The sequence below is a fragment of the Jaculus jaculus genome, chromosome 1 (genome assembly GCF_020740685.1).
Source record: "Jaculus jaculus isolate mJacJac1 chromosome 1, mJacJac1.mat.Y.cur, whole genome shotgun sequence".
NCBI classification, from domain to species: domain Eukaryota; kingdom Metazoa; phylum Chordata; class Mammalia; order Rodentia; family Dipodidae; genus Jaculus; species Jaculus jaculus.
The window spans coordinates 258,847,518-258,918,984 of NC_059102.1; the positions used below are offsets into that span (position 1 = coordinate 258,847,518).

Below are 71,467 nucleotides of genomic sequence, written 5' to 3' on the forward strand. Positions count from 1 at the left end.
AATGGATCCAGGGAGCAGCTGATCTCCCAAAAGTAAGGTTGAAGTCTCTCCTCTGAGCCCTGTGCTTCAACCAGCACTGACAGGCTTGACACTTACTAACAAATCAGAAGTGTGAATTAATTAATAATTAAAGTCTATGATTGCTACCACAGAGGCTCAGACTGTATTTGTCCCCCATACCTGTGGTTCTCACTTTAGGCCCTCCAGGATATGAGTCCAAACCAACAGGCTCACTTACTGCCAAAGCTGGTCTGAAGAGGCCTTGAACAAAATGTCCAGATTTTAGACTTCAGTCTTTCTCTGGTCTCCTCTCTGCCCCACCAACAGCAGTGCCCAGTCTTAATTTCCTGGCCCTGGCCTATAGTAGAGCCTTGAGCTCCTCCCCAGACAGGAGAGGCAGAGGCAGCCAAGAAGAAAGTTGATTTCCATCTTCTTGGCGATGTGGATGTAGAACTAGCTTCTCCCATCAAGATGATACATCAGGGCTGGAGAGATGGCTTAGCGGTTAAGCGCTTGCCTGTGAAGCCTAAGGACCCCGGTTCGAGGCTCGGTTCCCCAGGTCCCACGTTAGCCAGATGCACAAGGGGGCGCACGCGTCTGGAGTTCGTTTGCAGCGACTGGAAGCCCTGGCGCGCCCATTCTCTCTCACCCTCTGTCTTTCTCCCTGTGTCTGTCACTCTCAAATAAATAAATAAAAAATGAACAAAAAAATATTTAAAAAAAAAAAGATGACACATCATTCCAAGACAGCTGTAACTGCAAGGTGCGCCACTTCTCACTGGGTCGCTGCCCCTCCCCACCAGCTACTCACAGGGTCAGCAAAGAGCCCCGCTGGCAACAGTTTTTTCATTAATGATAACAACCGGCAAGTCAGTCCTGAGCTTATAGTGTAGCCTATCTCAGACCAGAGCAAGCCACGGTCATCTCACTATTCCTATCAGCATTGTCAAGGTGAGAGCGGGTGTAATGATTCGTTGCACAAAAGCCTGTCTGCTCCCGGTGCAGCATGGGAGGAAGCTCACTACGAAGAAGGAAGCTGGTCCACAGGTGAATTTTAAGCCCAGTACAGGGGAAACACCATCAACTGTGGGATTATAATAAACAAATTAGCAATGACCACAAACCATTCAGGGTACTGCTTAAATATCTGACAAGCAAATCTTTCCCAAATCCTTTAGCTATGCTATTTCTTTTGAAAGCGTGTGATATAATGACATGAATGTGCACACTAAAGCCCAACAGTGATTATCAATTTGTAGCAGCAGGCAATTTTCTTTTATAAAGCTAAAAGTCCCTCTAACCCATTCCAGACTTTTCCAAGACTTGAGACTGAAGAACCCTTTTAAGAACATTAGATATCTGTGTCAGCATGTTAGAAAAGAGCCACCTGTGTCGTAGTCTGTGAAGCTTGTCCCCAAGGCAGAAATAGATAGTTTATCCCTGTCCCTTTTCCTATCCGCACTTCTCTGAAATAAACTCTTGCTAGAGACCCTTTTCCATAACAACAATGCCTTGAAAAGAATACATAGCTAAGTGGATGGAGAGTACATAAGAGAAAGGACATATGATTGAGACCCATGGCCCCAAGTTGGCCGTGTTACTAAAGGAGAAATGGAGAAATTATCCAGCCATGGGTGTCAAAGAGTTCTAGAGACTGTCTTCCAGGGCTGATGAAGAAAGGGGCAGATAGGCATCATGGCACATACCTATTGAGTTGAGGACAGAATACTGTATGTTCTAGACTACATAGCAAGAATCTGTCTAGAAAGCAAACAAATAAATAAATGTAAAAGAAGATATCTGGGCTGGAGAGATGGCTTAGCGGTTAAGCGCTTGCCTGTGAAGCCTAAGGACCCCGGTTCGAGGCTCGGTTCCCCAGGTCCCACGTTAGCCAGATGCACAAGGGGGCGCACGCGTCTGGAGTTCGTTTGCAGAGGCTGGAGGCCCTGACGCGCCCATTCTCTCTCTCTCCCTCTATCTGTCTTTCTCTCTGTGTCTGTCGCTCTCAAATAAATAAATTTAAAAAAAATTTAAAAAAGTAGATATCTGAGTGAGATGGCCGACTTGCAGTGTCAACTGGTGAAGGAGAAGAGTCAGGACAAACACGGGTAGGTGCTGTCGCTCTGGAGAAGAGGAAGACCTAAAGAACACGAAAAACACATGAAGGTGGTGGGAAAATAAAGACAGGCGATGGCAGAGGAAAGAAAGTCAAGATCTATAAAACTCTCCACAGAAAAACAGCCAGGAGCTGTCATCAGTTGGCATCTAGTCACATCACACTGGTCATACCAGACCACAGTCAGTGGTAGTTTCCAGTGTGCCCATGCTCTCTATCTCTCTTCTCTCTACTTGCAAAGAAATAAATGAAGTTTAATTTTTTTATTTCTTAAAGAAAACAAAGATGACCAGGACAGTGCTGCCTATACAGCCTTAACCTGAGGCTCCCCGTGAGTGCTTGGGAGCAGCTCCTCGGAGTATTATAAGAACACCACCCCCAGCACTGCCGAGCATAGTCTCATCAATGGACACAAGTATTCTCAGACCAGAACTGTGGGGTCCTAGCAACAAGAACACCCAGCAGCAAAGGTCAGCAGAAGCATGGGCATGCCTCTGCCACCCTCCCTCCCTGAAGGCACCATGTGGCAGGCAGGCAGGAGTTCTGGGACTTTCCTGAGGAAAGTGGAATCCCTCACAGAATCTCCTCTCGGTGGGGAAGACATACCAGTGTAACTTGTTTGAAATGCAGAAACCAGCAGCCCTCACCCCACCCGCTATAAACCAGTAAGTGAAACTGCATTCATCCCAACTGGGAAGGAACACTGACTAGAATAATATTTTCTATTTCATTTGTAATTTATTCTCCTACTTCAATTGCTTAGTTGTTTTGATTTCTATCTCACATAAGTAGGCTTTTGTGTCTATCCTTTTTCTGGCATCTATTTTTAGCACTTTATCTATTTTTCATATCTCTCACCCACACTTTCCTTCTCATTCAAATTTTACTCTCTTTTTCTTTTTCAGATCCCATCTTCTTTTCTGTTCATGAACTTATTATATAAGTTCCATACATTCTAAAAACTAAAAAGCAGCCTGGAGAGATGGGTTAGTGATTAAGGTGCTTGCCTGAAAAGCCTAAGAACCCAGGTTCAAATCCTCAGCGCCCACATAAGCCAGATGCACAAGGTGGTGCATGTGTCTGGAGTTCATTTATAGTGGCTACAGGCTCTGGCACACCTATTCTCTCTCTCTCTCTCCCCCTCAAATAGTGAAATAAAATATTTTTAAAAAAACAATAAGCTACATTTTCCCCCGGCTCCTAATGCTCAGAGGTCCCTGAGCATTACCGAGGGCAGACCGAAGCGTCCACGCTGCAAGTTACACAGCGCTCTAGTCCCCAACACTGAGCCTGACCTAACTCAGGGGGAGGCAGTACTGGAACGGACTGCCTTCTTGGGTCCCCTTTCCACCTTTCATCTTTGCTGTGGCCTCCATGCCCAAGACTGGCATCCATGCTCCTCTGATGAGTCTTATCATGTGGTCAGGACACTTGCCATCTTTGGATCCTCCTCAGTGCTGTCAGGTGGCATTTCCTGTCCCCTGAGCGGGGGTCCAGGACCCCAGTAATCCCAATCATAGTCAAGATATAAGGACATTTATTGTCTTCTCATTTGTTTCCATGTGATTCCACTTGAATCCAACACACGTGGGAGACCTAAGGAGGTGCAAACATGCATGAACCTCTTATTTCTCTCCACACGGTTGATTGCCAGAGCCTACCACGCTCCCTCATACTTTCCTTTCATCCCTCCCCACTGGGCATCTTGCCCTCTGGGGTTAAAATTCCCGATCATTTCCATAGTGAAAGAAAACCATCACTAGGTCTCACATTCCTTAAAATTGTGGGGGATAAAGTCAGACCCCCCAAAAGTGATTTTTTTGCTTTTTTTTTTTTTGAGGTAGGGTCTTGTTGTAGCCCAGGCTGACCTGGAATTCACTATGTAGTCTCAGGGTGGCCTCGAACTCACAGTGATCCTCCTACCTTCACCTCCCAAATGCTGAGATTAAAGGCATGCACCACTACGCCTGACCAAAAGTGATTTTCTTTGTCAAATGCTTTTTCTGCATCTAATGAGATGATCATATGATTTTTGTCCTTTAGTCCATGCCTGACCACAATATATAGATTCACACAATGCAACAGCAAGTAACAGGATTTCTCTCTAATTTCCCCTCCCACTTGGGAGTCCTTCTAACTATCTCCTTAATAAGTCTATTTCGCGGGCTGGAAAGATGGCTTAGCAGTTAAGGCATTTGCCTTGCGAAGTGTAAGGACCTAGGTTCGATTCCTCGGTATCCACAGGAACCAGATGTACAAGGTGGCACATGTGTCTGGAGTTCGTTTGCAGTGGCTAGAGATGCTGGCATGGCCATTCTCTATCTTTCTCTATCTGCCTCTTTCTGTCTTTCAAATAAATTAAATTAAATTTAAAAAAATCTACTTCCCTTGCTTTCAGGGCATAGCCTGGGTGGCTGTTGATTTTCCCACACCTCAGTCCTTAAGTTTAAGAGCTGAGAAAGGCTCTCCATCACTCCCCAGCCACATCATGTGGAGGGTTTGGGGCTGAGTGAAGGGCCCTGCTTATCCTAACCCCCTTGCTCTCTCCTGCATGCTTCCTCCATTCCAATGCCCAAACCACTTTCTCAACACTCTTACTTGTCTCTGACCCTTCAGCGCAGCCTCTGCCTAAAGCTCAGTTCCAAACTTCCAAAACCTGCCACTTCGAAGCATGGTCTTTGGATTTCCTTGTTCTCTATAGCCTCCTGAGCTCCCCCTCCAGGAATTCCAACAGCACTGCTTTTCCCCAGAGGGATCTGCTTCTCTCACAAACCTCCAGGCCTTATCAAATAAAAACTAATGGTCTCTTTGCCCTCTCCAAAGCTGCCTCCATCGGGATAAGGCCAGCACACAGCACACGTTCTTTCTGTTTTGGGTTGTTTGTTTTCCATGTGTCTGGGACCAACAGCCATGTGGTGGGGTAGATTTTAAGTCCCTCCTCTCCCTGGGTGCTGGGACCTCCACCCCTGCCCTCACTACCACCACTGCTGCAGGCCCAGAGAGACCTTGGAACTGTTCTTACAACTGGATATGTGATCCCAAGGTCCCCAGCCAGTTGTTTTTCAGTCGACACACCAGCTAATCAGGCTTTAAATCAGGGCTCTTTTTACAATCTAATTTCTGAGGGACTTGATTAACTGCCTTGCCAATATTTTTATTTTTTATTTTTTTTTAATTTTATTTATTTATTTGAGAGTGACAGACATAGAGAGAAAGACAGAAGGAGAGAGAGAGAATGGGCGCACCAGGGCCTCCAGCCTCTGCAAACAAACTCCAGACGCGTGTGCCCCCTTGTGCATCTGGCTAATGTTGGACCTGGGGAGCCGAGCCTCGAACCGGGGTCCTTAGGCTTCACAGGCAAGCGCTTAACCCCTAAGCCATCTCTCCAGCCCGCCAATATTTTTATTAAGACTCCCCTGCCCTACTGGAGCTCACGCTGAGACAAAAATGCACATATACCTGAGGCTGCAAGAATCATCAAGGTGGTCATGTGGACTGATCTTTGTGGCATCAGGTGACTTTGCACAGTCCACCCATTAATTCAATGTCACCCCCAACTCCGAGGGCGTGCTGGCCCCTCTCACATTGACAAGTCTGTGGCTTCGGCCCCTGCCAATCTTCCCAGATGCAGAAAGAAAGAAGTGCTGCTTTAAGTTCAAACTGCTAGTACTGGTTTTATCTTGGGTCCTGTCTTTAAGATGTAAGTTTTCCAAGAAAATTACTATACACAGCTGAAGAAGAAAGTCACTCTCCTTCATGAGAGCAAAGGAATGGATAACTTTCATGAGAGAGAGGCTGGAGAGATGGCTCAGAGGTTAAGGTGCTTGCCTGCAAAGCCTAACGACCCAAGTTCAGTTCTCCGGTACCCATATAAAGCCAGATGCACAAAGTGGCCCATGCAACTGGAGTTTGTTTTCAGCAGTTTAGGGGCCTCAGTGTGCCCATTTTCTCTCTCTCTCTCTGCTTGCAAATAAATCAATAAAAATGTGTTCATGAAAGAAATAGATGAATAACACCGCAAACCAGCAAATCCCTTAATACCAGAGGAAGAAAAGAGCTGGTGGTGATCTGGTCAGCCAGAGCACCAACCCACAGAGCCACAGACATTAGCAAAGGCCTCTCCATGCTAACATTCAGTGTGGCATCCTCAACCCATCAGGTAAATGATGCAGACTGTCCAAATGAATTCAAGCACAAGATACAACTACTACTGTTTCCAAAACACACAGCACTAGAAAAATGCTCCCAAACTGAAAGTCAAAGTATTGGCCTATCAACCTGTCAAACAAACTGGTATGGTCATTCTGGTAACTGATCAAGTGGATTCAAACCAGAACTAATCAGAGAAATAAAGACAACTGCACATTCATAAAGGGAACAATTCACTAAGAAGACATAACAATCATAAAAAATATGCACTGCATGTTGGGACCCCTGATTTTATGAAATAAACACTAAAAGATATGAAAGGTCAGGTAGATTCTGGTATCATAACAGTGGATGACTTCAATACTCCACTCTCATTTTCAAATGAGTCATCCAAACTAATACATTTTTTTTTTAATGAGAGGGAGAAAGAAAGGGAGAATTGGAAGGGCAGAGCCTCCAGCCACTGTAATACAACTCCAGATACATGTGCCACCTTGTGCACATATGCAACCTTGCATGCTTGCATCATCTTGTGCATCTGACTTATGTGGGACCTGGGGAGTTCAACGGGTCCTTAGGCCTCTCAGGCAAACGCCTTAACTGCTAAGTCATCTCTTCAGCCTGGGTCATCCAAACTAAAAATCAACAAAGAAACTTCAAAGCTGTGATGATTTGAATCAGATGTCCTTCATAAACTCATGCATTTTGAATGCTTGGCTTCCAGCCGGTGGCAGTTTGGCAGATGGAGCCTTGCTGGTGAAGGTATGTTGTTAGGAACGGGCTTAGGGACGTTATAACCAGCTACTCCCTGCCAGAGCTTGGCTCACTATCTTGCTGTTCTTTCTACCTGCTGTTGTCCAGGAGCTGATGTCCAGTCTCTGCTCTACACTCTTTTCCCTGCCGTCATGAAGTTTCACCTTGAGACTACAAGCCAAAAAAATTAAAATTTTTTTCCTATCAGCTGCTTTGATAGGGTTTGTTTTTTGTCCCAGCCACAAGAAGATAACCACAAGAGCTAAACTACACTATAGATCAATTGTATTTTACAAATATCTATGGAATATTTTATCCAACAAATACAAAATACAAATTCTTCTCAGCAGGCCATGGAAATTTGTCTAAAATTAATCACATTCTAAGACACGAATCAAATAGGAAAGGATTTAAATATTATTCCTTGTATCTTGTTATAGCTAAGTGTAATGCAACTAAAAATTAACAGCAAGACAAACCATAGAAACTACACAGATACTTGGAAACTGAACAATGCATTTTTTTCGTTCTTTTCTGCTAAGAGAGAGAGAAAGAACAGAAGACAGAGAGAGAGAGAGAGAGAATTGGCATGCTAGGGCCTTAGCCATTGCCATCAAATTTCAGATGCATGTACCACCTAGTGGGCATGTGTGACCTTTTGCTTCCCTCACCTTTGTGTGTCTGGCTTACATGGGATCTGGAGAGAGATGGAACCTGGGTCCTTAGGCTTCACAGGCAAGCATCTGATCTGCTAAGCCACAATTCATTTTTAATAGATGTAGATCACTGAAGAAATCAGGAAGGTGATTTTAAAACTCCTAGAACTGAAGACTGGGGAGATGGCTCAGTGAATGAAGTGCTTGCTATGGCACACATGAGGACCTGAGCTCAGATGCCCACATAAAATTCAGTCATGATAATGCATACCTGTAATTCAAGAACTGGGAGGTGGGGACAAGAGGATGCCTAGTCTATCCAGTGCACATATGCAATTGCATCCACAAATGTGCTAGCTCGCATATGAACATGCATACACATGTGTTGTGGTAGTTTTGAATGTAATGTTTCCATAGCTTCAGGTGTTTGGGATTAAGCTTCCTACTTAGTGTACACATAGTAGGGCATTTGGGAGGTAGAGCCCTGCTAGAGGAAGTGTGTCACCATGGGTGGACCTCGGGCTGGAGTCCAGCTTTGTGTGCGATCAGAGTCAGCTCATGCTTGCTGGTGCTGGCTGTTGTCCCTCTGCTGTGGATGGGTGGAGAAGTGAACCAGCTTCTTCTGCCATGATGAAGCTTTCCCTGGAATCCACAAGCCTGAAATAAATCCTTTCCTCCCATAGCTGCTTCTGGTCCAGTGTTTGTGCCAGCAATGAGAAGGTGACTACAATATACATCCACACACCACCCATAGATACACATGCAAAATATTAAAATGAAACAAATAAATAAATAAATAAAAAGAAACCCTAAAAAGGCTCTAGGATCAAATAAAAAGAATAGTACAACTTATTAGAACTTCTGGGATACATACAGCTAAGGCAGTACTAACAGGGAAGTTCGTAGCCGAATGCTTATATTTTAAAAACTAGGGGCTGAAGATACGGCTCAGTAGTTAAGGCACTTGAGTGCAAAACCTAATGACCTGGGATCAACTCCCCAGTACCCATGTAGAGCCAGATGCACAAAGTGATGCATGCATATCTGGAGTTTGTTTGTAGTGGCTAGATCCCCCTGGTATACCCATCTTCTCTCTCTCTTTCTTTCTCTCTCTCTCCTTGAAAATAAATTTTAAAAATATTTTTAAAAAGTTAGAGACAGGATGGGGAGGCAACAAGGTAGAGAAATACGGTGGGGAGATGAATCAAAACTAAAGATATGTGAATAAGTCATATGGAAGCCTACTACTTGGTGAGTCAATTAAAACATAAATTGTATTTTATTTTATTTTTTTAAATTTTTTTTTATTTATTTATTTGAGAGTGACAGACACAGAGAGAAAGACAGATAGAGGGAAAGAGAGAGAATGGGCGCGCCAGGGCTTCCAGCCTCTGCAAACGAACTCCAGACGCGTGTGCCCCCTTGTGCATCTGGCTAACGTGGGACCTGGGGAACCGAGCCTCGAACCAGGGTCCTTAGGCTTCACAGGCAAGCGCTTAACCGCTAAGCCATCTCTCCAGCCCTAAATTGTATTTTAAATGTGTTTGAATGAAGGTCCACTGTGTGGGTAGATAAAGCAGCTACCAGAAGCCATATGTTACTAACTGGAAATTTCAGTGTCAGGGATGAAATACCACACAATGACTTGTTGGTTAGGGAGGCAAAAGAGGCATCTAAAATAATGTGGGCTATTGCCTTTGCTTCTGGTTGTCCACCAAAACTAGAGAGTGAGTCCCTAGTGCTGAAGACAGCTGCAGAGCATAGAGCAATTTGGCTGGAACTGATTGAAAGCTTTCTCCATGCTGGCTAGCTTTCTTTGTTCCAGAAAATGCGATTGCAAGCTGCTGGGGGAGAAACCCATCAATAGTCCCACTCAGCTGTAGACCCTGTGTATTCCACAACCAATCTGCCAGGCAAGATATGCCTACTGGTGCAATGGTGGCATGGATGCTATGGGAGTAACGAGCTACTTTCTGGTTGGATTTGAGGCCTGCTCCACAGGAGGGAGTTCATGTCTGCTACTGTAAAGCGGCCAAAAGACTATGGCTATAGACATAGGCCCGGTGGGGGTGGGGGGATCTTACTACTGTGGTTATGCTAAACAGACAGTATGTTAAACTGCCCTCCAAATACCCGTATTTGTTTCCATAGATTAATATACTGCTGGAAGACTCAGCCACAGAAATTTCTTCCTACAATGGATAGTGGTTGATGCCAAGAGGCGTAGCTGGAAAAATTGCAGAAAATAAGTAACTGTTATGCACTCAGCTTCAAACACGACATCTCAGCCACCCCTCCAAACCCAAATGCAGCAAATGGTAACAAATAATAATAAAGACTGGGGCAGAAATTACTAAAATGGAGACTCAAATCACAATGCATAGAATTGACAAAACAAAGAAGTGGTTATTTGAAAACATAAACAAAATGGACAAACCTCCAGCCAAACTAAGCAAATGAGAGGAAGAAGATTATTCAGTGAAATTACAGGTGAAAGGAGATGTTAAAACAGGCTCCAATGAAATCCTGAGAATTATTAGGGATACTTTAAAAACTTATATTCAAAAGAAAAAAAAAACTGGAAAGCCTAGAAAAAATAGGTAAATTCTTAAATATATATGATAAATCAAAGTTAAGTAAAAAAGAATAAAAACTACTTAAATATACCATAAACAACTTGATCAAAGCAGTAATAAAGTCTCCCTACAAAGAAAGGCCTGGAAGTCCAAGGAACCTTTAAGGAGGAGCTAACATCAACAATTCTCAAATTATTCCATAAGATAGAAAGGGAGACTGGGCATGGTGGTGCACGTTTTTAGTCCCAGAACTCAGGAGGCAACAATAAAATAGAAGAGAGGCTACTTGGAAAGAAGAAGGGATTCAGTGGAAGGGGATTTTGGAGGAGGAAAAGGGAGGGTGGTAGGAAGGGATCACAATCATATTATATTAGCAATATGTATGGAAGTTGTCAATAAAAAGTTTTTTTTTTTTTTAAATAGGAACAGCAACAACAAAATTCATGTGTGGTGACATGTACCTTTAATTCCAGCACTTGGGAAGCTGAGAAAGGAGGATCACTGTGAGTTGGAGACCATCCAGAGGCTATAAAGTGAGTCTCAGGTCAGCCTGGGCTAGAGTGACACCCTACCTAGGAAAAATAAAAAATAAAAAAAACAACAACCAAAACAGCAAGATTAAAAGTCAACATAATAAAGGCAGTATGCAATAAGCTCATAGCCAAAATTATTACAGAAATGGGGAAAACTAAAATCATTTCTCATAAGATGTGGAACAAGTGTGGCTACATTCTTGTTTAGTACAGCACTCAAAGTCTTAGCCAGAGCAGTCAGCCGTGAGGAAGACATAAAAGGAAAAAGTCACACTGTCCCTATTTACAGATGACATGATGCTACACTTAAAAGAAACTGAAGGCTTGAGCAAGAAACTCTTAGATCTGATCAGTACAGCAGAGTAACAGGATTCAAAGCCAGATACAAAAAGTAATGGCTCTTCTATGTAACTGTGATGGTTTGAGTGGAAAATGTTCCCCACAGTCGCAAGTGTTTGTGTTAAACTTCCTACTTAGTCTCCAGGGGTGGAGTCCGTGGCAGGTGGAACCTTGCTGTAGGAGGTGTATTTCTAGGGGTGGGCCTGGCCCTACTGTGTGCTTGGAGCTAGCTTGCTTTTGGTGTTCTCTCTCTTGCTCTCTTTCCCTCCTGCTGATGTATGTTGTGAGATAGTTGCCATGCTTTCTTCACCATGATGAAGCTTCTCTGTGACACTGTCAGCCTAAAATAAACCCTTTCCTCCCATAAACTGCTTCTAGTTGGGTGTTTTGTCTCAGCGTCATTACTGATGGGCTGGGGAGATGGCTTGGTGGTTTAATGGGCTTGCTTGCAAAGCCTCCCCATGGGGTTTGTGGGAGCCTTTCCATATGCTCATGGACTGGTAGAATCAACATTGTAAAAATGGCCACACTAAGGAAGGCGTTGTGGTGCACACTTTTAATCCAAGCACTGGGGAGGCAGAGGTAGGAGGATTGTTGTGAGTTCGAGGCCACCCAAGATTACATACTGAAGGCCATACTTATCAAAATTGATCTACCAATTCAACACAATCCCCATGAAAATCATCCAAGTGAAAAGCTGGCCTACAGAATGAGAAACAAGCTTTGCCAACTATATAGCACACATGGGATTAATATTTAAAATCGATAAAGAACTGCAAAAATTAAAACCTTAACAAACACATCATCCAATAAATAAATAGGGTAATGAAAATAATAGACAATTCTCAAAAGAAGAAATATACTTGGTCTACTTTTGAAAGTTTTCAACAACCTCAGTCATTAAGGAAATATAAATTAAAACTGCAATCAAAATGGCTATCATAGCCAAGCATATGCCTTTAATCTCAGCTCTCAGGAGGCCTTACTAGGAGGAGGCTACATAGTAAATTCAAGGTCAGCCTGGGCTAGAGTGAGAGCCTACCTTGGGGACGGGGAGGCTATCATCAAGAAAACAAAAATAATGCTGGAAAGAGGAGCGCTTGTGCATTGCTGGTGGTGATATAGACTGGAACAGATGACCATAAATCAGTATGGAGATGTCATCTAGCTAAGTTACTCTGGAGCGTTAATGTTATTGCTGCTTCATCCCCCATAGCTAAGAAATGGAACGAGTCTGGAGCCCAGCAACAGATAAAGGGATGAAGAAAATGTGATATATACACACCATGTAATTTTATTCAGCATAGGAAAAAATGAAGTCATTGCATTTGCAGGATGTGTTAAGTGGGATAAGCCAGACTGAAAAAGACAAATACTACATTTCCTCTCATCTGTGGAATCTAGATTTGTATAGACATGAATGTGGGTGTATGTGTGTGTGAGAGAGAGAGAGATGAAGCTAGAAAAAAAAAAAAGGACTACAAAGGGGCAGAAGAGCTCTGGTGGAAGCAAATATAATGAAATACATGTGATTGAAAATGAGGGGTGGAGCCCTTGGGGGAAAGGGGACCAGCAAAAGGGAGGTGGGGGTGGAGAAGAACAGTGGGGGAGGAGAATGCATAAGATCAAAGTATGCTTGCAAATGCCATAATGAAGCCTATTGCTTGGTATGCTAAATTAAAAATTAAATAAAAATGCAAATAAAGGACAATTACTGGCTTGGTGCAAAATGAATTATGTCCATATTGATTTGTATACCCACAGAGAAAAATAGGCTGCTATTCTACTCTTACAAATCACATAACTTTTGCCCTAGATATGGATCAAAAATCTAGGATTTGGCTAATGAGTCACATTAAACGTTACTAAAGGGCTGGAGAGATGGCTGAGTGTTAAGGTACATGCCTGCAAAGCCTAAGGATCTAGTACCTACATAAGTCACATGCACAAGGTAGCACATGCACCTGGGGTTCTTTTGCAGTGGCTAGAGACTATGGAGTGCCCATTCTCTCTCAAATAATAAGCAAATAAATAAAAGATTTTAAAAGCCACTCAAAATTCAAAATTTCCATATATTGGGGTCTTAACCTTAAATGCCCACAAGAATGTAACTATATTCAGGAAAGAACTCTGAGTCATGAAAACCCTACATTTACTGTAGAAAAAAAGTCATAAAAATCCTAAGAAATCTTAGAGAGAAGGTCAGGACTCCCAAAGTCTGGCTTCTATGGTCTCTGACCGTGGCGGGCAAGTCTGTGGTACATGGTGCTGGAAGGACGGGATAGCAGGATCCATGAGCCAGGGCCTCTGTCTTGTGAGGAGGGCCACCTCGGGGAGTCTGCCATGCAAGGAGGCTCTCGTGGTGGGTCACAGCAGGAAGGATATCTATTCAGGGGGAGGACCCTCCCTTTGGCCAGTCCCAGGAGTAGGAATTTTGATCCCTCCGTTATGCCTACCTGGAAGTGCTCAGACTCTTGATTCTTTCTAAATTTCTTTTATTTGTATGTGTGTGCACACATATGTGTGCACACTTATGGAGGCCAGAGGACAATGTCAAGGTGTCTGTGTTATTCCACCTTCTTTGAGAAATAGTCTTCTGCTGCTACAGAGGAGCGCTGGCCTGGTTGGCCAGCAAGCTTTGCATCCTTGCCTCTAAGACCCATTGTGATCACAGATACATGCGCCACTTTGCATTTGGCTTTGTGTGGGTGAGGGAAAGGATCAAACTTAGGTTGCCACTGAGCCATCTCCCCAGACTTAAGACCTGACAATCCTTGCTTTTAACTCCATATGGCGTATTTAAGGAATTTGTGATATTCCTTAATTTCCACAAATGGGAAAAATTCCCCTCATCCACACATCTTCAGTACTGCAAAGGTCTAGCCACTGCACAAACCACTCCAGATCTTCACATTTGCACACATTGTACATTTATGTATTATATTCATACATGTGTATATCACACTCTGCATTCATACTCATAGCCACACACTATAGATTTCATGCATCACATACTACACACACATCACACAATACATGACACACACTTGTAGCCACATCATATGCCACACACAGTCATGCACCACACAACACATATCATATGGCCACACACCACACAGAACACAATCATATACGGTACAATGCATAATTCACACAGCACACTTCACTGCCCCACATTCACATACATTGAACCCACACCCATAATTCTACATATCTACATATCACATCCATTCATATATTCTCTCTCTCTCTCTCTCTTTCTATCTATCTTGGTGTCCCTGTCTGTCTTCCCTCCCTCCTCCTTCTTCCTCTCCCTCACTCCAGGTCTCCAAGGCAACCCTAGCTCTCCTCCAAGCAAATGGCAGACCATAGCTGTCTGAAAGCTGCAGGCCATTGGGAAGAGCCCTTTAAGTGGGGAAGGGTGGGTACTGATCCCAGCTGAAACCCCTGTCAGCCAGCCACTGTAAGCCTGAGACTGCTCTCTTACATCTTGATCCATATTCTGGCTGGAAACCATCATTGCAAATCTTCATTCTATTGAGTTCTTTGTCTCACAACCATGAAAAATGAGACACACCAATGACAGGGCAAGCATGCATGCTTAGAACTTCACCTGGCATCATGCAAAGAAGAGAAAGAAAAAGAAAAGAAAAAGCAGAAAAAAGTTATGCTTTTTGAGTTAGAACTCAGAAAAGTGGGCAGGTTCCAAGAGGGTCTCTGAGCAACTGATCAGAGGGAGGGGCTTATGGAGGTATAGAATTCTATGTTATCAATGAGAGAAATATTTTTCTCCCCTACTCAGCATGTCTGTGAGGGGTGGTCTCTTGACCAGGTTAATGATTGACAGGCACCACCCAGGACCTTTGGTCAGGAGGAAGTGGCTTTTCCCAATGTAGAAGCCATTATGATGTCTCCCTTTCTTATGTTACCAGGCAAACAGGAGGTGGGGTCCATCCTCCAGTGACCTTCAGGTCTAATGTCTGCCTACCTACAATACCACCAGAGGGTCAGCTGCCCTGAGCCAGTGGAGACCTGGTTAGGGGTGGGGCAGTGCATGACAGGCAGCTTCCCCCACACTTGCTTCCTCTTTCCTCTTCCTCTGCACCTGCTCTGAGCTCACACTCAACCTTGTGAGGAAGTTGTTGCATTGTGTTTTGGAGAGCATGTGACACATCTGGTGTATGTGCGTAGGTGGGGGGTGACTGGAGGGTGGTATGAGGGCGAGCATCAAAGAGCCTGGAGGCTCTTGTCTGCTGTGGTTTCCCAAAGCACAAGGGCACAAGGGGCTGGAAGGCCTGTGTTGAGAACCAGTGTCCACAGGGAAACATCCAGGAAGGAAGCCCTGGGAACCCTCTGATATGGAACAGCCCCACGCATCTCAAGGAGAAGGGCTCTTAAAGCATTTCTATAGCTAGGATTTTGGCTGGGCATCATGAAAGATGTGTGAACTAGGGAGGACAGGGACCACCACCATTTTATTAGAAAGCTGAGGCCCAGGGCTAAGCCAGGACAAGGACTTTTGTAAAGGTTAATAAGTCTGGGGTCCCAGCAATCATTAGAGTCACAGAAATTACTGGGACATGCTGGCCCTGGAACAGGCTTTAGCACAGAGGAAATTCTTAAATTCTTTTGGGTTTTAATAACTTTCCAAACCCACAATCTGATAAGGAGTCATGCAAACCTGCTATCATCAGAGAACTAGTCAAAACTTAGGAGTCCTACCTGGGAAAACAAAATCAACAAAGGAAATGGTCCTGCTATATCCCTTTCTCTTCTCCCTTCCCCGACTCTCTGCCCTGCTTTTCCCTTCCTTTTCATATCCAGCTCAGGGCTGGAGAGATGGCTTGGCAGTTAAGCGCTTGCCTGTGGAACCTAAGGACCCCGGTTCGAGGCTCGGTTCCCCAGGTCCCATGTTAGCCAGATGCACAAGGGGGCACATGTGTCTGGAGTTTGTTTGCAGAGGCTGGAGGCCCCGGCGCGCCCATTCTCTCCCCCACCCCCTCTCTCTCTGCCTCTTTCTGTCTTTCACTCTCAAATAAATAAATTAAAAATGTAAATCAAACCCACAGAACAGGCGGCTGTCCTTCACAGTTCACTTGCTCTTCTGATAAGGAGCATTTCCATTTGCTCTAGTTGGGTCGGCCCCAGCTCTGGTCCACCACCTCTGGCTTACTGCTTCCAGGATCCCTGAAGGATGCTGTAACTTCAGGCAGAGTTGCTGTGTGATGTCACACTCTAGTCCTGGCACTTCCCCCTGGTCACTTTATAGTAGTCTGTCCCTCTGCCACAGGGAAGCACTGATGTGGGAATTTGGGGTGTCTTTGCGAGTGATGGAGCAATTCTTGGCTCTCTATTAGACTTTAGTCCAGGAGCTAGGGGGTTGATGGCTCATCACCACACAAACCTTCCACTGAGTCAGTGGCCTCCAGGATCTTGTCTTATTAATTCAATAATTAAATCTAAAAACCACAGAGGGTGAAGTTTAGAAAGATTGTATTGCAGAGTTTAAGAGACAGACAGAAGGCAGAGCCTCTACTGTAAGGAAGGGTGGGGCTGCCTAGAAATGGGAAAGCCTGTTTTGTATCTCTGATTTGGATTTTTTTTTTATGGGAATTTATTAGATGAGGGCTGAGTGAGTTAGTCCAGTTCCCAGGTGAGGTACCCAGGCACTTTGTCATCTTGTTCCTGTCAGATTTTTAGGAAAGGAAAACTCCCTTAAGGAAGAAGAGATTAGGAAAAGCCAGATCCCATGCCATATCATATGATGAGGTACCCAGTAATCTTATTCAACCCTCATGTTTTATGGAAAAGAGATAAGGCAAAAAGAAAATCCCCCTTACAGGCTCAAGAACATGTCTCGCTTACTTTATTTCCAGAGGCCATGCTACCTCTAAGCTACCTCAGCACCTCATGGAGACTGCCAGGGAGAATGAGGACTGAGGGGTGGACGAGGTACTGGATGAGCTGTGGCTAAGACCCCAGCCTTGATGTTCTGCAGGGTGGGATGCCAGGGCTCATCTTGTCTATTACATGGCATTTCTCCCCTGGACATAATATGACACCTTCTTGGAGCAGAGAATGCATCATGGAGTAGCCATGCGACCATGAAACAGAACCGTACAGTGAGTCAGCTCTGTCATAGCAGTGACAGTGACACTCCCTAGGTGGTGGAGGGGAGGGTCACAAGACCTTCACCTGGGATTCTAGCTATTGGTCCCTCGTGCTCTACCGTCAAGCAAGTGATCTTGGGAGAAACTAAAGAATATAGCTAGAGGGCTGGGGAGATGGCTTAGCAGTTAAGGTGCTTGCCTGCAAAGCCTAAGGACCCTAGTTTGATTCCCCAGTACCCATGTAAAGCAAGATGCACAAAGTGGTACATGCATCTGGAGTTCACTTGCAGTGGCTAGTGGCCTTGGTGTGTTCTCGCTCTCTAGTTCCTTCTCTCTCTCTCTCTCTCTCTCTCTCTCTCTCTCTCTGTGTGTGTGTGTGTGTGTGTGTGTGTGTGTGTGTGTGTGTATCTTTCTATCAGCCTCTCTCTCTCAAATGAAGAAAAAAATGCCAGGTATGGTGGCATAGTCTTTTAATCTCAGAACTCAGGATGCAGAGGTAGGATTGCTGTGAGCTTCAGGCCAGCCTGAGACTAAATAATGAGTTAGAGTGAGATCCAGCTTCAAGAGAAAGAAGAATGTAGCTGGTCATGCTGCAGGCAGGTAGACATTAGGCTTGGAGGTTGTTGAAGAGCTGACCTCACCTACTTCCCTGGTACCATTAGAAAGGGAACCATCACAGATGCTCCTCCAGAAGATTTAAAATCCAGCGTGAGGGCTGAAAATATGCCTTGCTGTTAAGGTGCTTGCCTGCAAAGCCTAAGGACCCAGGTTTGATTCCCCAGTACCCACGTAAGCCAGATGGATATGGTGGTGCATATATCTGGAGTTCATTTGCAGTGGCTAGAGGCCCTGATGTGCCCATTCTCTCTCTCTCCCTCTCTGCCTCTTTCTCTCAAATAAATAAATAATTAATTAAATTTTTTTTTTAAATCATTGTGAAAGGAAATAACCACCCTCTGGCCTTGGGTAGATACCACCCTTAAAAGTTAATCTAATAGAGCTTGTCAACTACTCACCTGGTCAAGATACTTTTCTTCACCTGAAGACATGCTAAGGAGGTAAGAGGAATCACTACCTGCTTAATGGAAATAGTGTACGATGCCCCAGAAATCCCTCCCTCAGTGCAGTTGCTCACAGACCCTCACTGCTGACCCTGCTTCCGTGTGTGTGTGTGTGTGTGTGTGTGTGTGTGTGTGCATGTGTGTGTTCTAACTCAGAAAGCATAAATTCTCTTTTTTCTTTGGGATGATGGTCAAATTCCTAAGCATACTTGTCTTGACACTTTAGGGGCTTTTCCACTTTTTTTTTTTCAACAAATCTCCTTACTTCTTGTCATCCATATACCTCTTTTTTTATGATCATGAGACAAAGGACTTCTACAACATGAAACTCTGCAGCACTATGAGATTGCCATCCATGATGGGGTTGGACTTTGCGGGGACACGGCTGTCTTTGGGTCACCCATGCTCCTGTAAGCAAACCCAATAAACACCAGTTCACCACTTTGGTGTGTCATCCATGCTGTATCTGAGATGAACAGATATGGGTTTGCATCTCTCCAGAGAAAAGGTTGCAAATTAAAGTTCAGAAAAAAGCAGTTAATTCTTGAAAGCCTCTGATTAGCATCTCCACAAAGTAGGGTTCAGAATACTATAGCTGGCTCTTGATGACTCGGGGCCCACGCCTCCATCCACAGAGCCTTTGTCAGTGAAGAGAAGTGGTCATGAGACTCCAAAGACAGAGAGATAGCAAATAACTACAGCCAAGGATTTTACCAGTACGCATGGATGATGAGCGGCCCGTCTGCGAAAAAGTGCCAAGACCTGGTGGTTGTTTGTAATCGCAAAATCTTATTGATAGCCCTTCGGCCCACTGTCACTTATTTTCATGCAATACGACGTGTTTTCTCACTCGTGACTTCCGCTGTGGTCTGTGAGTATTTTCTTTTAGCTCAAGTCACTCAGCAAACAACGCAAGTTATCATTTCCTCATTCTGAAGCCCTTGCCACCTCAAAGGAGCCAGACGCCCTCTCAAGCTTCCAAGTGAGCTGTGGGTCTCTGCCCCCTCGGGGCTCTTGGCTGAGATCTGGCTCTGCAGAACCATGGACCTCTGGCTTCTGTTACTTTACTTCTTCCCAGGTAAGTGCTACAGGGAAACACTCCAGGATGTTTACAAGGCTTGAAGTTGCCATAGGAAATTCATTGCCAGGCATCTCTGGCTCTCGTGATCCTAGAGACTCTGTCGCAAACAAGTATGCAGGGCTGGCAAAAGAGGCTTGCAAGGTTATCGGGAGCCTCCACCTGTCCAGGCGAGTGCTCTTCTCTCCTCTCCAGATGCTTCTGTTCCGGTCAGCTGTGAATTCTTAAGGGCTGAAGGTGTCACTTCTGCTAGATGTATATACTCACTTCTCACCTTGAAGTACTTTTCTCAAAGTGTTTTCTTCTTTATATTCTCTTTCTTTACATCTTTTCACTGCTTTATTTTATTTTATTTTATATTTTTGAGGCAAGGTCTCACTCTAGCACAGGAAGACCTGGAACTCATGCGCTAGCCCCAGGCTAGTTTGAACTCATGGCCACCCTCCTATCCCAGTTTCCCAAGTGCCAGGACTAAAGGTGTGCACAACTATGTCTGGATTCTTCCCCCTAATATTTCTAACTTCCAACTCAAAATGAAGAATCCCTAATTCATTTGACAGTCCTAATCTTTATTTTCTTAAGCTCCATATCTCAGTTTACAACTATCGGCTGGCCACCCACCTTCAATATTTCACTAGGATCTGAAATAGAACATGCCTAACAACTTTCCTCACATTCCTCAGGGTCTTCATCCAGACCCGTCATCCATCAGTCCTGAGTATCTCTAATTTCAGCCACAAGATGACAAGCATGTATTAAACCTCTCTTCCCATTTGTCCACACCCAGTCTATGGCCAATTCACGTAGTTTCTAGATCCACATTGATCAGGATGAGAGGCAATGGCTACCTATACTAGGGAGGTAAGAGAGGAAATACATATAAAGAATACACAGCACTCTCTCAACTATCTTTCCTATTTTCTTCAACTCAGCATGTATATCATACTACAGGTTAATCTTTGCATAGCTTGACTCTCATCAAACTAAACGAACTTAAAATGGCTCCCACTGCCCACTAAATAAAATACACTCTTCCCTTACATTCTGAGATTATCACACCACCCTGCACTTTCTTCCAGCCAAACAATACTCTTCTTTGAACAAATGCTACACACTCCTGCCACTATGGCCTTTCTCAGGTTCTTCCTCATGCTAAGAACAGCAGTTCCATCACCTTCACCATTTATGAGCATTTCAAAATCCATCTCAATCCCCACTTCTTTCTCATAGTTCTTCCTGAGCCCCCTCTTATTTATTTCAGTCATGAAAACATATTTTGGCTCAGCATATTTATCTTATTTGGTTTATGAATAACAAACTCTTTCATGATGGTGAACCTTCATTGTCAACTCAATGGATTAAGAAATACCAATGAGAGCCAGGCATGGTGGCACAAGCCTTTAATCACAGCACTTGGGAGGCAGAGGTAAGAGGATTGCTGAGAGTTTGAGGCTACTCTGAGACTACATAGTGAATTTTAGGTCAGCCTTAGCTAAAGTGAGATCCTACCTTGAAAAAAGAAAGAAAGAAAGGAAAGAAGGGGGAAGGAAGGAAGAAAGAAAGAAAGGAAGGGACATAATAAGGCATACCTTCTGGCATGTCCATGGGTTGTTTCCAGAAAGGGTTAACTGAGGGGAGAAAACCCACTCTGGATGTGAATAGCACCATCCCACAGGCTGAGTTCATGGACTGTAAGGGAGGGGGGGAATGAAAGCCATCTGAGCACTGGAATTCCTCTTTTTCTCTTTCCTGACCCACCCAGATATGAGCAAAAGGGTTCATGCTCCTGCCCCCATATTTTCTCCACCATGACACACTGTACCCTCAAACCATGAGCCAAAATGATCTTTTTCTCCTTTAAGTCTATTTTTGTCAGGTACTTGTCATAGTAATGAGAAAGGTGATAAAGAAAATTGGTACCAAGAAGCAGGGTCATTGGAGTGAGAAATCTGAACACATGGTTCTTAGGCTTTCCAAAGGAATTATAGAGCTGTGGGCTATAGAAATTCTAGAATGCTATAAGCAGAACATGATGGGCCAGTCTAGTGGTAATGTGGAAGACCAGAATGCCAAGAATTTTTTAAAGGTTCTCAAAAGATGGTGCTCATGAGGCTTAAGAGAAGAGCAAGGCCTCTGTTGGGAATTGGAATAGAGGTCACTTGTGTTACATCCTGGCAAAGAATCTAGCTGTATGCTGCCCCATTGTAATAACTAAAAGTAGATTGAATTCAAAAGCAATTGACTATGTTGGTTTGGTGGTAGGCATTACAAAGTCACATAACATTTAGGCTATAGCATTATTATTGTTTATTGCATTTACCCAGATTTACAGTGAGAAAGAACAGAATGTAGGACAGCATGAAGTGAAAAAGAAAATGCACAATTTGTCAAGGAAAGAAATTGGACTCAGTTAAATTTGAAAACAAAAAATACACAAGTTCAGATAAAATAGCTGTAGTTGTTAAAGAGACTGGTGCAATTAAAGGCACATGCCTTTAATCCCATCTCTTGGGAGGCAGAAGTAGGAGGATCACCCTGAGTTTGAGGCCACCCTGAGACTACATAGTGAATTCCAGGTCATCATGAGCTATAGTAAGACCCTGCCTTGAAAAGCAGCAGCAGCAGCAGCAGCAGCAGCAGCAGCAGCAGAAGAAGAAGAAGAAGAAGAAGAAGAAGAAGAAAGGAAAGGAGGAGGAGCAGGAGAAAAAGGAAGAGGGGAGGAGGAGGAAGAGGTCGAGGAGGAGGAGGAGGAGAATCTTGGACTGGGATAATAGGAAAGGTACTTTGAAGGCAAGATTCTATCCATCAAGGTGTAACAATGCAAATTAATTCGAAAAACATTCATTTGGAAAGAGAGTACTTGAGCAAAGAAAGCCTCTGGGGCATTGTGTTGGGTAAAGGTAACCTAAGGGAGTGTTTTCCTAGGATGAGCCTCAACAGCGCAGTCTTTTGTACCTCACGGCTATAGTTTTAGTGAACAGCAGAACTTGTCATCGTCAACATGGTGGCGCCTTATCAAGCATATTCAAGGCAAGACTGAAGGGACCATGGAGGCTTTCACCGAGGTTTCAGGAAGCCTCCAAGGCTGGGTGAGGTGTAGCAGGATTGGATTTCCTACAAAGGGACACTTAGAGGCTGTGAATATGTGAATACTCACATATTCACATATGTGAAGCTGCAAGGTGAAGGCCTAAATTGTGGGCAGATGCCAGAACATGGGGAATTCACTGAGGAAATCTCTAGGCACCAACTGGAGCCTTCCTGAAAGTGAAGCCATATGGAGCACAGGCACCAGAGCTTACGTGGGCAGGGCTACCCAAGCCACTGAATTTTCTCTCTTAGTTCATTTTTTTTTTTTTAATTGCTGTGACAAAGAACCTGTCAAGAAGTAAGAGAGAAAGGATTTATTCTGGATTCCAATTCATAAGAATGCAGAGTATCGTTGTGAGGAAAGCATGGTGGCTGGAGTGGCTTAGTCCACGGTATGCAACTAGCAGATGGGGAAGGAGGACGCTAATAGACATCTTCCTCCTTTCCCCCTGTTTATTCAGTCTAAGCCCCTAACCCATAGGATTATCCCACTTACTTCAGGGTAGGTCTCCTTTCTTCATTAATCCTGTCTGAAAACACACATACACACACAGGTGTGTCTTATAGGTGATTCTAAATCTAGTCAAGTTGACAATGAAGATTAACCATCAAAATGTGTTTTTTTTTTAATTTTCTTTCTTTCTTTATTTATTTGAGAGTGACAGACACAGAGAGAAAGACAGATAGAGGGAGAGAGAGGGAATGGGCGCGCCAGGGCTTCCAGCCTCTGCAAACGAACTCCAGACGCGTGCGCCCCCTTGTGCATCTGGCTAAGTCGTCTCTCCAGCCCAAAATGTGTTTTTACTCACATTTTATTTCTTTGTGGTGCCTTAAATATGGAAATATTTGTTATTGAAATCCTGAAGTCCAAAGAAATATAGTTGCACTGAAATGTCAAACATTCTGAGAAGCAATGGGACACATGTGCATAACAAATGATTAGCTGGACAGAGCTGTGAGGAGGAAGAGGAACTGGATGAAGAGTGGACAGCCTGAAGCCTAAAGCAATCTAACTTCTACCACCTTAGCTCACCTGGGGAATACCACCATTGTAACTTGACCAGAGGTGTTTATGTTCTGGGACTTGTCCTTCTCCCAACCCCATGGAGGAAACAGTATACAGGCTGGTTAGAAGTGCTTACCCCAAGCCCACATCTCTCACTTCCTCCCTCTCTCTCTCTCTCTCTCTCCCCGCCCCATCTCTGCTAGAACTAGAATTCTCTGCCTAAAATACCCTGGGCTTTTGAAAATGGTGTTCAATGACTGCAAGTTGTCATAGGTGGCTATTGGGAAAGAGGTAGAAGGTAGGATGACTATATATGTAAACTGGAACATCTACTATGTATCTACCAGGACCCTTGTGGTTTGTGCAAGAGCTAGGAATGAAAATGAAAGCAGGATAAAAAACTTGGGGTCAAATTTATCAAGATAGAGAAATGCAAACTATTTTATGCAATAGTTTATTCACTTGAAAATAAGAATTTTAGGGCTGGAGAGATGGCTTAGCAGTTAAGCACTTGCCTGTGAAGCCTAAGGACCCTGGTTCGAGGCTCGGTTCCCCAGGTCCCACGTTAGCCAGATGCACAAGGGGGCGCACGCATCTGGAGTTCGTTTGCAGAAGCTGGAAGTCCTGGCGCGCCCATTCTCTCTCTCTCTCCCTCTATCTGTCTTTCTCTCTGTGTCTGTCGCTCTTAAATAAATAAATAAATAAATAAATAAATAAATAAATAAATAAAATTTAAAAAAAAAAGAAAATAAGAATTTTAGGGGGCAGGGTCTTATGTGTCATGCACTGTCCTCAGACTTTCCATAAAGCCAAAGATGACCTTGAGCTCCTAATCCTCCTGCCTATATCTCCCAATTGCTGAGATTATAGGCATGGGCCACCACACCTGATTTATGTAGTGGTTGGGATCAAACCCAAGGTTTCAAGCATGCAAAGAAAGCACTCTAACAATTGATCTACATCCTTAGCCCTTGGTGACAACTTTTTAATATTTAGATATATGGTACTTTGGCTTTAATTTGTGTTACTGCTTTAAGTCATGCAAATGTTGGGGTGGGCTTCTCCTCAGAGCTCAGTGCAACCCTTTACCACGTTAGCTAGAGCTGTATGTGGAGGTTCATCATAAAGCAAGACGGTAGCATAGGGTACAGGATTTCTAATCTTTATTGGGATAAGAATATATGCACAGGTTGTGACCTGGCACATGTGTGCACCTCACCCCATCCCAACAAGTTATTCTTGATTTGTTAATTTGAGGATGTCTATCACTTCAGCATTTAAGTAGATGTTACTAGTAGCGCTATTTCCAGAGGTAGAAACCCCTTTATGAAAGAACAGCTCAGGAAGAAAGATCAGGGGTTCTCTTTTGGCTGATATGTCTGTCATCTTAGACCTTCAAGTGGAGTTCAAGAGAGGCCAGTCTGGTGTTCTGAGGTAAAAACAAGACTGAAAACAAATATATGTTTAATTGAAATCTATATTCACTTAAAAAAAAAAAAAACTCCTGAGGGCTGGAGAGATGGCTTAATGGTTAAAGCACTTGCCTACAAAGCCAAAGCATCCAGGTTTGATTCCCCAACACCCATGTAAACCAGATGCATAAGGCGGGACATGCGTCTGGAGTTTATTTGTAGCAGCTAGAGGCCCTGGTGCTCCCATTCACAATCTCTCCCCCACCCCTCTCTCTTTCTTAAATAAATAAATGAAAATATTATTTTAAAACTCCTGGAATAAAGGAGCTAGTGTGGACAGAGAAGGTGGGTGACTACAGTGCCAAGCCCTGGGCGAGCCTAACATTGAGTGGTGGATGGAAAAAGGAAAAGAAGAGAGAAATGGGATCAGGAGCAGCGGTGGCCGTGCAGGGCCAGGGAGGCTGTGAGAAGATTGTTCTGAGGACGGGGCTCTCGTCCGTTGAGTGCTGTCGGGGCGAGTAAGATGGAGATGAAGTCACTGGATAGGGCAGCAAGAACAGCCTGGGCAACTGGCGGGGAAAGTTTCAGTGGACCATTGGAGACAGCATTCTGATGGGAGTGGATTCAGGAGACGTGCAAATGAATTTGATGAGAATTTGAGCAGAAAACGGGCAGCAGGTGGGGCGGAAGCAGAGGTCATCTGGGCGGATGTAAAGGCGGCGCTATTGGGGCCCATGGATCAGCTATGGTGGGTCTGAAGAGAAGATAAAACCAACAATGCAGGCAGAAAACAAAAGAGAGAGAGAGATCATTGCAGACCGATGTTGTAAGGCAGGGAAAGGGCAGACTCAAGAGGCAAGCAAGGGACTAGTCTGTGAAAGGAGATGGGACCTTTGTCTCTGTGGCAGAGCTAAGGGCAGGCAGCTGCCTGGCGCAAAGGCAGGTCGCTATAGATGGAGGCAAGATACTGAAGACGGCGTTCTCACCCTAGTGAGGAGTTTAAATTGAACGGCCCTTTGGATGGATGTGAACGTCTCAAGCGCATCCCTCCCACCTGCCAGTGTAAAGTGCTGTTGCAGCGAAGTCTTCCTTACCCTCCCCTGCAGTTGGGTGAACTGCAGTATACCTGCCTCCTCTCATGCAAAGCATCAACTTTTGGTGCCAGGGACTTGTGGCTCACATCTTCTATCCCTTCCTGCTCAACTCGCCGACAGACACACGTGATTTGTTCTCACCCACCCGTGTGTCCATGCCCCGGCACATCCTTGCTGTTCCTCCTGTGACTTCTCTCCCTTGGCGACCCGCAGCGTCATCTTCAGTTGACTGCCGTGTCCATTTCTCCCGGGGAAAGCTTCGGCATCATTTCTCTAGAAAGTCTTCCTCCAACAGTACCATTCCCCCTCGCCGCCCCATCAACTGTCTGACGTCAGAAGCCCTTGCTGGCTTCTCCTAAGGGACCCTCTGCCGTCTCTGTCACAGGACCTGTTACGCTGTAACAGCTGTAGCAGCTGTCTGTTGGTATCCTTCACCAAATGGTTCATTCTGTGAGGAAGGAGTACACACGAAAGGCATCTGAGGTGGACTTGTTGAATGATCCAATACAGAGTTGTTGGGAGGAACGGCTGGTTGGCTGGAGCAGAGCAAAACAAAATTTGGAAGGGAAACATGCCACCGTATGACTGTATCATCCCTCGTGAGCCTGCTCTGAAGTCACCTGGTGGTTGTGTGTCATTTGGGATCATCCAAGCATTCTACTTCTCCTTGGAGTGGGTGTTGTAGTTTTATGTGAGTCCTTATAGCCTTGGCCTTGGCCTTGGGCTGGGGCTGAGACTGAAGGCATGGAGTTGGAGCTGGGAACAGGCAAGCTTGAGGTTGTAAATAGGGAGGAGGCTGAGCATGAGGTAAGGGCAGAAATCACCATGGGGCTGAGACTGGGCTTATAATGGGAATCTGGGAATGAGTATGAGGCTGGGCTGGAGGCAGAACTGGGTTTGGAAGATGGCCAGAGGTGGGCATGTGGCTGGGTATGAGGCTTCCTCTGCATGAACTCCCTCTACTTGCAGTACTTGGGGCTCAGAAGATCCTCCCAAAAGTACAGCTGGATGGAGTGTTGGGTGGATCCATTACTATCACGTGCCCGCTTTCTGAAATGCATGGAAGGATGTACCTGTGCCGGCAGGTGAATGACCCTGGCATATGTGTCACTGTGGTGTCCAACACCTATGTGAAGAAGGAATATAAGCGTCGAATCACTCTGAGGCCATGCTTTGACAAGAATCTATTTCTAGTGGAGTTGGCCGAGCTGACCCAAAGTGACAATGGAGTTTATGCCTGTGGGTTGGGCATGCACACAGACCGGGGCAAGACCCAGAAGGTCACTCTGAATGTCCACAGTGGTAAGTGCCGCTTTTTGGAGGCTCACGCCATTCACTAAATCCCACCTGGATGCGACAACCATCTACCATTATAGTCCCCCAGATTCTAATGGTATTGCCATAGTAGCCAGTCCAGTAACAGCAGGATCCACAAATCTGAACTCCAGAGTTGACTCACCTCCCAGGCCCAGTCCAGGAATCTTCTATCCACAGTGGATGAATGAAAAGAATAAGTGAGTGCTATACATGTATTGACCATCCTACCGAGGGCATGTAGGAGAGAGGGTATGAGATGAAGGAAAGGCTCTGAGGCTAGAAGAAAAGACATAATTGCCCTATGTCATTGTCACACAAGAAACATAGGTAGATGTAAGGAAATCTCATTCATTAAGCCATGTCGAGTCCAAACCTGCTGGTCATGGTTTGGACTTCCATTTCTCCTGACTCCCGACCTTCTCTTCTCTAGTGGCTTCCTAACACATGCATCACTAATTCAGCAGCTTTTAGCCCTAACCATCTGATGGCTTTGCAGGGAATGTTGAATGGGACAGGGGCAAAGAGTGGTTTCTTCAGGGAGGCCCCAGGACAGGGTCTTTTTCTGTTTGTCTCAGTGGACTGTCCGCATTCGTTCTTGCCATCTACCTTGGCCACGTCAGCTTCTACTTACATTTACAGCTCTTTCCCCAGGCCTGTCTCTCCTCTGCAGACCACCAACATATACCTCTTGCCTCCAATAGATTACGACCCATTCTGGGAAGATGAGCTGATGTCTGAGTCTCCAAGATTGCTTCATCTATTTCCTCACCAACAGATGCCCAATTGGCTCAATATGGATAAACATGACTATCCTGAATTCATGTCCAAAGGTCAGTCCACCACAGCAAGAGTGGGGAGAAGATTTAGAAGAAGGGCTATACTCATCTTACAGAGTAGCTGCAAACACAGAGGTGAAACCCAGCCGTGCATTTTTCTGCCTTAAATGGGGAAATGGCTCAGTGAGCAAAATGCTTGCCACATAAGCATCAGGACCTGAGTTCAGCTCCCTAACACCCATGGAAGAGCTGAGTGGGTGCATATGCCTGGAATCTCCGTGCTGGGGAGATGGAGAGGGGAAGATCCCTTGGGCTTGCTGGCCAGTTAATCTCAAAAAAGAAAGAAAGAAAGAAAGAAAGGTGACTTGCAATTGAGGAAGACACTTGAGCTTGACCTTAAGCCTCCATATCCTCATGCACACATATGGGAGAGAGGGAGAGGAAAAAAGAGACAGAAGGTCAGGGAGAGAGAGAGAACACCCCTGAGCTCACTCATATCTACCGATAGTCATACTCCAGAGGCTACAGTTGCAGAATTGACATATTACCACCTGGTGGCACCACAAGTAATGAAGTGTCCCATTCACAAAATCTAGCAACTTCATGAATGAATGATTGGAAACCAAGATTGGCACAATGGGCACGCTTTTCCCTGCTGGGGGTCATTATGCTTCCTGCTGTCCACAGGGCTGTCATTTGCTTGCTGGTGTCTGGTGATTTTCAACAACTCTATTTTTCAGTTAAAAGATGAATAGCTGGGCTGGAGAGATGGCTTAGCAGTTAAGGCGCTTGCCTGTGAAGCCTAAGAACTCACGTTTGAATCTCCAGGTCCCACGTAGCCAGGTGCACAGTGATGCAAGCACACAAGGTCGCACATGGGCACAAGGGGGCGCACACGTCGGGAGTTCATTTGCAGAGGCTCAGGGCCCTGGCGTGCCCATTCTCTCCCTCTCTCTCTCCCTCAAAACAAAGAATTAAAATAAAATAAAGATCAATAACTATCAGGCTAACAATAAATTTATATTTCAGTATAGTTTTTCCAGTTATTTTGGAGAAAGAATGTGTGTACACATGTGTGTGTGTGTTTAATGTGTGGTGTTCAGATGCCAGAGGACAGTGTTGGGTATTCTCCTCTGTTGTTTTTCTATGTTACTTCCCTGAGACAGAATCTCTCACTGAACCCGGAGTAACTTAATTTTCAATGAGACTGGCTGACTAGGCAGCTCCAGGCATCCTCCTGTCTTCACCCTTCCTAGCAGTAGGGTTACGTGCATGGCCATGCCTGGATTTTACAGGAGCTCTGGGGAGCAAACTCTGGTCCTCACGCTTGCGTAACAAGGGCTCTTGCCCACTGAGCAATCTCCCTAGCCTCCTTATTTTCCAGGGTTTTTGTGTGTTTGTTCGTTTGTTTGAGGTTGGGTCTCCATCTAGGCCAGGCTGACCTGGAATTCACTATGTAGTCTCAGGCTGACCTTAAACTCACAGAGATCATCCTACCTCTGCCTTCCAAGTGCTGGGATTAAATGTGTGAGCCACCATGTCCAACCATTTTCAAGTTTTAAATGCGTTTTGACTTGCAATACTTCCATTATAGCTTAACATACACCGCATGAGGTAGATGCGTGAATTGAAGATTGTCGCACTGCAGGGCTGCTGGGTATCGAGCGGAATAGTGTGGCGGGGAAGGGCACAGGGCCACGACTAACTGGCAGGAGGGGGGCGGAGGGGAACACAAAAGCACAGGCTGAGAACAGAACTACAAACAAGGTGTTCTCCCTGGCCAAGAGGGGGGCAAAGTCCAGGAGGGAATCCTTGAGGGGAACATACATGGAACTGATTCCGTGTAGATGGCATACTCTGAGGGCATTTCAGAGCATGAGGAACGCAAGGATAAAGGTAGTCAGGGCAAAAGGGAAGAGATTGTTGAGGAAAGAGGAGGTGACACAATTCTGCTAGACTCAATTCTGGAGCACAGTATATAGGTAAGGTCACCTTTTCTGCTATTTTCTACATTTACAGTTACTACACCAGCTCCCAAGACCAAGGCCCCTCCAGCCCACCAGCCCTCCACCACCATTCCAACAACTCACCATCCTCCTGTTTCCAGAGCGTCTTTAGTAGTAACTTCCAAGCCCCTGGCTCTTCTACCACCCACCACCGCCTCAAAGACCTCAGTTGAAGAGAAGGTCAAGCCCCTGGGCGCCCACTACAGCCACCACCCCAGGTTTCATGGGCAGAGGTAAGAGCCCCTGCATTGGAGATGGGTGGGTTTGCAAGCCCTGAAGTCCTCCTGCAGCGCATGCATCTAGAGACCCTACTCTGCTTTGTTTGCAGAAGGTCACTGAGAAGTATACAACCTGTCAGTATATTAGGTAAATCCCTTAGTCCCGCCAACAAGAATACACTTGAAAAGTAAGATTCAAGTCTTTCAGCCATGCAGATTCATTCAAATCCGTCTTGATGAGGAAGAATTAAAGTTTACTATTAAGTTTTTAAATGACTCTCATCCTTTTTTTCCCTTTTAATGTGGCAGGGGAAATTAAAATTCCCTATGTAACATAAAGGATTGGCCTAAAGATGAGACTGAAAAAAAAGGACTGGATTGCAATTGACCACTAGGTGGCAGCATTGCTGCAGATGTGCAAGAAAATCTGCGTGTACTACGCCTAAGCAGACACGACAGACCCTGTGGCGGTTTGAATAACTTGTGCCCCCCATAGCGTTAGGAATTTTTGGTTAAGTGTCCTACTTGGTCTTCAACAAGTCCAGCCTTGCTGGAGTAGCCTTGTCACTGAAGGTGGATCTCGAGTCCAGTCCTACTGGGCGTCAAGAGCGCCAGCTTGAGCTCCGTCTCCTGTTCATTCTGTCTGTCTGCTGTGGATGTGTGATGGACTGAGCCAGCTCCCTCGGCCACAATGAAGCTTTCCATAGAATCTGTTAGCCTGAAAATAAACCCTTTTCCTCTCATAAGCTGCTTCTGGTCGGGTGTTTGAGCAACGTGAAGGTGACTGCAACAGACCTCCAGCGTCACTTGTGTCCTATCAGTGGGGAAAGCAGGGTCATGAAACCTCAGGGGCTTCAGGTTGGGACCAGGACTCTTGATTCCTACCTTGAGAAGTCACATCAACCTGCCAATGGAGAACACGGGTATAACCAGCATTTTCTAAATGCCAACTGTGTGCCTTAAGTTGTTGAAAAGATGGAAGTGTGAACTATCCAGATCTGACTTACACAAGTCTGGTGTGGAAAAGGTTTCTAACAAACATAAACATGCAGAATGCTGTTTATGACGTCCTGCTGTAGGTCAGGTGCATTCAACATTTTAGTTGCTTTTATTTGGTTTGAGGAAGAGTCTTGCTCTGGCTCAGGCTGACCTGGAACTCACTCTGTGGCACAGCCTGGCCTCAAGCTCATGGTGATCCTCTTACCTCAGCCCTCGTCCCCCGCCCCCGGTGCTGGGATTACAAGCATGGCTCACAACTCCAGCACACATTCAGTTCTTTACATCCACTCATTTTTTGTTTCCTCTTCCTCTATAGCGATTTTACTATACCCATGTATGGGAAAACAAGGCTCAGAACAGTTGAGAGATTTGTTCAAGACACACAGCCACTAAAAAGCAGAACCTGTATTTGAACCTAAGTCTTCTGACTCCATGGGGGTAGTGGAGAGAATTCTACTAACTAAGGGACAAATTTTAGTTATCTCCAGAAATGTTGGCTGTACTTGAAACCTGCCTCCCTCTCTTTCTCCTTCTCCCTCTCTCCCTTTGCTTCCCTACCAAGAACAATGAGCCGTGGTCCACAGTATGGAAGGGAAGACCAAGGATTTCACATCCTGATTCCAACCGTCCTGGGCCTTCTTCTGCTGGCCCTCCTGGGGCTGGTGGTCAAAAGAGCTATTCAGAGGAGAAAAGGTGAGCTGCTTGAGGCTCTGCTGCCCAAGGAGCCCAGAACGTAGGGACCCGATTTGGATTTCTGGGGGAAACTCAGGAAGAATCATGCATGGCCTGGGATGTAGTCAAGTGGGGTGAAGGATCCGCATCTGGAACTGGAGCCTAGGGGGGGGGTGCGGTGAGGCTGGTGTTCTGCAGCTTGCTGTGCGGCGCAAGACGGTGCTGGGTGCGTTCTGCACACTTTGGGCATCCACCCCCCCCCCCTTGTATAGACGTTGCGTGCCTCTGAGAGTGGGGCGGCCTTTATTCTGGATGGCGAGGTGGGGGTTGAGGGAAGGCAGGGTAGCCAAGGGCGTCTGATGCCATGTCCTTCTCTCTTCCCGGTGACTGCCAAAGCCTTCTCCAGAGGGGTCCGCCGGCTGGCGGTGAGGCTGCGCACGGACGCCGTCCTGGGGCCGCTGGCGCAGCGCCCCCCGGGCCGGGCGCAGAGGCCGCGCTCGCAGAACAACGTGTACAGCGCCTGCCCGCGGCGCGCGCAGGGCCCGGGGCCGGGTGAGCAGCGGCGCGTTGCAGTCCCGGCGAGGGCTGGGAGCGGGGCTGGAGCCTGGGCCGCGCCCTCATGCCCGCCTCCTCTGCCCGCAGGTCAGCCGGAGGCTCCGCTCCCCAACCCCGGACCCTCGGCGCCCCCAGCCGGGTCACAGGTAAGCTCCGCAGTGCCCGCTGAGAGAAGGATGCGCGCTGAGCCCGGAGCCCCAGCCTCGTGGAGGGGTCAGCAGATTGACCCTCCAACAGCTGTAGCTGCTTTCGTTACCTGCCTGCTAGCCAAGCACTTCTGGGGGCGGGGGAGGGGGTGGCTCATGGGTGCCAGGTGGCTGTAGCTTAGTAGAGGAAGATAGAGGGTAAAAAATGCTGCAGTGACAGTGATGATGTGGAGGGTAGAAGAGATGAGATTTCCAGCAGGGTGTAAGGCGGAAGCTGCCCTGCCCTGACTGGGAAGCACAGCGGGCGCAGTAAACTCACTTAAAATGAGGTAGTGTTACCCACCACTGGGCATAGTAAGGCTTCCTAGACTGTGATTGGGCAGAGATGCAGACAAGATCCATCAGAACCAGTGAGAACTTGTGTTTTCCCAAATAAAGGAGACATTTTATTCTTTTTCTTTTTAAATGTTTTATTTATTTTTTTTTATGTATTTGGGAGCGACAGACAGAGAGAGAGAGAGAGAGAGAATGGGCGCCAGCGCTTCCAAGCCACTGCAAAGGAACTCCAGACACGTGTGCCCCCTTCTGCATCTGGCTAACGTGGGTCCTGGGGAATCGAGCCTCAAACCGGGGTCCTTAGGCTTCACAGACAAGCGTTAAACCGCTAAGCCATCTCTCTAGCCCCGTTTTATTCTTCATAATATTCATGACCACTAAAATACTAGGTTCAGTAATCAGAAAAAAAAAATGAACAAGGACGGCAAATGCGGGTTTAAATTAGCATAAACTAACGTAATACAACAGACCTGAAAATGCAGAGCTCAAAAAAAAAGGAAATGAAAGTCAATTTTTTTTTCTCAAGTAAAGGCTCAGAGCAGAGACATAGGACAAAGTGGCTTCCGACCTGAAGAAGTGGCTCGATCCACAAGGTCATCTAAGGACGTTTTTGCCCCATCATCTCCTTGAATCTTGCCTGGTTCATGGCCAATATTCAGCCACCTGGAACCAAGTCTTTCTTTCAGCCCACAAGGAGGATGAAAGTGAAAGCTGCTTCTTTAAGACCTTGACCCTAAATGTTTATGCCTCACCTCCAGTAGCAGTTGTCATTCTTCCATCCAAGTTCTAGCCTGGCCCGCCCTGCTTAGCCTTGGCAGTCAGATGAGATGGTGCACATTCAGCGGGGTAAGGCCACAGTCTGCAGTTGCCTCTCTATGCTTCCCAATCTCGTGCTCTTTGGGCTGTGGCCCTGGGAAGACCTTTCAGTGGACAATGGCCTTTGCAATTTCAAGATGAAAATTAAGCATTAACCCCTCTGTTCACATTTCTGTCAATAGCTCCAGGTCTTTTCTTCCAGAAGTGCTCACACACTTGGGAGCCGGTAGCCCACCTATGACTCAGGCAGTACACATAGTTAATCCCACATCATGGCCAGTTCCATCTATTTCCTTTTATCCAAACGGACATAGAGTCATTGGCAGTTACCTGCCTGTGTTTTCATTACTTACATGAAGCCCTCCCTCCGTTTCACCACAGGGCTGCCATTCCTGAGGAAAGCATAACTGAGTCTAAGTGTGTTTACCAGTCTGCCTCCTGCTTCAATGACTTAGGCCAACCCGAATGAATGACACTTGCCTCCCATTAGCAAGTCAAGCAGTAACACCTGGCTATGAAATGTAGCCCCTGGCTGGCAATCTAAATCATGTGCCTTGCTAGAAAGGGGAGTGAGGGCTGGAGAGATGGCTCAGCAGTTAAGGCACTTGCCTGTGAAGCCTGGAGTCCCCAGTACCCAAGTAAGCCAACTGCATAAGGTGGTGCATGCATCTGAAGTTTGTTTGCAGTGGCTAGAGGCCCTGGTCCACCCAACGATCTTTCTCTCTGTCCCCCATCTCTGTCAAATAATAAATAAGAATATTTTTTGAAGGTGTGCAAAAAAAGAGGGGGCATAGTGATACCAAGTGGTACCACAGTCACCTCTAGCCTCTTGAGTTTGTCCTTTCCCTGCCATGCTGCAGGAGGTTTGCTGGGACTTAGGGATGGCCCAGCAGAGCCTGTCCTGGCTGCCAGCAGCCTTTTCCTCCAGAGCTGTCTGGTGATCACACAGACCCTCTCCTAGGCTGTTCCTTGTTCAAAGCTGACCCAGCCGCCCTGCTTGAGACCCTTATTTCCTCCATTAGGAGCAGCAACAACCACAATAATAAAACACTGACAGAACAGATTTACCAGGTACATATGCTTAATGGCTGGTTGTTTTGACCTTTATAGAGGGCATTTCATTTTTTTTTTTGATGTCACATAAGTGATGAACTAGATCATGCATATTGGGCAGTGGAAATACATTTTTTATATATATATTTTTAGTATTTATTTATTTATTTATTTGAGAGCAACAGACACAGAGAGAAAGACAGATAGAGGGAGAGAGAGAGAATGGGTGCGCCAGGGCTTCCAGCCTCTGCAAATGAACTCCAGATGCGTGTGCCCCCTTGTGCATCTGGCTAACATGGGACCTGGGGAACTGAGCCTCGAACCGGGGTCCATAGGCTTCACAGGCGAGCGCTTAACCGCTAAGCCATCTCTCCAGGCCTGGAAATACATTTTTGAAGCAAGCTACTGCTGTATCTCTCTTTGGTAAAATACAAAATGTGAAGATTCTTTCCAATAAAGGTCTTTGTTTTTTGTTTTTTGTTTTTTTTTTCTTGGATTTTTCCAAGGTAGGATCTCACTCTAACCCAGGTGGACCTGAAATTCACTATGTAGTCTCAGGATGGCCCTGAGCTCACGGCTATCATCCTACCTCTGCCTCCCGAGTGCTGGGATTAAAGGCATGTGCCACCACACCTGGCCCAGTAAGGGTCTTCTATGTCTAGAGTCCCACACTTCCAGTTCTTAGCCCTACCCTGGCATTTGTCTGTGTCTCTGATGGTGATTGTACTATGTTGGAGTCTTGGCACAGTCATGCCCTCTGAGCACTAACCATCGTGAAGATGGGTGATCCTGAAGGTCTGTCTGGGAAGAGAAGCACCATGGTGCCCACGTGGTCGGCAGCCTTCCCCTCCTTCACTACCCAGCCCTTTACTGGAATGCCCTGTCATGCCATACCTCAGCCTCCCCAAGTCCGTACAGTGGTATAAGCGGTGACTCATCCTACCTCTGAATGACTCCCTAAACACATGCATATTTATTCCGTAAATCACATCACCCTATCCCTGAGAGAGACTCTCTTTTGCAGCCGTTCTTCTTCAGACACATGCTCAGCTATATGATTTCAGTCCGAACCTCATTTAAGGCATCTCCTAATCACATTACATCTAAGTGTTTTCCAGTTAAATAGGGCGAAACAACACCCTGAAAATCCCCAAGGCCAGCCCGCTTGCTGGAGCTCACACACTTCTTTCTGTCTTTGCCCTCTGGGACTCAGCAACCATCTCTATGTCCCATCTCCTGCTGTGGAAATCCACCTGAAGAGATGCCACAATCACCTACCCAAAGCCAACGAGACTTCTTTGGTTGTTTCTAGGTACCTGAAGCTTCCTGGCCTCAAGCCCCACCACTGAAGACCAGCTGTGAATATGTAACCTTGTGGTACCAGCCTGCTGCCAACATGGAAGATGCTGATTCAGACAACTACATCAACATTCCTAGCCCAACTCACCTTCCCAGCTGTCCCCCCAGGCCAAGATCTTGATGCTAATGCACCTTGTCTGTCTGCTGATTTCCAATACCCACTCCATTTATTTGTAGAGCCCTCATCACCTCTTGTACCCCCACATTCCAACTTGAATGCCGTCAGTTTATCTTTGCCCTGAGAATGGCTCTTCCATGAGCTGGTCTTGCACATTTATGGGCACCAGACATACAGAGCATTCATCTTTCCAACGCTATCTGTTCCTTTCCACACCGTCTTATGGGCCTCATGAGGGGCATGCAAAGGTGTTTTGTTGGCTTTCATCACAAGGTATTTGCTGCCTGGCTCTCACTCATATGGCATTTCTGCCCCTTCAAAAGCCTGTCCTGTCCTGTCCTGGTCTTCACACAAACAGGGCTTTAGATCACCTCATGAGGATGTGCTTCAGCCCCATGAGCTGGGAAGGGACCTGCTATGAGAACATCCTGCATATATATTGGCCCTAATTCAAAGACTAGCACTAGCTAATGAGTTTCAACTTATCTTGAGTCCCATGGTCAGGGCAAATATTTGACACCATGACTTATTCTAAATCTTTAGAACCAAGTGTGTCAGTGTTACTAATACACATATGAATAAATCCTCTTCTCAAACTCTCCATCACTTGCTACAAATGACTACCCAGACTCTAGCATCTCTCTTTTTTTAGAAATACTCATCCTTCCCCTCCTTATCCTTCTTCCATATCAGTGCACTCACCTTACTTGGGTCTAGTGTAGCAAGCCCAAAGCATTACTTCTCTCTGCTTTCAGAAATATACCCACCACATTTCCAGTCCCAGACAACACATACCAAGGTGGGCAAGAAAAGCAATTTCAGATTCTTGGAAGATCAGGGGCTTTGCAAGAACCCTCTTTTTTTCATGGAAAAGAAGACATCCTACTTCACATATACATCTTCTCTAATGTTCTAGAGCAAGGCTATAATTGGAAACTCTTTGGATTGGTATATCTACAAAATTCAGGCAAAGGGGCTGGGGAGATGGCTTGGTGGTTAAAGGTGCTTGCTTGCAAAGCTTGACAGCCTGGGTAGGCTCAACTCCCTAGCACCCACATAAGGCCAGATGCACAAAGTGCCACATGCATCTGGAGTTTGCAGCAGCAGGAGATCCTGGCACACTCATAAACATACATACGCACATTCGCATTATCTCCCTCTCCCATTCTTTCTCTCTCTCTCAAATAAATGAATAATTTTTTTTAATTCAGTCAGAGCTTGAGGGTGGAGAATATCTGATCTTGAAAATAAGAAGAAAGCCTTTCCCAAATATGTAGTATAGTATCCGTGGGCCCATGCCCAGAAACAGGAAGGAGAAAGCTGCCAGACAGACTGGACGGTACATGCAGATACAATGTCAAGCAATGTCAGCTCACCACTGACACATTGTCATGCCACACAGTGTATAAGGGAAGAACAGGATAAGAAAAGAGGGGTACTGTGGTAGTTTGGATGGATGTTCCTCAGTAGACTCAGGTGTTTTTTTAAAGCTTATAACTTGGATTTCCAACTGCCAGACTGAAAGAAGTGTCACTGGGGGCAGATCTGATTTCTAGCCCAAGGATATGCAGAACAGTCTGAGCTCTCCCTGGTCCCTGCTTGTTTGCTTTGTGTGTGTGTGTGTGTGTGTGTGTGTGTTTGTAGGTGCTGGCTGTTTAGTTGTGTCACTCTGCTTGGATCTGTGAAAGGGAGCCAGCTTCTTCTGCCGTTGATGGAACTTCCCCTTGGATATGAAATAAATCCTGCTCCTCCCATAAACTGTGTCTGTTTGGAGGTTCATCCCAGCAATGTGGAGCTGACTGCAAAAGAAAATTGGTACCAAGATGTAGGGTGTTTCTGCATGATGAATCTGACCATGTGGATTTGGGTGTTTTAGAACTTTTGTGCTGGAGGAGTGGGACAGAACCTGGTACTTGCAACTGACGATAACTTCTAGAGCAAGAAGTCAAGTTTTATGGGCTATTCTGGTGAGATTTTGAAAATGCTAGATAAGGGGAGAATTGTATTTGGAGCCTTTGCTTATGAACTTTCAAGGGGGAAGGAAAGACACAGTATTTGCTGGAACTGGACTAATGGCACAAAGGCTGGTTGCTTTCTGCTGCCCGAAGAGTTTAATCAAGGTTGAATTTGAAAGTAATTTGATGTGCTTGATGGAAGATATAGAACTGAAAGATTTAAGATTTAAAGCTGGAAAACTGCAAGCATGTTTAAAACTACTGGCACTGAGACTTGCTGCTAAAGCTGCTATTGTCAAATACTATTTTACATTGAAAAAAATGGGCCAGGTATGGTGGCTCATGCATTAATCCCAGCACTCAGGAGACAGAGGTAAGAGGATCACCATGAAATTGAGGCCAACCTGAGACTTCATAGTAAATTCCAGGTCATCCTGGGCTAGTGGGAGACCCTACCTTTTGAGGGAGGGGGATGTAAGGATGCCTAAGATCAGAAAAGAACTAAATGGTAGAAATGCAGATTCTTCTAAAAGATGTCTAAAAGGAAAAAAACCCTGCTCTTCAAGGTGAAGATTTATTTTGTCCTTGTATTAACAATACAGCTGTGTCCTGAACACCTGGTATTGGTTTAATAAGCATGAAAAATGTGTGGAGTGGGCCATAAAGTGTACACGGTTCCAGGAACCACTGCTGAGATGTGGCATATGAGGCAGGGAATGAAGTTCCTGTTAGACCAATGAAGCCATTAGAAGATGGACTATGGTTTGCAACAGGGATCTGAAGCTGTTTTGGATATGCCAGGTCTGTTCAAATGCTACAGCGGAGTCCTTTTGGCTCAAGATGGAACTTTTCCCTTGCTACTCAGCCTAGTTGTAGGGGGTGAAATTGGAAAATCTAGAGACCATTAGTAACTGGTTATGATGTCAGACTTGAACTGCAGATATTTGATGTTTGCCTAATGGTTATTGAATTTGCATCAGTCCAGTCTCTCATTATACTCTGTGCTATTATATGTTGGAAGTACGTAACTTGTTTGATTTTACAGGACTCATGGTTAAGAGACAGTCTTGAATCTCAGATGAGACTTGGGACCTTTTAAGTTTTTTTTTTTTTTTTTTTTTTTTTTTTTTTTTTTTTTTTTTTACAATGCGAGATTGGCATGAGTCTATTAGGGGCCAGGGGTGGAATTTGGTAGTTTGAATGTATGTCACCCAATAAAATTAGATGTTGTATTAAAGTTTGTAACTTGGCTGGAAGAGGTATCACTGGGGACAGATTTGATTTCTAGCCCAAATGGATGTAGAACAGTCTGAGCTCTTCCTGGGTCCCTGCTGTTTGCTGCCCATGTGTGCTTGTTTGTGGCTCTGGCTCTTTGGCTGTGTCTCTCTGCTTGGATCTATCAAAAAAGAGCCAGCTTCCTCCACCATTGATGGAACTTCCTCTGGGATCTGAAATAAATCCCATTCCTCCCATAAACTGTGTCTGTTTGGAGGTTCATCCCAGCAATGTGGAGCTGCTGTAATAAGCACTCACGGAAGGGGTAGTGGGTGGAGGTGGAAGTGCAGGCAAGAAACAAAATGATTAATATGCTTTGTCTTAGCCCACATTACCCTGCATCACTTGTCAAATCTTTGCTCCCCACCCCAACCCCAGTACTCTGCCTTTGAACATACATGATTTCCATGCACTAAAGTTTAGTTGCATATCCCTCCATCAATGATTGTTCCTCAACAATACAAAAAAAAAAAAAAAAAAGGTCAGCTCCAGCTCCAATATTTACTGAGCACCCATCTGCTGCCCCACACTGTAGCCAGCATCACAGGAGGTAAGGTGAGAACATGGGGCACTGCATTCTGTGGTCTTCGTTAAACTAAAGTTTTATAAATAAATAGAATGTCCACTGAAACATGGACAGCCATTAAATAGAAACATAATAAATACATGAATACACTTTGTGGGTTGTTCACATCATCCAAAGGTGCCCTCCATGGCTGTTGCTTGAGGTGCCGAAGAATGAAGCTTGAAGACAAGCCTGGGCCAACAATGGTACCCATGGCCAGGGTGTAAAGCGCCCCGGAGAACAGCACAAGAAGTAACAGTGGCTTGGAATGATGGGGAGGAGAAATGAGGAAGGTATCCTGGGTCTAAGAATTCAGAGCTGGTGGTAGAATTTCTCCATCCAGGTCAAGAGAATGTCCACTTCCCCAAAGGCTTTGGCCAGAGCTGCTTCTATGTCCAGCTACAGTGAAAAAAAGTTGGACGTCAGACAAGTTAGTTATGAGAATAGAGTGAAATGCCCTCATCAACTCAGCTGCCCATCACTTCTCCACCCACGTGTCCTTGCTTCAAGGGTAAGGACAAAAGAGGCCACTGAGGGCTGAAGAGATGGCTCAGCAGTTAAGGCACTTGCTTGCAAAGCTTAACAACCCAGATTTGATTCCTAGTACACACACAGAGCCAGATACACAAAGTGGCACATACACTGGAGTTCATTTGCAATGGCTAGATGCCCCGGCATGCCCATTATTCATTCTTTCTTTCTCTCCCTCTCTCTTTCTGTCTACCTCTCCATCTCTCTCTGCTTGCAAATAAATAAATATTTAAAAAGAGGCCACCAGCCTGGTGTGGTAGCACATGCCTTTAATCCCAGCATTTGGGAGGCAGTGGTAGGAAGATTGCCATAAGTTCGAGGCCACCCTGAGACTACATAGTGAGTTCCAAGTCAGCTTGGGCCAGAGTGAGACCCTACCTCAAAAACCAAAACAACAACAAAGAGGCCACCAAATAACAGGGAAAGGGAAAAGCACATGACCCCTGAGCCAAGAACCATGGCATGTAGCCTAGGGCAGTTGTGGCTTACCATCTGAATCCACTGACTTGCATTCACCCATTGATTTATAGACTGATGTATCTATTCTATGCAAAATGATCAAAATCAGGTATGTTTTCTTTTGGAGGAAGGATCTGCACATAGAGGTGCGAGGGCTTGAAATTTTCACTTGCTCTGGAATCTTAATTTAGGAAGATGCAATATAACTTCCCATAAATTTTATTCACAAATGAGATCACTTGAGCATTATAGAAAATGTTGCAACTATGTTTGGGAGTAGGATTGTGAGGTCTACCTTCTTTCTCAATTCTGACTACGGATACTTAACAAAACTTCTTCACAAGGAAAGTCCCTGTGAACTTATCTGGCAGGGAAATTAAGTAGCATTTCCATCTGAAAACTAGTAGACAAGAAGGCTACTTCATTTGTGATTCCCTTATGCAAAACATACGCTGATTTTTTAAAAAAAAAAATTTTTTTATTTTATTTATTTATTTATTTATTTGAGAGCGACAGACACAGAGAGAAAGACAGATAGAGGGAGAGAGAGAGAATGGGCGCGCCAGGGCTTCCAGCCTCTGCAAATGAACTCCAGACGCGTGCGCCCCCTTGTGCATCTGGCTAACGTGGGACCTGGGGAACCGAGCCTCGAACCAGGGTCCTTAGGCTTCACAGGCAAGCGCTTAACCACTAAGCCATCTCTCCAGCCCCATATGCTGATTTTTGCAAATATACTTGTAGTCTGGTAAGTGAGGTGGGGATTTTTTTTTTCTTTGACAAGCCTGATGGGGTCACCTCCATTAACTTCTGCAGTAGACCTCTGAGTCCATCTGCACTTCTTCCAGGCAAGCATGCCCCCAGCTCCTGGCCTTACCTGTTTGAATGCTCTCTGGAATAGCAGAAACCGCCTATGCGCACTCTCTTTAATGGAAAACATCTCATTTTCCTGCTGGATAACGAGAAAACAAATGTGTCAAGAGCTAGAGAGGAGTGGAGGCAAGCTCCACCTAAGCTTCCTGGCGACAGAAGAGGTGGGAGGGGCAAGGCCGAAGAGGATGCGTCCTCGAAAAAGCCAGTGCTTCCTCTCAGCCCTGTTTTCTTTCTCACAGCAACCTCTATAGGGTAGGAGTGGCACCTCCATTTTACAGATGACAAAACTAAAGCCCAGAGAAGTTTGGCCACCTTGCAAAGTGTCGCTAGCTGACCCAAAGCAGACCCACGCCTGAACCCCAAACCCTTCTCCAGGATACCCATGGCTCTGCATTGTGTAATAAAAGCACGGATTGGATAAAGGGAGGAAAGGGTTCTCTAACGGGCCCCGTTTCCCAAGCTCTTCACCCGAGCTTTGTTCTACTCACACTAGGTTGCAGTTTTGATATGATGAGAATGAAGTTGTTGGCCAGAGTGGAGAGTGACTTCAAGATCTTGAATTCAACTCTTTTGTTGTAGTAGTTTTTGAAAACCACGTTTAAGTAGAACTTGAGCAGGGCATGGGCCACAAAACAGCTCTCAGCATCCTGGGGAGGGATGGGGTCACCAAAGAGCCAAGGCTTCTGGATGAACAACCCACAAGCCACCCAAGGCAAGATGTGCGCGGTAGGCTCCCCTCAGAGTTAATGTTAACATGAGACTTAAAAAAGTGTCAGGGGGGTCTCACAAAGTGGCTCCTGTTCTATAGGAAGTGACCAGACCTCAGGAGTGACCTGCTCAAGGTCACTCAGCTTGTCCCACATGCTGGCCTGGCTCCCAGGACTCCTGGCTTACTATCCAGCTAATACTCTCTTTTTTTCTAAATCACATGGCCTCACTAATATGCTGGGATCTCAGAAGTCCTTGAACTTGGACTTCGTAGTTGAGAGTTACAGAGAAAATGGGAGGAAAAGAAATAAGAAACCTAATACTGCCTTGGAACCCAGCAAGTGCTGTCTAACCCTCTCTGCTCTTGAAGCTGGGGGTCTCTCAGGGACTGGCATGCTCATGCACGGTCTGGCAGGCGATAGGAAGATAGTAACAGAGCTGGAGAGACGGCTCAGAGATGGTTACGGCACTTAGCTACAAGGACTAAGGACAGGGTTCAATTCAATTCAAGGGCAAAACCAGATGCACCAGGTGGTGCATGTTTCTGGAATTTGTTTGCAGTGGCCAGAGGCCCTGGCGTATACATTGTCTGCCTCCCTGTAGTTTCTCTCTCCTCACTCGCTCTTAAACAAACAAATAAATAATTTATTTTTTAAAGAAGACAGTAACAAGTGAGAGAACAGGATGGAAGTATTAGATGGGTTCATGGGGTGACTACTGTGTTTCTATAAGCAAAAGGGAAAAAAAGATGTCTAGCAACTCTCTGGCCTAGTGAAAAAGAGTGTTTTCAAGCCTAAATCCCCACCTCATACCCACAAGGGAGTAACCCCAGGCACAGACTACCCTGCCACATGTCCAGCCCTGTCCGATTTAGGGTCAGCCCAGGGCAGAAGAGAGAGCTCTCATCCTCCCCCGTGATCTAATTACCGAGATGTTCGGCAGAACTTCTGGCTTCAACAGCCGGATACTTGTGATGTTATCCTGAGCTTGCTTTAAGAACAGAAAGAAAAGATGTCTCAAGGTTAGGGAACCTGCATAGATGCCAGCTCTGCCAATATAAGCTGCTTCCCTAGACATTAAAATGTGTCCTCTCTGTGAGACTTCAGAAGCCACAGGGACCAAAAGAAGAAACTGAGTCGGCCCCTGGGCAGGCAGGTACAGATTTGGTTATAGAATCATTAAGCTAACTAACCCCAAAGGGGCAAATGTATTACAGGTTCTTAGAGCCCGAACACAGAGCTAATGAGGGATTTTTGGTTTCTTTGGCTAGTTGAGACAGGAGGAAATAAGTCTGTTTGGACCCAGAACTATTAGGGGCAGAATTTGCAACCATTGTCCACCCAGGGGAAAGATGGCTAGGGACAGCATAGTGACACTTGGAGTTGCCCATCAAGCTTGTACGTGTTTCTGCAGCCAGCCTTGCCTCTCGCTCTAGTTCTTGAATTTAGTGCCAGAACCTATCCAAGACGAACTGACACAATCAAGCTCTTTAAAAAAAAAAAAAAACATTCCCCTTAGGCTATACTTCTTCACTATAAGCTGACCATATCTTCCTGAGTGTACGGGATGTATGGTGCCTCCTGACCTCACAGAGTTCTTCTGTGGGAAACTGATTTCTCTATAATCAAAAATCACTACCGTCCCCCTGCAAGGGGAAGCCTGGAGAGGGGTTCAAAGCAATCATCCACTCACCACAGTGTTCTTCACAGCCCAGAAGGCCTTCCACAGTTCTGAGAGAACCACCCCCTTCACTTGGCAGGGTCCAAATCGGAGCTCATGGCCCTGGAGCCCTGTCACTTGACTCCAAACACATAGGAGGAAGACCAGACAAGGGAGAGTCTGTGGTCCAAAGCCCATCTGCAGTCAAGGAGGATCTGCTGAAGAGAGAGAAGGGTTTCCTGAGACATGCCTCAGACCAGAAGAACTCTCCAGAAGCAGGCCTAAGCCAACCTCGGGAGCACACATGCAAGGAACCTAAGGATAAGACAGTGCTGTGTTGGAATGTCCCCACTAAACTCAACATGGAAATCTGTTCCTTACCATGAGTTATTACGAGGTTGGACCAGGGCTGGAGAGATGGCTCAGCAGTTAAAGGTGCTAAAGTGCAAAGCCTGATAGCTGGGGTTTGATGCCCTAATTCCCATGTAAAGCCAGATGTACAAAGTGGCTTATGTGTCTGGAGTTCATTGAAAGTAGTAGAAGGCCCTGGCATGCCCATACTCATTCATTCATTCATTTTTTCTCTCTCTCTCATAAATAAAATACTTTTAAAAAATTATTTATTTATTTATATTTATTTGAGAGCGACAGACACAGAGAGAAAGACAGATAGAGGGAGAGAGAGAGAATGGGCGCGCCAGGGCTTCCAGCCTCTGCAAACGAACTCCAGACGCGTGCACCCCCTTGTGCATCTGGCTAACGTGGGACCTGGGGAACCGAGCCTCGAACCGGGGTCCTTAGGCTTCACAGGCAAGTGCTTAACTGCTAAGCCATCTCTCCAGCCCAATAAAATACTTTTAAAAGCAAGCGGGACCAGGTAGGACCTTGAAGGAGTGACTAGGTCAGCGAGGCTTTGTCTCGTTGAATGGATTGATGCATTATGAACTGGTGGGTGATCTTGAGAGCAGATGTGTCATAAAGGCAAGGGTGATGCTGTCCTGTAAGTGTCTGCTTGCCACATGACCCCATGCACTGCTTTGGGACTATACAGACTTACCAACAAGAATTTAACAAAGGTCCCCCACACACACCTGATCTTCAGATCCTTGGCCTTCAAAACTGTAAGCCAAATTACTCTCTTAACTCTCTTTTTTTTACACGCTACCCAGTACTCAGTATTCTACAAGAACAACAGAAAATGGACTAAGTCAGTTCAGGTGACAATCTTGCAAACCTATGGCTCTGCCATATGCACCTCACCCCTGCTGGTGTGGCTAACTCTTTGTCTGCCCTTCCCCACCATACCTACACACCTTTCCTTCTCTATTTCAGTTCCCCTAGCCACCAACCAGAATTTGACCAAAAACAAAAAGAAAAGGAAAGAAAGAAAGAAAGAAAGAAAGAAAGAAAGAAAGAAAGAAAGAAAGAAAACAAGCAAGCAAAGAATAAAGCTGGGTGTGGTGGTCCACGCCTATAATCTCAGCACTGAGAAGGCCCAGTAAGGAGTTTCACATCAGCCTAGGGCTACACAGTAGTTCTAGGTCATCCTGGGCTAAAGTGAGACCTTGCCTTAAAAAGAAAATGAGCTCACCTAGACATTTACTCATCTGCGACCTGCCTCTGAATTACCAGGCAGAAAGGCTAACCAGAGCCCATGGGGCTGCGGCAGAAGGCAGAGCTGGATCATGCACCTCAGCTGAGGCACTCACTCTTAACTCTAAGAATGATCTGTCAAGTATCTGAATCAGAGGGAGGAATCTAGTGCCAAGTGAATCATTTTCCAAACCTTCCTTTCAGGTGTCAGTGGGAATGTGCGTGTGGCGGGTCTTCAAGCACAGGAAGTGAGTGCCTGGAGCAGGACCGCAATCTTCGTAAGCGCGGCGACTCTGACTGCAACAGAAAGGATCGCTCTCTGGCCCCTTTGCCCTTTGCTTCTCATTTCTCTCCCATTCCTCCTTTTTCCTTACTTTCTCAACAACCATGTAAGAGTCTTTCCTATTCCACAAACTGTCCTCTAGAAACAGTTTCCCACCTCCAGAATGACAGACAGACCCAGAGACGCTCTGACTTTGGAATGACTGCCAAGACCTGGACAAAGACGAGGTGCCCAAGGCTGGAGCCCACTACCCCGTCACATGGGCCTGTGCTCAGCATCTCCCCCAAATCCTGCCCATTCTCTGCTTCCAAATGCTGCAGGCTTTGCAACCTTACGTAAAAATCTGTCTCTGGGTCTCACAGTCCTCCCCCTGGTCTTTTCTCTCATCCAACCTAAGTTCTGTGTTTTTTTTCCCCTTAAATATTTTATGTATTTATTTGAGAGAGAGAGAGGCAGATAGAGAGAAAGAGAGAACAAGCATGCCAGGGCCTCCAGCCACTGCAAACAAACTCCAGACACATGTGCCACCTTGTGCATCCGGCTTACGTGGGTCCTGGGGAATCAAACCCCGATCTTTAGGCTCCTCAGGCAAACACCGTAACCACTAAGCCATTTCCCCAGCCCCCAACCTAAATTCTTGATGTTAAGTTGGAGAAAGCAGCTCTGCATCCAGTCTTGTCCTTACATAAATATTCAAAAGGTTGAAGCCTTCCATTCTGCCCTCAACCTTCATTCCCAGACAAGGCAGAGCAAAAGACACAGGAACCCCAACACTCACCTCAGGTCCTGTTAAGTGATGTTGGAGGGCTGCTACTTGGGGAAAACTCTCAAACTCTCTCACCATTCACTAGTAGAGGGTATACCTATGGGTAGAAGGTTCCTTCCTCAGCACTGGAAGTGATTTCGAAAGTTAAATGTATGCAGGTAAGCAAGGCTTCATGGGGATTTGTATATAACGGGTCTGCGGGGAGGGGCAGAGGAAGGAGAGGGAGGTGAAAGAAGGGGAATTTGTCATGCTTCCCTGGAGAATTACTTCATTGCTAGTCACCCTTCACTCTAAGACAATGGGGCAGTGCAGAAGTCAGTTCCTCAGGTGAGATAGACCGGGCTTACATTATCTGTGTGATTAGGGCAAGCACTCTAGATTCTCTGAGCTGCAGTTTCTATGCCTAGAAAATTTCTGGTTAAAAAACAAGGATCAAATCCAGCATAGTGATGAACACCAACAATCCCAGGACTACAGTTTAGGAACGGCAGGCCCCCAAAGTAAACCAGAAGAGGCCAAAGATGAGAAATGTCCCTGAACCTATAGCCGGTTCCTCCTCATTTATCTCTTTCTGTCTAGAGGAGTCTTGAGCTTCCACATGCACAGGCCAGAAATGTCAGAAGGGTTTGGTCTTTCCTTATGTTTTTCCCTCCTAACAGAGAAAATTAATCCCTTTCCTAGGAATATGAAGGGATTGCTCCCTTTTCTGACAACCTGCCAGTGCCTAGATAGCTGGTACTGGGGCTAGACCAACCAGTGCAGCCCTTAGCCAGTCATTTCCAGGAAGACCCGAACCTGGGCCTCTAGGTGCGCTTTTCCATTTTCTTGTAACCCTCCCCCTCCCACAGGCAGGAGCTTTCCCACTTTCCTTTTCTCTACTCTATAATAGAATCTTTCTAAATCTCATCCTTTATGGTCTGTGAACGTCAAGCACTGAATTCATAAAACAAGAACTCAGAGGCGGCTGGGCGTGGTGGCACACGCCTTTAACCCCCACACTTGGGAGGCAGAGGTGGAAGGATCACTGTGAATTCAAGGCTATCCTGAGACTACGTAGTGAATTCCAGGTTAGCCTGGGCAAGAGTGAAACCCTTCCTCAAAAGAAGAAAGAAAATAAAAGAAAGAGAAAGGAAGAAAGACCTCAGAGGCTACCCAAGAGCAGAGAAAAGCTCCCTTCACTCTCAAAGCGACACTCCAAATTCAAATCCCTGCCTCACCAGTTCTCAGGAGTTGAAGGCAGGAGGATCAGAAGTTCAAGGTCATCCTTGACTACATAGTGAGTTTAAAGAAAATCACTTTCTTTCTCTCTCTCTCTCAAAAAAAAAAAAAAAAAAAATCTGACCTAATTTCCTCAGAGGTAAGTGTAAGGAGCAAATGCAAAAACAGCACAGAGGTGCTTTGTGAACTCGTGTACACACAGTATTAATGTGCAGACTGTGCCATTCTTCCTGCTGTCAAAATAATTCAGCAATTATGTCATATTCATTTCTTAATATTATTTATTTGATATATATAGAGAGAGACAGAGAATGGGTGCGCCAGTGCCTTTAGTCACTGCAAACGAACTCCAGACGTATGCACCATGTGCACCTGGCTTATGTGGGTCCTGGGGAATCGAACATAGGTCCTTAGGCTTTACAAGCAAGTGTCTTAACTGCTAAGCCATCTCTCCAGCCCCATATATGTTTTGTTGAAAGCATCATTTATTTGTTTTCAAGCAGAGAAAGAAAGAGTGAACTAGAGTATGCATATGCCAGGGCCTCTTGCCCCTGCAAATGAATGCCAGAGGCACGTACCATTTTGTGCATCTGGCTTTACTTGGGTACTGCACAGGCCAGCAAGCTTTACAAGCAAGTGCCTTTGCTCACTGGGCAATCTCCTCAGGCTCATTATACTCTATTTATGATGGGGTAATAGCCCATATATACCTTCCTTTAATCTCTCAGGGTCAGGAATTTTAGGAGTATTTCCTGACATGCAGCTTCATGTGGTCCCAGGGGTTATAATCATTCAAACAAAATATATTTCTCCTGAAGTACTAGAATCCAAGAAGAGTAATAGCGTGTTGCATGGAGAGACTCAGAAAGTTTGAGGAGTCCTGGTGTTCTTGTGGGCCACACTGGGCTTGGGCCACATGGTTGAGAGCACCAGTGAAGTCAAGAGACCCCACAATGTGTCCAGCTCAGTGTTCAGTTTCCCTACATGCCAAATGAGAGCATCAACTAAAGTAGAGCTTTCCCAGGGGCATGCCACAGAACAGGGGCCTGAGGAAGGCCAGCCTTGTAGTGACTTATGGAGCAAGAGAGAGTACAGTCAGATGAGTCACAGAAACCCCTCCCGGGAAGGAACACAGCTCCTGAGAGTAGTGAAGCCAAGGCCAGGGGAGGAGTGTGAGATTTCCAGAGCACTGTCCTCTTCTCTGCACAGTCCCTCCTCCCACCAGTATGCTCGGACTAGGTCTGGAGTTTTGAAATCACCTCCTGTTAGGGTAAGTGGGTAAGCTTCCTTGCACCTGAGCTGAAAGGCGGAAATGCTACCTCCCTCCAACCCTGACCTCAATACCGTCCCATGCAAGGCCTCTTCCTTCAAGTGCAATCTGATATTCCTCTTCCTCTTCCTAAACACCCTTAAGCCCCTCTCTGTGCCCTTACTCAGGGTCCCAGAGCTTCTTTCCTTTCTGCTTCTTATGGTGGTTTGATTCAGGTGTCCCCCATAAACTTAGGTGTTCTGAATGCTAGGTTCCCAGCTGATGGAGATTTGGGAATTAACACCTCTCAGAGGCAGTGTATTATTGGGGCGGGCTTATGGGTGTTATGGCCAGTGTCCCCTTGCCAGTGTTTGGCACACCCTCCTGTAGCTGTTGTCCACCTGATGTTACCCCATGAGGTGATGTCCACCCTCTGTTCATGCCATCATTTTCCCCTGCCATCATGGAGGTTTCCAGCCAAAATAAACCTTTTTTTTCCCACAAGCTGCTCTTGATCAAGTGTTTTCTAGAAGCAATGTGAACTTGCCTGCAACACTTCTGTTCTTGACATTAAAATAAATAAATGCCTTGGGCCTCAGAAATAGTTTGTCTCCAGTACTCTGTCTTTAACCAGAACCTTACAGGGTATGATTAACTGTTACTTTCTTTGGTGTGTGTTTGTGTTTGTGTGTATGTGTGACACATGTGTGTGTGTGTGTGTGTAGATGCCTGAGCGTGAAGACCAGAGGAGAAGGTCAGATACCCCACTCACTCATCTGCATATCTCCTTAAACTGGAATCTCTCACTCAACCTGGTCAAGGATCCCCAGTTCCTTGGTTACAAATGACGGATTAGGCAGGCTGATGGACAAACTGGTTCTAGATCAGGAGCTGTGTCCAAGAAAGGGAGACTAACTCTGAGAGTCTAAGGCCATGTGGGTCTAGGCCTCAGCCTCAGATGAGCTGGTCATAACATTGTCACTGAGAAGGAAGGCTAGGAGAGAAAGCTGGGACCCTCGGCAAGAGTGCTGGTTCTCACCCCATCACACCTTACAAGGGTCCCAGGTGAAACTAAGAATAATTAGCAAAACAAGCAAGGGTGCTATTTCTTGGTGAGCCAGGAACCAGCACAAGGGTGAAGGAGATCGACAGAGAAAACAATCAACTCCTACCAAATCAGATATCCAGGGACCCAGAGGCCCCCAACACCTCATCACTGAAGCAGACCATAAATGAACCCAACATGGGAAATTTTGCGGAATAGGGGGCAGAAAGAATGTCAGAGCCACATGTTGGGTCATGATATGCAGAGACATTTATCTTATCCATAACTGTGGGCTAACTCTACAATGCATGACCCATATACCTCAACAAGGAGGGGTCGGGAGAGGGGGTAGGACATGAATGAGCCTAACAATGATACCAACTTGACTGTATTCACTGAGTACAAAACTAATTAATAAAAAAATAAAGAAAAAATAAAATAAAATTTAAAAAAAGAATGCTGCTTCTAAGCATGGGCTCTGGGTACATCTGACCTGGCTTCCCAGGGTGTGCTGCCTATGAGCTCCCTGACCCTCAGCTTCATCATCTGTTTAACAGCACCCTCATTGGGACCCAGGGACACAGGAACAAGCAGCCTGCTCTCAAAGCATGGTCCATGAACCAGCAGCTATAACATCCATTGTTAGAAATCCAGTCCCATGCCTTTCCCCAAGCTACTGAATCACACTGGGCATTGTAAGAGACTCCCAAGGTGATTCTTATATGCATTAAAATTTGAGCAGTATCTCCAAGAAGCTCATGAAGTACTTGCTCCAATGTCTTCCACGTGGAAAATACTTGGGGACCAAGCGTTCCAAGTAAGAGGAAAAAGGGGCTATAGCAGAGGTTCTCACTGAGCGATTTTGCCACCAGGATCAGTTGGCAGTATCTGGGGACATTTTGGGCTGTCATAACTGGGGGATGCTGATAGTGTAGTAGAATCAGCTAGGGTTACTGCTAAGCATCCTCAGTTCACCAGAAAGATGTGACCCAGGATGTCAATACTGCTGAGGTTAAGCAACTGTGGTCTAGAGCGAGGCTAGGGCAAATGAAGAAAGAGCCAGAAGAGAGCAGAGAAAGTTAAGAAGGCAAACTTTGCTAAGGAGGCGGTACCCAAAGACACCTGGTGGGGAGGAATGGTATAGCCCCACCTAGACCAAGACCTGAGGCTCATAATTCCCATGAAATGCTGAAACCTGGGGAGCTTTGTTTATTAAAAAAAAATACTGGGTAAAGCTTAGTGTGGTGCACACACCTTTAATCCTAGTACTTGGGAGACAGAGGCAGGAGGATCACCATGAATACATGATCAGCCTGGGTTGCAGAGCGAGTACCAAGTTAGCTTGGGCTAGAGTGAGACCTTACCTTAAAGACACAGACAAATAAATACACTGGGTGGAAGAAAAGTTTATTCAAGGATGAACTTTATCCCACAAGGCCAGCTCCATTTGATTTAGGTGCTTGATTCTCATGATCTCATGTCACCTCTCTCCTGAATGTCTCTTTGGAGCCTGAAGATTTTATTTGGACAATAAATCAACTTGAATTTCCTATTCCATCCAAGGTCCTGTGTCCCTGTAGAAAGGGAAACAAACGAGTTCACTCTCAAACCTGAATGGCAGAAACACTTGGCAAGAGAAGAGTGGTGACTATGCTAATAAGAATTTCCTAAAGCCAAAAGATGGGAGAAAGTTGCATCATCATTTTCCCTCCAGTGAACTGAGTTTAATCTACATTTTAAACCAGATTTTTATCTCCCCACTTGTCTGGGAAACCCATTTGGTAATAGATGTAGAATACCTAGGCATTTTCTTTGTCCTTCATCTTGTCTCTGCTGCAGTCTTTCAAGAAGTGAGGGTAAGGAATAAAGGTCCAAAGACCTTAGCAGGGCACCCTGACACTCTACCTCTCCTGTGACATTGTATAATGTGTCCTTTTTACAGGTATTTCTAGAGATTAGAGAATACAAACAAACTGTTCTATGCCAATCAGCATGCTTACATATACCAACTATTTCCAAGTGAGTGTTCTCATTGGGCACTTTTACCCTTTTAAAATTATTTTTAATTTTAGAGAGAGCAAGAGAGAGAGAGACCCAACCAAGAGCAGCTTGTGAAAGGAAAGGGTTTATCTTGGCTTACAGACTTGAGGGGAAGCTCCATGATGGCAGGGGGAAACAATGGCATGAGCAGAGGGTGGGCATCACCTCCTGGCCAACATAAGGTGGACAACATCAGGACAGTGTGCCAAATACTGGCAAGGTATAGCTGGGGCTATAATACCTCCTAACAACAAATCACTTCCAGAAGGTCCTAATTCCCAGATTGCCACCAGCTAGGGACCTAGCATTCAAAACACCTAAGTTTATGGGGAACACCTGAATCAAACCACCACATTCCACCACTGGCCCTCATAAACTGATAACCATCCATGATGTAAAATGCAATGCATTCAGTCCAGCTTTATAAGTGCCCATAATTTTTATCAATCCCAATGATGTCCAAATATCTCCATAGTCCAAGGTGTTTTAACCGAGCCATAATGTCAAAAATATCTGTAATGGCACAGAATAAATATTCACACTGAAAAAGATGGCAGTGGGTATATCAAAGAAATATTCAACCAATACAAAATTTAAAACAAATAGGACAAGGCTGGAGGGATGGCTTAGCAGCTAAGGTGCTTGCATGCAAACCTAAAGGACCCAGGTTTGATCCCCCAGGACCCACAGAAACCAGATGCACAAGGTGATTCATGCATCTGGAGTTTGTTTGCACTAGAGGCCCTTTTGTCCTTTTGTGCCCATCTTCTCTCTCTCTCTCTCTCTCTCTCTCTCTCTCTCTCTCTCTCTCTCTTCCCCTTTCTCTCTCAAATAAATAAAAAAAAAACTTTTTAGAAACCAAATAGGATAAACATCAAACTGTATCTCCAAGTTCCATAACTCTAGTCAGTGACAAGCCTCCAAAGTCTGATAATTCTAACCAGGGACAAGTCTTTAGAGTTCCAATTCTGCCCCTCTAGCTAGGCTACTCACAGTCTGGGAAAATTTTATCCAGTGCTGCCAGTTCTTCTTGGCAGCCATCCCATAGTCCTAGCATCTCCACTGGGTCTCCAGTGCAACCCATGGAAATCTTCATGGCTCTATTGGGCCTCCATGCAGTTAATTCAACAGGCCTGTTTCACACTGTCCATGCCATTTTCAAAAATACAAAACCAAGTTGCAAATTCAATGACCCTCTCTATCCTGCACTTATTATACTCCATAGTACCAGGTGGGCCACTAATTTGTTAATCCAGGGAGAAATAAAGCAGACTTTGAAGAATAGGGCACTCCTTCAGCATTCAGGCCCTTTCAAAAGAATCTGAATTCTTCCTGTTGTCCCAATGCAGATCAATTGGCCCAATCTTATTAGTTGCAATCTCTCAAACAATTGCAGCTGAATGGGCAGCAGTTTCAGCCCAAAGATTTCATTAATTTCTGTACCATATCCCTCTGCTCATACCAGTCCATGTCTACACAATACAACCCTGCACAAAGTTCTCAGGACCCAGGCATAACAGCAAGCTTCCCACACAAACTGCTAGCCCCATCCAGGCAAAGCCCTTTCTCACCCTCACAAGCCAAACCTCACAGTCCATAGTTCTTATGGCATTCAGGTCTTTCAACTCTGACCAGAATAGTCCATCAAGCTGTATTTATAGCATGGTAAGACGTCTCTTAGGCCAAGGTTTCATATCCTTCCACTTTCCTCCTGCAAATCAGTTCCAAAAAGCCAAAAGCCACACAGTCAGGTTTCTGGCAGAAATGGTTCCACTTCTCAGTTCCAATTGAATTATCATAGCCAGTTTTTCATTACTGGCAGAAAACACTCGAACAAGAGAAGCTTGTGTGTGTGTGTGGGGGGGTATTTTTGTTTACAAACTTTAGAGGAAGCTCCATAATGGCAGGGGAAAACAATGACATAAGCAGAGGGTAGACACCACCTTCTGGCCAACATAAGGTAGACAACAACAAAAACGTATGCCAAACACCAGCAAGGGGAAGCTGGCTATAACACCCATAAGCCCACCCCAGCAACACATCACCTCCAGAAGATTCCAATTCCCAAATTGACACCAGCTGGGCACATACCATTCAGAACACATAAGGTTTTTTTTTTTTAAATAATATTTTATTTATTTATTTGAGAGAGAAAGAGAGAGGCAGACCAACACACAGATAGAGAGAATGGACATGTCAGGGCCTCTAGCCACTGCAAATGAATTCCAGACACATGTGTTATCTTGTGCATCTGGCTTACATGGATCCTGGGGAATTGAACCGAGGTCCTTTGGCTTTGCAAGCAAATGCTTTAGCCACTAAGCCATCTCCCCAGCCCTACATTACTGCTTTTTCTTAAAAATGTTTTTTATTTATTTATTTGAGAGCGACAGACACACAGAGAAAGACAGATAGAGGGAGAGAGAGAGAATGGCCGGGCCAGGGCTTCCAGCCTCTGCAAACGAACTCCAGATGCGTGCACCCCCTTGTGCATCTGGCTAACGTGGGACCTGGGGAACCGAGCCTCGAACCGGGGTCCTTAGGCTTCACAGGCAAGCGCTTAACCGCTAAGCCATCTCTCCAGCCCACATTACTGCTTTTTGACTATATTTATCTGCTGAATGCTTAAGACCAAGTAGGTAGCCAAAATTTAACTCTCTATATTCTGTATTTTTGAATGTGACCAGCTGCTTCATGTTCTTCCTATCACACCTTCCTCGCCATGATGGCCTGTAACCTTGAGCTATAAGCCAAAGTAAACCTTCCCTTCCTTAAGTTGCTTCTGGTCAGATATCTTGGTTACTACCATGAGAAAACTAAAACAAGTAGAAATATCAGCTCCTGCAGCTGCTGGCATGGCAGCTCTTAAGCCCAGAGCTTGGGGCCCGTGGAAGCTACTTTCTCATTGCTGGATCCAGCCCTCAGCCCTGCATGAATGAATAGATAACAAACTTAGGTGCATGTCTGTCAACTTAGCAACAACAATGCAAAATACTTTTTTTTTTTTTTTTTGAGTCAGGGTCTTACTGTAGTCAAGGCTGACCCGGAACCCACTCTGTAGCCTTAGTTGGCATTGTACTCACAGCAATCCTCCTACCTCAGTCTCCTGTGTACTGGGGTTATAGGCATGAGCCACCACACCCTATCCAGCCAAAATAATTTTTATATTAAAGAAAATAAAAATGGAGTATACATATACAATAGAGTTTTATTCTGCCATGAAAAGAATTACTCCTGCCCAGCGTGGTGGCACATACCTTTAATCCCACCACTCTGAGGGCAGAGGTAGAAGGATTGCCATGAATTCAAAGCCAGCCTGAGACTACATAGTAAATTCCAGGTCAGCCTGAGCTAGAGTGAGGTGTACCTCCAAGAACAGAAGAAAAAAAAAAGACTCCTCTAAGACTCAAGGGATCCCATGGAAGAGGGGCAGAAAGAATGTAAGAGCAAGAGGATGGAGAGGAGAGCTGTGAAACACTGGCGTCTGGATTTGACATGGCTGGTAGACTCATGAATTCATAACAGCTGTGCTTTCCAGCATCAGAGTGAGCCTGGCATATTTCACCATAGGTGGGGGAAGAGTACATAAGCCCTCACGCTTCCCAGAGTAGCAAATAATGTGTTGGAAGAGCGGGAGTCCGGCTCCTCAATGGTGTAGCTACTAGTAAGTTGCCCATTTCACAGTAAATAAACTTCCACCATGATCATATAAGCAACCTTTTTTTTAAAGGCATGAAAGAAAGATGGAGATTAGTAGGGAAGAAGAGAAAGTGTTCATGGGAGGTGGAAGACAATAAGAGGGTCATGGAAGGAAAAGATCAAAATATATTATATACATGCATGAAAATGTCAAAGTGGAAAAATAAATAATCTTTTAAAAACACTTTTATTTATTTATTTGAGAGAGAGAGGTAGATGGACAGAAAGAGTATGGGCGTGCCAGGGCCTCCAGTCACTACAAACTCCAGATGCCTGCTCCACCATGTGCATCTGGCTTTACATGGGTCCTGGAGAATCGAACCTGGATCCTTTGGCTTTGTAGACAAGTGCCTTAACCACTAAGCCATTTCTCCAACCCAAATAAACTTTTTATAAAAGAAGAATGAAATTATGCTATTGGCTAGAAAAATGGATGTGACTAGAGATAAGATTGAGCAAAATAAGTCACACTCAGAAAGACAACCCAGACCCAGAAAGACAAGCACCATGTGTTCTCTCACGCATGTATATTCCAGTTTCAAATGTTTAGAGTATCTGTAGAGGCCAGGCCAGGGGCTATGGGGTTGGGGAGGTTTGAGGGGGATGATAGAACACATGTGATATGACAGTCAAGGGACAGAAAGAGGAGGTATGCATATGCAGAGATAAGAGTGGGAAGATGGGGGAGAGGAAAGAGTGAGGACGAGGTTAACTGAACTTTGGACATATGAATGTTATGTAGAAACATACCACTTGGTAAGCAAATTAAAATATGACTTATAAAATGTTTTGAGTGAACGTACCCTATGTGGGTGGATAAAGCTGCTTCCAGAAGCCATAGATCATTAATTAGAAATCCCACTACCAGGGATGAGATACTTCTCAATGAGATACTGGTCAGGGAGGCTACAGAGGCCCCTAAAATGGTATAGGCCATTGCCATTGCTTTTGACTGCTTACCAAAACTATTGTGGAAAATGCCATATGCTTTGGTTACAGGATACAAAGAAATCAAACTGGAATTGAGGTGGAATTTTCCTCCCTGGTGTCTAGCTTTCCTAGTGCTAGAAGGCTGCTGCTCGGGCTGCTGAGAGAGAAACATCATCAACAATTTTAACCCTGTGTGCTCTGCAACTTATCTGCCACGCAAGATGTACCCACAGCTACAATACTGGAAAAATTGTTACGGGAATAGCCAACTGCTTTCTTATTAGACTTGAGGCCTGATCCATGGGGGGGAGGTTCATGGGAGGAATTCATCCAAAGCCTATAGCTGAGGAGGTCATATATCTAGGAGGGGAGCCTACTACTGTTTTAATAAATGGACAAGTTGTCAAACAGCCTTCTAAGTATCCATGTCTATACCCATGGATTAGAGCTGCTCTCTGCCTCAACCACAGAAGTTTCTTTTTGTAGTGAGCAGAGGTTAATGCAGAGAGATAGCACTGCCAAAAGTGTTGAGAACCAGTGTGCTTTATAGTGTGCTCAGTCCTAAAGGGAACATCTAAACCACCCTCTCCAAGGCTCGCGGAACATCATGGAAGGAGGATGTAGAAAGAATGTGGTAGCTGGAGGCTGGAAAGGAGTGCTGTGGAGGGCTGTCTTCTGACCCTGACAGAGCTACTGCACTCATAAACTAATAGCAGCTGTGGTTTCCTTACATGGCTGAGCCCATCAACATTCTAATGTGGATGAGAGAAGGGCTCACATGACTCCATACCTCCCAACAATTATTCTTTTCCTTTTCTTTTCTTTTTTTTTCTTTTCTTTTCTTTTGAGTTAGGGTCTCACTCTAGCTCAGCCTGACTTGGAATTCACTATGTAGTCTCAGGGTAGCTTTGAACTCACAGCAATCCTCCTACCTCTGACTCCTGTGTGTTGGGATTGAAGACATGTGCCACCACGCCTGGCTTGGTTTCTCCTTTTTATGTTTGTCTCTTTCACTGTAGATTTGAATCTAAGAGCTAATGGAAGCCATATCACACAGTCAGTATTATTCCTTTTGTTAAAAATATTTTATTTGGGCTGGAGAGATGGCTTAGCAGTTAAGTGCTTGCCTCTGAAGCCTAAGGACCCCAGTTCAAGGCTCAATTCCCCAGGACCCACGTTAGCCAGATGCACAAGGTGGCAGAAGCATCTGGAGTTCGTTTGCAGTGGCTGGAGGCCCTGGCGTGCCCATTCTCTCTCTCTCTCTCTCTCTCTCTCTCTCTCTGCCTCACTCTCTCTCTGTCTGTCCCTCTCAAATAAATAAATAAAACAGAAAAAAATTTAAAAAAATATATTTTATTTGCTAACACATGCACACAGAGATAGAAATAGATAGATAGATAGATAGATAGATAGATAGATAGATAGATAGATAGATGGATGGATGGATGGATGGATGGATGGATGGATGGATGGATGGATAGATGGATGGATGAGAGATAATGGATGCACAAGGGCCTCTTGCCACTGAAAACAAACTCCAGATGCTTAGGCTACTTCTGCATCTGGCATTACATGGGTACTTGGGAATTAAGCCCTGGCCACTAGGCTTTGCAAGCAAGCACCTTTAACTGCTGAGCCATCTTCCCCACCCAGATTCAATATTTTTCTGCCTTGAATTTCTCACCAAACATGTTAGTTCATTACTTTTAAATTCAACTTTAGTAAAGTTCTTAGGACATGAATATGGCACAGTCAGTTTCTTTACCAAACTTATACACAAATTGCCTTTAGCCCAGTTCCCAAAAAAGTTCAGAATTCCTTCTGGAACCTAATAAGTCAAGTCTGCAGAGTCCGTATTTCCCTCAGCTTTCTGGTCTTTCAAACCCCTGATTACAGCATTGTTAGACCACTCTAGTCCATAATTCCAAATACTTCAAATTTCCTCCTGCAAACCAGTTCCAAAAGCATAGGAACACATGGTTAGGCTTGTCACAGCAACAGCCCCAGTTCTAGGTACCAATTTTCTATGTCAATTACTTGCTCATTGCTGGGACAAAATACTTAGTAAAAATAAAAATAAAAAAAAGAAGAAAATCAATTTAAGGTAGGAAGTGGTTTATTTCAGCTTGCAGATTTAGGTTACAGTCCATCATGTCAGGGAAAGCACAGTAGGAATAGGAAACTGGATCACAGGATCACATCAGCCACGAGGAAGCAGACAGTGATGTGTACTGCGCTCTCATTTAGAGTTCTCCATTTTATACAGTCCAAGTACACAGCCCATGGAATGGTGCCACCCACAGTTAGGGTGGGTCCTCACTCCTCAGATAACCTAGTCAAGAAAATTCCTCGTGGGCTTGACCAGAAATTGGTTTCCATGATTCTAAATCCTGTCAATTTGACTGCCAGAGATTAACCCTCACATATGGATTCTAGCTTTTACAAAGACACATCAAATCACTTTTGTGTGTCATAAAAACAAGCAAAACTATCTGAGAGAAATGAAGGGACTAGCAAAATGGAAGAAAGGGTATAACATGCTATGTGAATATATTTTTATGAGACAATATGTACAATGAGTATATGCCACTAATGTTTTTTCTATTTACTTTCTCTCTCTCCCCTCCCTCTCTCTCTCTCTCTCTCTCTCTCTCTCTCTCTCTCTGTGTGTGTGTGTGTGTGTGTGTGTGTGTGTGTGTGTGTGCATGTGTGTGTTCACGTGCAGGCACACATTACTGCAGTGTGCATGTGAAGGTCAGAAGACACTTTGGGGCTGGTCTTCTCTTTCTACCTTGTTTGAGGCAGGCTTTCCCACTGGTCACTGCACCATTCATAAGCTTTGGGGAAATTCCCCTATTTCCACCTCCCTTCTCACTGTAGATACACTGGTATTGCAGAAGCTTAGCGGAGCTTTTAGTTTTGATGTAGGGTCTGAGGATCTAAACTCAGGTACTCAGAGTTTTATGGCAAGCACTTTATCCACTGAGCCATCTCCCTAGCTCCAATAAAAATACATATTTTTAACTTTTTAAGATTGATTTTTTATAATCTCTGGCTAGTTATTTTTTTACATATAAAGGTCTATATAATAGAATACCATTCCACTTCTAAAAATAATTTGTATTTACATTCTTCAAATTTTCAGAATATTTTAGGTCTTAACAGATGGCATATGTAATATAATCCCATTTTATTAAAAATAAAATGAACATATGGATTGGAAATGATCTAGAAATATAAATACTCAGTGTTATCTCTGACTAGTGAGGTAATGGTTGTCTTCAATCTCTGTAAATTTCTGTATTTTTAAAGTTTTATACAATGTGTAAGATTTTTACGTGTTGTTTGTTTGTTTGTTTTTGGTTTTCTGAGGTAGGGTCTCACTCTAGCCCAGGATTAAAGCTGGGATTAAATGCATGTGCCACCACTCCCGGCACGTGTTGTTTTATAGCTGGATGCAGTGAATTATGCTTATAATCCCAGGATTTGGGAAGCTGAGTCAGAAGGATTGTGAATTTGAGACTCACCTAGGCTGTATAACAAGACCCTGTCTCAAAAATGCTATTTTTTAAACTGATTTTTTATTAATGTATATATTAAAGACACAAAATAATAGATTTTACTTTGACATTTTCATATATGCCCAACAAACTTGAATCATATTCACTGCCAATTACCCTCTTTTATGCTCCCTGCCTTCCCATTGCTCCTCATCCAATTCTAATAGTCCTTCCTCCTCCCCCACATATGAAACAAAACATGGGATATTTGTCTTTCTTTTTAAAAAAAATATATTTTATTTATTTATTTGAGGAAAAGAGAGAGATTGGGAATGGGCATGCCAGGGCCACCAGCCACTGCAAGTCAACTCCAAATGCGTGCACCCCCTTGTGCATCTGACTTATGTGGGTTCCTGGAGAATCGAACCAGGATCCTCTGGCTTTGCAGGCAAATGCCTTAACTGCTAAGCCATTTCTCCAGCCCAGATATTTGTTTTTCTGAGTCTGACTTATTTCATTTGCCATAAGAACCTCTAGCTCCATCCTCCTTCCTGCAAATGATGATTCAGCTCTTTGTTATGGTTGAATTATGTATCTATACAACATTTTCTTAATCCTTGATCCACTAATAAAAATCTAGACTGATTCCATAACTTGGCAATTGGCAGTAGAGCTGCAGTAAACATAGATGTGGAGGTATCTCTACTGTATGCTGATTTTGACCCCTCTGGATATATGACCAGAATTAATACAGCTCGATCATATGGTAGCTCTATTTCCAGTTTTGAAAACTCCATACTGATTTTCATAGTGGCTGCACTATTTTACATTCCCATCAATAGTGTGTAAGAGCTCCTTTTAAAAGTTCTTATTTGTTGATTTATTTGAGAAAGAATGGGCGCACCAGGGCCTTCAGCTGCTGCAAATGAAGTCCAGATGCACGCGCCCCCTTGTGTGCATGTGTGACATTGCACACTTGCATCACTGCATCTGGCATACGTGGGACCTGGAGATTTGAATATGCGTTCTTAGGCTTTGCATGCAAGTGCCTTAACCACTAAGCCATCTCTCCAACCCTAAAAGTTCTCTTAAATTAAATAAAACATTACTTAACTGTCCTCTGAGGATTGTTAAAATTCCCTGGCTTTTCCACGTACATCATCTGAGACCCAGTGCACTCACCTTTGCCTCTCTCTTCTCTCAGGTCTCAGCACAACATGCTGCCAGCCAAGCTGAGCTGCTTGCTCACACCTCATGGATCTAGACCTGTGTTTAGTGGGGTCTGGAGTGTACCCCGCCAAACACTAACTATCCTCTATTGGGTCCTACTGTTCACTATCAAGGGTGGATTATTTGTGTGGTGTGGTGATGGCAGTGAGTTTATGGGGGACATCTGATCTGAACCACCTCAATGCTGAAATGATCTTGTCTTTTATATCCTTGTGTATGTTCAGTTACAGAGGTATAAATCTGTTATTTTTGTATGGATACCCAATTATTAATAGCACCATTTCTTTTTGAAAAATATCTTGTGTGTATTTTTAATCTGTTTGAGAGACAGGGAGGCAGATAGAGAGAGAAACAGCATTTCCCATCACAGGGTATTTTCTGCTTGGAAAAGTCACCAGCCCTCCTCCCAGGCCCTAAAGATTGGCCCTGTAGGACAGCTGGTCTAGTTGCTTGATCCTACTTGAGTGAATTCTATTTTCTCACAAATTTATCGTCATCATTAAAGTAACTGAAAATAGCACAACTCAAATGGCCCTTGTTCTGTAGTCTGTGATTAAAAATTAGAAATAAAAAATTCCCAGGTTCTGTGGCCCCAGCTACTCCTTTATATACAGCAGGTTCATGCAGTCTCCCAAAACTGCTTGAAGAATTTCCAAAAGGGAATTTCCCAAAGGCATGAACCCATGAACCTGAGTATGCTTCCAAGCCAACCAAACTATTTCAAATTTCATCTGCTGCCCCAGCCTGAGAACGGAGCTCTGTTGTCCAGCTTCTCAGTGCCTCCTCGCTGTTGCCAAAAACACGTTGCAAGGTTTCATGCCCATCTGATGGAATATTTAGGTTCAGCGTGTGAAGAGTCCTGTGTGGCCCCAGGGTGTCCACATACCTGCAGCATGGTGCATTTGGGAACATTTCTGGTAACATGGGGTTAGAATTCATCAATATCAGTGGCATTGGCTGCTGTTACTTAGCCCAGGCCACCATGCCCAGCTCCTTTCTTTTTCAAGGTGACTCATCTTTGAGAATTAGGGTTGTTTTATAAACCCCTTTTAATCTGGCTCTACGCTCCAGTCAGCCATGTTTCTGAGTGTCTGCACCCCAGGAATGAACAGAGTTCAAGTTCTTTGGCCTCACTGCAGCTCAGCGGAGGCACATGACACTCACGGGAACTGTGTTGCTTAGCTCTGCTGGCGAGATTACCCTGCGGGGGTGGGGTTAAGGGGAGTCTCAGCTCTAATCCAATAAGCCAGCAGTTATGCAATGCTTCACAAAGTACACCTCCAATTTGATATTCACAAAAGCCCTTTGAGATAAATAGAGCAAATGTCATTATCTCTGCATTTTGGATTCAAAAGCCAAAACAAAGTTTAGTGACTTGCCTAAACTCATATTGCTGAAAAGGTTCTACTTGGAATTGATCCCAGGTCACCAGCTTCAAGTCTAGGTACGCAGAAGACAGAACAGTGCACTGAGAAATCCACAGGCTGCTAAGCCACATACTGTCTTTGGATTTCAGCCTCTGCAATGTACTAGCTCTGTGACCATGGGTAAGTCGAGAGGCTGACAGGGAGGCACCAGGATTAACATACCCCCAAAGACCCACCTATGTCCTCAGGCTAGATCTCATCTCCTACACCTCCCACAACCTCCCCAGACAGTGCTAACAGTGGGGACCAATCACTGTATATGCAAACCATAACATATGACTTTTATCAGTGCTATTTTTTTTATTAGTTATGTATATAGTGAGTATACAGCCATGATGTTAGCCTTCTCATGGTTCTCCCCCTCTACAGCTTTTGGGTGTTGCATTGTGGGGGTGGCCTTCAGTTATGAGGGAGAGGCAATGTCTTTGTGCATAGTGACCCAACTTATGGCTCTAACAGTCTTTCCACTCCCTTTTCTGCAAATTTCCCTGAGCCATGTTGGGTTCATTTTAGGTCTATTTCAGTGACAGGAGGTCTTGGGAGTCTCTGTGTCTCTGGACATCTGATTTGGCAGAAGTTGAATGTTCTCTGTGTCTGTCTCCTTCACCCTTGTGCTGATAGCAGGTTCACCGAGAAAGCAGCTCTTGCTCATTACCCCACTAACTCGCTGCTAAATTTTCCCAGTCATTCTCTTTATAATTACTGCTTCGCCCTTGTCTTTCCTGCAAGGACCTACATGGCATGGACATTGTGCTGCTTCACTGGGTTTTCAGTGGATTTTACGTGACTTCTCGACATTTTCTGTTCCTTTACCTCTCCATTTTATTTATTTATTTTCTGGATGATTTATCTTCTCATTCCTGGGTTAAAGCATCTGACCAAAAGCAGCTCATGGGAGGATTTTTTTTTTTTTTTTTTTTTTTGGCTTACAGTACCAAGGGACAGCATGGCATGAGCAGAGGCTGGACATCACCTCTGCCACAGCAGGTGGAAAACAGCAGCAGGAGAGTGAGCCATCTAACGCTGGCAAGCCAGGGCTTAGTAAACCTCATGGTCTATCTTCAGCAACATACCTCCAGCAAGGCTCCACCTCCCAAACTACACCAGCCAAGAACCAATGTGCAGAACACATGAGTTTATGGGGGACATCTGATCTAAACCACCTCAATGCTGAAATGATCTTGTCTTTTATTTCCTTGATTATGTTCAATTACAGAGGTATAAATCTGTTATTTTTTGTGTGGATATCCAATTATTAGTAGCACCATTTCTTTTTGAAAAATATTTTATGTGTATTTATTTAGTTGAGAGACAGAGAGGCAGATAGAGAGAGAAATAGAATGGGTACACTGGGGTCTCCAGCCACTGTAAACAAACTTCAGATGCATGCACCACCTTGTGCATCTGACCTATGTGGGTACTGGAGAATCAAACCTGGGTCTTTAGGCTTTGCAGGCAAGCTCCTTAACTGCTAAGCCATCTCTCCAGCCCAATGGCACCATTTCTTGAAAAGACTATTCTATATCCCTCGAATTGCATCAAAACCTTTTGAAAATTAATTATCTGTATACATTTGGGCCTTTATCTGGAGTTTCTCTTCTATTCCAATGGTCTATGTGTCTATCTTTCCATCAATGTCACAATGACTTAGTTGTTAACATTTTATAAAAATTTGAAATCAGATAATATTAATCCTACAATTTTGTTCCTTCTCAAGGTTTCATAAAGTTTAGAAGTATTTCTTTTTCTTATAGGAACTTTTTATTTGATCAATTTCTATCTAAAAGAGGCTTCCGAAAATTTTTATTGTGATTACATTTTCTCTACAATTTAGAACATCTTTAATTTCTCCCAACAATGATTTATAGCTTTCAGTATGAAGGTTTTCTTCAAATCTTTGGTCCCTAATTTATCCACAAATATTTTAATTTTTATATTATTGTAATTAGTAATTGAGTTGTTTGTTTGTTTGTTAATGACAAGGTCTCATGTATCTCAGGCTATCCTCAAGCTCATTATAAATCTGAAGATGACCTTGAACTTCTGATTCTCCTATCTCAACTTCTTGAGTGCTGGAATACAGGCGCATAACACGATGTCTGGTTTATTATAATTAGTAGTTTTTTTATTTCGAGTTCCATTATTATGTTTCTGACATGTGAAAATACAATTGACTTTTGTATTTTTCCTAATTTCATGTTCTTCAACCTCATTAAGCTTTCTTATTGACTCTAGAGTAGTCTAGTAGTAGCCATTGCTCTGATTAGCTCTAGTAGGCTATTTCAACCTCAATAAGCATTTCATCCACAAATTAAGGCATCCTTTGTTAGGTGTGTATGTGAGCATGTGTGTATGGTATGAGGTGTGTGCACATGTATGTGCCCCATGCATGTATGTGCAAGGCCAGAGGAGAACATCAGGTTTCCTTCTCTTATCACTCATCAGCATATTTCTCTCATTGAGATGGGCTCTCTTCCCTCTACCCAAAATTGCTGTCAGTGAGCCTTAGCAATTCTTCAGTTCCTCTCCTATCCCTTCCACAGACTGGAGTTACAGACATGTGTGGCCATGCCCAACTTTTTACATAGGTTCTGGCAAGTGAGGGTTAAAACTTGGCTTGCTTATGTGGCAAGCGCTCTTAACCACTGAGCCATCTCCCCAGCCCAGACTTCCTTTGTGTCTAATCTTTATGACTTATGTTTCTTCTTGAATAGAATTGACATTTCTTGTACAGGAAGTACAGGGACTAAACTAAAGTTTTAATGCCAATCCGGTGATAAATCACTGTGCAACCTCTGACAAGTCATCTTCCTTCTCTGATCCCAAATGCTATGTAAAATGACCTCTTGTCCTCTGTGATCATGATGTTCCCATTCATACTCATACCTAGTATGACAGAAAATACATTCCAAACAGTTTGGGGCTCTCCTAATTCATGGCCTCCAGGCCTATGAGCTCTACCCTTTTCCTGTTAAGTATCTGAGTCATTATGTTCAGGATAGGTCGGGTGTCACCTTTTTTCTCCCCATCCTTCAAGGGCAACAGAGGAGTGGCTGTATTCAGTCATCACTTACCACGCTGCCTGCTATGAGCAAGGCCTGTCTATAGAACAAAGGAATTACCTGTTTTCTAGCAAAAGTACAAAGCCCCTGACTCATAGAAAAATTAGTTAAGTGGCTCTTATGAACAAAATATAATATAACTTGGTATTTCATATTTTAATATTTTTATTATGTATTTATTAGAAAGAGTAAACGAATAAGCACACTATGGCCTCCAATCACTGCAAACAAACTCCAGACACATGCACCACCTTGTGCATCCAGCTTACGTGGGTACTAAGGAATGGACCCTAGGTCCTTTGGCTTTGTAGGCAAGTCCCCTAACCACTAAGCAATCTCTCTAGCCTCTTAATTTTCTTTTCAAACAATGCTCTCTTATTTTTGAATTAATTCTTTATTAATAATACAGTGTTAGAGTGTGCAGAGGTGGGTGGAGTGGGACTGATTAAATACCTGAAAAACAAACAAACAAAAACAAAACCCATGATCCTGTCCTCTAGTTACTGCAGGTTCTAGCAAGGGAAGGTCCGTTTTTCTGTCCATGCACATGGGAAGAGGCAAGCAGGAAAGTTACAGTAACCTATCTTGGAAAAGACCTGAATCCTTGAAAATCGGTAATGTAGGCTCACTTAAATCATGGTGTGAAATGAAACAATAAGGTATTTCTATTATTTTGAGTAACCAGCACTTGGGCCTCATTCTTGGGGTTGGGGTACCTCCCCTTCTGTAAAAGAGCCCACTTCCACACCCCTCCAGAAGGAAGGCTTGTCCAGGTTTCCTGGCACCCAGATCTGAGGGCATCAGCTTGGTCCGCCCAATCAGACTGTTCACCTCAAACACTAAGCCCCAAGGTGGTGATATCAGAACTGTACAGATTCCTTTCTGGAAGAAGACCCTACTGGCAGCAGATACACCTGGTGCCCTGAGACGTGGTGGAATCTGCTCCCTGGAAACATCTGGTTTCTAAAATCCGTGAACAGGGCTGGAGAGATGGCTTAGCGGTTAAGCGCTTGCCTGGGAAGCCTAAGGACCCCAGTTCGAGGCTCAACTCCCCAGGACCCATGTTAGCCAGATACACAAGGGGGCGCACGCGTCTGGAGTTCGTTTGCAGTGGCTGGAGGCCCTGGCGTGCCCATTCTCTCTCGCTCTCTCTCTCTCTGCCTCTGTCTCTTTGTCTGTCTGTCACTCTCAAATAAATAAACAAAAATAAACAAAAAAAATTTTTAAATCCATGAACATCTGCACTACCTACAAAAGCAATGTGGAAATAAAGACCAATGAAATGGGCACAGGAAGAGGTTTTGTTTGCAGAGCTTGCTATAGGTAAGGATGCTTGGCTTTTAGCAGAGACTCTAGAGTGGGCAAAGGTGTGAAAGGCTTCAGACATGCTCTGATTGAAGGCTGCTGCCTGGGGAAGTTGGAGATGGGCTAACCTGAAGCAGGGCATCCTAGCTCACTGATTAGGAAGACATAAAGTGAACTTTCTCTGGTTTCTTCTGAATAGGAAGCAGGAAGAAAAAAAAGGGCAGCTGTGAGCTATTCATCAAGTCTGGCCATTTGAGGCCAGTTGCTTTTGAGGTTATTGTTCAGAACTCACTGACATAGACAGTGGGCTGCTTTTCCATGCTGCATGTTCTTGTAGCGGGCTGGTTTTCTGCGAAGGTTGCTGCAGATTGTAGGTCAGAGTTTTGTTTTCATATGTAGTCTGACCCTTGTTTGCATCTTCAGTTTTTCAGCAGAAACTGAGGCAGAGAGAGGGAAGTGGCTCCTGCAAGATCTGCAGCTAATTGTAACCAGAGCCAACAGGTCAGTCTGAGAATGAACACATTTATCTTTAAATTTTTTATTTTTACTTTAGAGAGAGAGAGTTGGTGCACAAGGGCCTCAGCCACTGCAAAATATAGATGCTTACACTGCCTAGTGGGCAACCTTGCATTTGCCTCACCTTTGTGCATCTGGCTTACGAGGGATCTGGAGAGTCAAACATGGGTCCTTAGGCTTCACAGGCAAATGCCTTAACCACTAAGCCATCTATCTCCAAAGGAACCTATCTACATTCTGCTAGTTACAGACAATGTTTTAGACCCATGGGAAAATGAGATTCAATGTAAATGTTGTAGTGATGCATCACTAAGACTTAGTTCCACACTTCGTCAGGAAGGCTCAACATTTTCTTCTGACATGGCCAGAGACAACATTAGTCAAGTGTTTTTCATGACCTGGGCATTTCATCCATCCAGCAAAGTGCAGTAGTGAAAGCATGGCTCTCCATCGCCTTCCTATGATCTACTTTACCTCTGTCATCAAGTGTGAACTTGTACAAGGGCCTCTTAGTGTTCAATTTCTTCACATGTGAAAAGGGAATAATAATCACTATCTCACTGTGCTCTTGAGCAAATGAAATGAGCAGATTTGCAACACACTTGGAACAGAGCCTGACACATAATAACTTCATCCACAAATTTGCTATCGCAAGCCTATTTAGTCCTCATGTCAACCGAGTGCTAAAGTAAAGATAAAGAAACAAGTTGTGTCATTTGTCCAAAATGGTGAAGGTCAAAGTCAGGATTTTCGTTCATGTTTCTAGGAAGACAAAGCTCATTATTTCTACCATATTTCTGAATGCAAGCTGCCAATGTTGGGAAAGAGGCCAGTAGAGTAAGAGCATGCATAGCCATACTACGGGTATTTAGTAGCACCAGGGGTATCAGGCTTCCAGCATTAAGTCTTGGTTCTGCTGTTATTAGCATCTCTGGGCATGTTATTACTTATAGATAATACTACCTTCTTCACAGGACTGTTTTAAGGATTAAATAACATAAGACATGTGAAATTCCAAATGCAGTGTTTTCCACATGGTAAGTACTAATTGTATCATTTATTTATTTATTTATTTATTTATTTATTTATTTATTTATTTGTGGTTTTTCGAGGTAGGGTCTCTAGCCCAGGCTGACCTGAAATTCACTATGTGGTCTCAGGGCAGGGTGGCCTCGAACTCATGGCAATCCTCCTACCTCTGCCTCCCAAGTGCTGGGATTAAAGGCATGTGCCACCATGCCCGGCTATGTATCTTTTAAATTTTTAAAAAATTATTTGAGAGAAAGAGAGAGAATGGGTGTGCCAAGGCTTTCTGCCACGGCAAACGAACTCTTGACACATGTTTCTCTTTGTGCAGCTGGCTTTATGTGAGTACCAGGGAATCAAACACTGGCCATCCGACTTTGCAAGCAAGTGACTTTAATAGCTGAGCCATCTCTCCATCCTTAATGGCATGAATAGCAACATTTTATTTAAAGTAATTCCCCTTATCGTCAAGGAATATATTCCGAGTCCCCTGCCCCATTAGGTTACCAAAGCTGAAGTAATATTGAACCCTTTATATAGCCATCCCTCAGTGAGGCAGATAAGCATAGGGACTACTTTAACCCCCCATGAGGGACATTTCTTGGCTTGATCAGTGAACACAGCCTTCCCCTAAACAATGCGCCTAGCAACCTGTTGGGAACCTAGAATACCACTCCCCCAAGACCCTTCATTCTTCCTTCTGTGCTCTCAGAACTTTGATTTGAATATCACTCCATCTAGCTCGTTTACCCAATGTTGGCCTAAAACTGGAATGTCCACACTACGTATTTGAAAATCACCCACAACAAGAGGTCCTAGGGCTGGAGAGATGGCTTAGCAGTTAAGGCATTTGCCTGCAAAGCCTAAGGACCCGGATTCGATTTCCCAGTACCCATGTAAGCCAGCTGCACAAAGTGGCACATGAGTCTGAAGTTCATTTGCAGTGGCTGGAGGCCCTGGCATACCTATTCTCTCTCTCTCCCCCTCTCTGTCTGTCTCTAATAAATAAATACATTTTAGAAAAAAAAAAAAAAGAGGTTCTACAGGTCTTCACAAAACCTGGAATTTCCATGAGGATATCTGATCTTTATAATCCAAGTAGCCAGCACTGTTAAGTTTCCAAGATTTCCAGGAAATTACCAAGAAATCAGTGGTTGAGTTAAAACTCAAGCTTAAAGCTCTATGTTGCTGGGTGGAAAGAGAAGCTGGGGCCTGATTGAGATAGCTGGTAGCTGCATTGACACCCATGGGACTGAGTGTGGCCCCTGGTTCAGAAAGCTGGTGATGCCTAGAGGTGAAGCAAGACGCACGGTCCCTGCTCCTTAAAGTAGGAAGTTGAGTCAGAATACCCCGGACTATAACCTGAAGTACCTCTGCCTGCAGGAGGAGGAAGTGGACAAGGGTTCTGACAGTGAGGAGCGAGAAGCTGGGCCTCATGTAAACAAAAGAGCACTGTTGCTGGCAAGGGTTGGGACCGAGTTACTAGAGGCAGGAGTGACCTAGCCACTTGTTCACCACTCTGCACTCTCTTCCCAAGTCGGAGATGTCTCCTTTTTGGCAGATATCACTTTGTTTTGACCTTCATTCTGTTGTGTTTCTGTGTGTGTGTGTGTGTGTGTGTGTGTGTGTAGACTGGACAGAATCCAAAATGGCAGGGCTTAAAGGCAGGGCTCATACCCGTCCCTGGGAAGCTCTGGAGTGACACTCTGCACCTACATGTTCTAAATCCTTATCATAGTGCCTGTGCCCATTGAAACAGGTGTTGCAATCAGGACCCTTGATGCAAGAGTATGGGAACCAGGGATGAGGGGGAAGAGAGGGGTGCTAAGAGAGCAGTGCTCAAAGCCAATGAGTTGACAGCAAGGATGGCTGAAGACCCTCACTCAGTCCCAGCCCCTTGCTGGAGGGCAGTGGTGACACCAGAGATGAGAATGAATAAGCATGGAGCTGGGAATGCACTGGCAAGAAGGACAAGGTTCTCACTTGCATCCTCCTTCCCAAGAAACAAGATGACCTGCGTGAACCAAGATGCAAGCTCATCCTCACCAGTTTCTGTCCAGAAGTGCTTTCAAATGCCAAGAAGATGTTATGCAAAAAACAACTTTATTTATGGATCATTCAGAAATCCATGTTGGGAGATATACAAGTAGAGATCTGGGTAGTTGGGTTGGGCGTGTTCAGTAAGACAGATCTCCAACTTCACATCAGGATG

General features: G+C 44.8%; 3 protein-coding genes across 3 annotated transcripts in view; 2 read left to right on the forward strand and 1 right to left on the reverse strand.

Moving 5' to 3' along the window:
- Pigr (polymeric immunoglobulin receptor) overlaps positions 1–79 on the forward strand; it is a 23,258-nt gene extending 23,179 nt beyond the window's left edge. Inside the window, exon 11 of the mRNA XM_004663454.2 lies at positions 1–79. This exon is cut by the window's left edge and continues 1,203 nt beyond it. The gene's annotated coding sequence lies outside the window, so the exon portion shown is untranslated.
- A 19,167-nt stretch (positions 80–19,246) lies between these two features.
- Positions 19,247–38,102, forward strand: Fcmr (Fc mu receptor). Its single transcript, XM_004663455.2, has 8 exons — positions 19,247–19,371; positions 26,943–27,275; positions 27,992–28,120; positions 30,086–30,305; positions 31,852–31,982; positions 32,358–32,513; positions 32,604–32,662; positions 36,180–38,102. The coding sequence occupies exons 1-8, from the start codon at positions 19,335–19,337 to the stop codon at positions 36,345–36,347; spliced, it is 1,233 nt and encodes a 410-aa protein (XP_004663512.2). The 5' UTR covers positions 19,247–19,334; the 3' UTR covers positions 36,348–38,102.
- A 2,349-nt stretch (positions 38,103–40,451) lies between these two features.
- Positions 40,452–44,564, reverse strand: Il24 (interleukin 24). Its single transcript, XM_004663456.2, has 5 exons — positions 44,400–44,564; positions 43,635–43,697; positions 42,488–42,646; positions 42,004–42,078; positions 40,452–40,538 (listed from the first exon to the last, which is right to left on the reverse strand). The coding sequence occupies exons 1-5, from the start codon at positions 44,562–44,564 to the stop codon at positions 40,452–40,454; spliced, it is 549 nt and encodes a 182-aa protein (XP_004663513.2).
- Between the last annotated feature and the right edge of the window lie 26,903 nt (positions 44,565–71,467).

Bases quoted from the DNA above. Each gene is read 5' to 3' on its own strand.
- Fcmr (XM_004663455.2), top strand. From the start codon at position 19,335: ATGGACCTCTGGCTTCTGTTACTTTACTTCTTCCCAG. The intron at 28,121-30,085 runs GTCAGTCCACCA...CTACATTTACAG, and splicing joins TCCTGAATTCATGTCCAAAG to TTACTACACCAGCTCCCAAG. The intron at 31,983-32,357 runs GTGAGCTGCTTG...TGACTGCCAAAG, and splicing joins AGCTATTCAGAGGAGAAAAG to CCTTCTCCAGAGGGGTCCGC.
- Il24 (XM_004663456.2), bottom strand. From the start codon at position 44,564: ATGGGCTTTGGACCACAGACTCTCCCTTGTCTGGTCTTCCTCCTATGT. The intron at 43,698-44,399 runs GTGAGTGGATGA...CTGTTCTTAAAG, and splicing joins GGGCTGTGAAGAACACTGTG to CAAGCTCAGGATAACATCAC. The intron at 42,647-43,634 runs GTAATTAGATCA...ATCCCTCCCCAG, and splicing joins AAGTTCTGCCGAACATCTCG to GATGCTGAGAGCTGTTTTGT.